The 71,801-nt window shown below is 45.7% G+C and overlaps 1 protein-coding gene across 4 annotated transcripts; it reads right to left on the bottom strand.

Annotated features, from left to right (window-relative positions):
• Positions 1-20,199: 20,199 nt before the first annotated feature.
• COPS8 (COP9 signalosome subunit 8) lies at positions 20,200-33,093 on the bottom strand. Of its 4 annotated transcripts, XM_075153776.1 has the most exons (8): positions 32,911-33,093; positions 29,612-29,682; positions 28,029-28,077; positions 25,786-25,918; positions 24,698-24,805; positions 24,162-24,224; positions 22,950-22,991; positions 20,200-21,658 (listed from the first exon to the last, which is right to left on the bottom strand). In XM_075153776.1, the coding sequence occupies exons 1-8, from the start codon at positions 32,986-32,988 to the stop codon at positions 21,579-21,581; spliced, it is 624 nt and encodes a 207-aa protein (XP_075009877.1). In that variant the 5' UTR covers positions 32,989-33,093; the 3' UTR covers positions 20,200-21,578. The 4 variants fall into 4 exon arrangements, with proteins under 4 accessions (XP_075009877.1, XP_075009879.1, XP_075009880.1 ...); XM_075153778.1 differs by lacking the exon at positions 24,162-24,224; XM_075153777.1 differs by lacking the exons at positions 20,200-21,658; positions 22,950-22,991 and adding an exon at positions 23,020-23,926.
• Positions 33,094-71,801: the final 38,708 nt, after the last annotated feature.

Raw genomic sequence — 71,801 nt, forward strand, 5'->3', positions numbered from 1 at the left:
ATTGGACTAAGCAAAACCAGCGTCCTCTGAAGCATGAAAGCCTTCTTTGCGAGTCTGCAGCCATGAAGTTATTCCTGAAATGAAACCTCTTGACAGACAGTAGCTGGACTTCAAGTATTCCAGCTAGTTAGCTACTGTATAACTAGGTCATGCTTCCACCTCATCAAAACGGCATCACTCAGGAGATCCTACTATTCAGTGTCCAAACAATCAAGTTACGTCTCAACAACTTACCTCCCCACCAGCAAAACCACAGTAGCTGAGCACCCGTGCCTAGACCACACAAAACACAAGTAACAGGTTTCAGCTAAGGCACAGGACCACTCACACAATTATCAACTGTTACAGCGTGCACGAGCAGCAGCAATTCCTCCAGCTGCATCCATGCCCTAACAAAGCAAAACATTCCTTATTTGTTCTTGTCAGATTGTCTGTTCACCTTTTAATCCTACTATGCTGCTTCTACCAAAGGCAGTTCGAGCTCTCTGTCACAATTTGAATTATACTGCATTTGTTCATATTTGAAGCAACGTAAAGAGGCATTTGCAAAAAACTCAGGTAGTTTGAGACCACGGCTTATCTATGGTCACAGTAATATAAACTGTAACTTAACTGTGTATCTCAGTTCATAATTGCAATAATTAGATTTTTTTTTTGCCTAAGCTTTACTTACTTATGAAGAACACTGCAGACATAAAACCACATCAAAATCACTTTGTAACCGCCCATGCAATAAAACCTGGTACTTAACTAGTGCACTTTATGCTAGTTAAAAAGCACTAACTAACAGAAAGTGAGAATACTCACATCCTCTCCTGAGCTTCCTTGCTTCTAATTATTTGATACTGCTTCTCCTGTTGATACATTACACTCTTGCTCTGCACCTGAAACAGGAATTGGAAGTGGGAACCATGGCTATTAGAAGTGCTTCCTTCTCTAGTTTCTACCAAGCATACCTTGGACAACTGATCAGCAATGCAACCAGCTGACAACACAACCAAACGGAGACAATGCCAAGCTCTTCTCAGCTGAATTAAAATAACAGCAAATAAGTAACATGGATTGCATTTAAAAAGTCACAAGACTAGTGCTTGGCCCTGACTGGGGGTGAGGGAGAAGGTCCATCTAAGGTGACGCCCAATTCTTTTCAGCTGAAATAAACTGACTTTCTACCAAGGGGAGCCAGGTTTCATAACGTATAATAGGGAAAGCGTTCACTGGACAGAGATTGTGAGAGTGCATAACAGAGGCTAGACTGGGGCCCGTTTTTTTCATCATGCAGAAATGTAACAGCTTTTTATTTCGTTTTATGACTCAGTGTTCCCAATGGAAAGAGCACACACATCATGGGTTTGGCACTGCACACCACTCAATTTCCTACCAGCCCCATCCTGCAGTGAATCCAATACAGCCATTTCTTTAACCTCTTCAGGGAGGGGTTTGTGCCAGTGGCAGTCTCCAGGAACAGGAGGGGTGCAAGGCAGAGATGTGTCAGAGGAAGACTGCTCTCTACTTGCAGTCCATGCAGCGTAAGCCACCACTGCAAGAAAAACAAATGAGCCCAAGAGACAGTCAGGGTAAACTAGAGAAAGGTCTCCTCCTGGCATGAGTCAACACAGCTCCAAAATAGTTGAAAGAGCTATTCTGTTTCGCATTGGGTAAAAATTGTCCACCATAACCTATTACAGCTCTTCTCCCCACTGATTCATTCCCCAACAAGGATGCCATAGGTAATCGAACAAACTCAGCATGCAGGCTACAGCCAGCCTTCTCTCTACTTGAACACAAGCAGAATCTAGAGTTTTAAACAGAAGGTTGCCTTTCACATTTCTTCGTGTGTTGCAAAAATGGCAAAGTATCCCTGAGCTGCTAAACTGCAAGGGTTTCTATTTGGTCCACAATGTGCACCTGGGAGGGCTGCAAAACTGCAAAGATCCTCATGACCTAGTTTAAAAAAAAAAATCAAAGGAACCAGCTTTAAACCAAATCTCAAACCTAATGCAAGCCTTTGCTGAGTTAATAATGTTGCCAAAACATTTCTGGGTCCATACTGTCTTACCTTCTTTCAAGTTCTGAGCTCCTTTCCCAGGATCCTTTGGCTAAATCCATCTCACCTATCATCTCAGGTGCATCCTTCCATAGGGTCCAGAGCAATTAGGCACACAAAAATGTGCCATATCACATTAAAAAAGCAGGGCGGGGGGATGTGGGGAAAGTGCTCCAAAATATGGTATTTCTTAACATCTCCCTTTCTGCCTCTTCTTTCCCCCAATCACATACTTCAGTTGTAAATATACTACTAAGTATCATAGCTCATCCTTAAAGTCCCTATCTCTTTGCCCTTGTCTGCAACTATTACATTTTATGAATTTTAGTTAATTGGGGCTACCTGGAAAAGTGATTTGCCAGGCCAAAATACTAAAACTATAATGCTTCAAATGTGATGAGGACTCTAATTTCCCCAGTTATTCCTCCTACTGACCGAGTTTGCTACTATAGATCTGACCACTCCAACACATGCATGACAACGCAAATGTTGCAGTGGCAAGGGCTGGTATCAGCTCCACCAACAAACACAGGAGAATACAAACAGCTAAAAAACCATCAGCTTTCAAACATGCATGTTGAAGGATCTCAGAGCAGCATGTCAAATTCTATTAAAAATGCTACAGGGACAAAAAGCTAAGAGTTGTTTAGGGTTTGCCAACTGTATCTGCGACATACAAGGAGAGTCTTCCAGTAACTCTGATAAGACAACTCTTCTTGGAGTCAAGAACTTTTTTTTTAAGTCACTCTTCTCACTGCATGACTACTGCCCAAGAAGGCTATTACTGGGAAAAACATTTGCCATTGTGTTGGATATGATACAACAGGGAAGAAAGTGATCTGGTGGTGTGCTGTTAAATTGATCAGACTATGGATACGCCATAGTATCTGGAGCTCAGCCTCCCCCATTTAATATTTTTGGTGCCTACATCTGGGAAATTTACTTGTTTAGTAGAATTTCGCATGAAATTCAGAGGCAAAGGGGAAAGCAGCACCACCTTCTCCCTCATATGAAAGATACTCCCTCATATGAAAAATAGAGAAATAAATTTGAATCAAAGATTAAACGTGTCCATATCCACTTTTCCTTCCCCCTTTCCCTCTGCTGTTTTCTACACTTTAGGCAATCTTGTTCTCAGTGGCTTCCAAGCAGAGCCTGCGAAGTTCCTTACCACAGTTCTCCTCTTGCCATCTGGCCAGATGTGTTCTCTAGATGTTGTGCTAGACTTGAGGTAGGATCCTTGTCCTCTCTGAAGTCAGTGGGAGATTTCCCATGGGCTTCAGCGGGAACAGGACTCCATTTTTTGTCTCACATGCTCTTGAAGATGTATTGTTCCTACGGTCTGGTTGGGTCTCAAAATATAAATGGTGCAGCCAACTCCCAATTCCTATGCTCTTCCCCAAAAGAGGGTCACAATAAAGCGCATCTATTACAAACATCATAGCATAAGTAAATACTGGATCATTTTTCTAAAGTGTTGATGCTGGGTATCCAAATATGTATTACTTAATTCCTGTCTAGGAAGAACAGGATTTGGTTTATATCCATGCATAAATCAGGACACTGTTCCTTACACTTACCTTGACTGTATTAATGCTTTTTTTTTTTTAAAAAAAAAAAGCTTTGAGCTAAGGTTTCTTGGGTTTTGTTTATAATAGCCTAGATCCCTGTAAAAGAGTCTGGAGAAGATTCATGTTTCTAGCGGGACACATCTTACAAAAGTCTGGGAACTCTTAACCACAGGAAAAGTGACAAGGCTTCAGAATGACTCATTGTCAATATTTGCAAAGATGTTGGAAGAAACTGGGTAACTAAGACTGATCACTCTAATGTACTTACCCCCTCTTTTGTAGAGTCCCATCTGCTCTGCCTTACTTTCTGAAGACCTCAGCATACACATAAGTGCGCTTCTCTCCTGGTGGACAGGCTGCATAGCTAGGACTCGTGCCACCGTCATTCCTTTTCTTTACCAGGGTGGTACTGTGAAATCAAAGCAGCCTTGGGTCACTTGGGCAGGTGGGGATGCCCACCCATCTGGTACAGGCATCGCAATCTCAGTGCCTTCCAGGACAGGCGCTAAGGCACACTTGGGGTCACAGCTTACAAGCAGGCCTTCCACTTTGAATTCTTTTAAACATAACCACTTGCTAGATGCAGGACAGTCCCACCATAATTGTGTCATTCTGGCCTCAGGACAGGCACAGCAACCTGTGGAGCAGCTGAAGAACAGGATATTGGAGCCAGATGCAGAAGCCAACTACCCGGAGCACATTGGCTTGAGATCTACGTATCCTCCAGCTACCCCGTAGTGAATCCACAGCCACCCTGCAATACAAGTGTCTGGCAGCTTCGCATACTTTACCACTTAGTGGCATACAAGTTAAAGCTTATAGGTGAATGCTGCAAAAGAGAAAGGACGTTTTTCCGTGCTGATGGGTACAAAGAAGCAGGGAGAAATGCAGATTCAGATACATACGTTATTAGCTGGTCTTAGAGACCCTCTCTGGGGATGCTGCTAACAGGGAAACACCTTGTCCTCAAAGTATTTCACCAGACATCCCACACTTCCCGAGGCCTTCCCACCTTCTTCAGACAGATCAGCTACTGCAGTGATCTTCCTACAGTCTGGTATTCTGAGTACTAACTACAGAAGGTGGATAAATTTAAAATAAACTGGAAATTCTTTCTAAGACGCTTTTTCTTGAGACTGTAAGAACATTTTTGCAAATGCTGCAGAGAGGCATGTTCTAGTGAAGAATCAGTTATGGCTTCATTAAAAGCTCTTCAGATACCAACAAACACCTGAAAATTGGATAAGTACAAGTTACAGTAAGAATTTTGTAAAAGGGAAAAAACTTCTCTCTCAGCTTGACCAAAGTCCCACATCCTTCCTAGCTTGTCAGGTCTGGAGCAGTGCCTCATAGTGGGATCATTCAACTCATCCTGAAATGATTTTTCCTAAAGAAAGTAAAGCAGTGAAATTGCTTATAAAAAAATAGAACTTTGTGGTAACAATTTACACACTTCCATGGAAAAAAAAACAGGGAGGTTATTAGTTTCCCAGTGGACTAAACCAAGTACTGAGAATGTGGTCATCTGTCACTTCTAATGACGATGAAATGCCAACAGTGAAACTTAAGGTTTCAGCATCAACACTACTGCTCCTGTTTGCAGCAGCTGGAAGAAAAAAATTCCATTTTACTTGCAGCAGCAAAGCCCACATGGCCCTCGTTTTGAAGTGTTAATTAGCCAGTTCTACTAAACTCCTCCACATTGTTAAAATCACATATCTTGATCCAACTCAACTTGCACTGAAGTCAGAAGACTTGTAACTGACTACAGTGGGAACTGGATGAAACTCTAAGAGATAAACTGAACGGGAAATGGTTTTTAAAGAGAGACCTCTTGCCCCCAAGGCGAGACAGTCCTAGGAAACTACAGAAACAGATTGTTCTTTTTCAGCCTTTTGCTGAGGCCAAAAGATTTAAAACAAACACGGATCTAAGACAGCAAAGGAAAAGACTTCCATTCCTCCCCCAGACATTAGCTCAGTTGAAGTATCTGACTGACTTTTTGCTATCACTGCAGAGTATTTCCAGTTTCAGCTAATAGTACAGAAGAAATGAAAACCTGTATTTTGCAGCATGTCTGGGAATGAAATCCCTAATGCTCTATATGAATCAGTTATTCACAAAAAGGGTTTCAAATCTCTCAAACATCCACTCTGCACTTGTGTTACATTGTGGGGAATTATCTTAACTTCAGAAAAACCGAAAGACTTCTAACATATAAGAACAAAAAAAAATGAAGGGCTTCCATCAACACAGTGACAACAAAATCTCCAAGTAAATATTAAGGAATCTCAAAATGGAAGTAAAAGCCAGGTGAGCAGGCAGATCTGAGAATACGAATCTTTCCCATTTCTCAAGAAAAACAAGTGTCCAACATACTGACTGAACAAGGCAAGCGGGTGAAGCTGCTCTCTAGAGAAGTCTGGAAAGATTGCCTATTAACTCTACTGATCTGAATCTCAAAGCACATAAATTCTTACAGGACCATGCCTTCCTATCTGTACAGGAACAGGGAGAATCTCAGCAACTGACATTTCCCTATGTTAACATAGGAGAAAAATCTCTATGTAGAACTAGGTTGCTTTGGGTGTAGCCAAGCTAGGTCTTGTTTCTATAGATGAACAGCATTCCCAGAACCACACTATAATCCACTGATTTGCTGTTCAGTCTTTTTCTACTCAACAACATGTTTTCACTTCTCATTTGAGGCCAGATCTCCCTCTGTTTCCTCAAGCTGGGCACGGTTTTCTTTTACATCAACATCTCTTCTTGTGGTGTGCATGCACAGGCTGCAGGATGGATGAGGACTCAAAGACCTGACTGCCCCTAAGATTTCTCACAGGGAAGAGTAAGTCAGGTCCTTGCGGTAAACTCTCCATCATCCAGCTGAGGGTTCAGAACTGACTTCTTGCCTAGATAAATATCTGGGTACCTGTTCTCCACTGAGCTGAACATAACTACTCCGAAAAGGGCTGCTTGAGGGAACAATCAGAATTTGGAACAAGACAATAGGTTAAGTTTACTCCCTCCCTGTCCATCAGTATACAGACTCTTGACATGTTTTTCCTTTCCAGGTTCACCAACTTTACCATGACTTTTCTCCTTCAGCAGCATCCAGATGGAAACAATGAACTCCCTACCACCATGAAATTTCTTCTTCTGATTCTAATCTTGCTATCTTGGCTCTTATACATTGCAGCTGCTCCAGAAAAAGTCTTGTCAGCTTGCAACTCCCACCCGTGCCTTTTCTGCACATCCTTTCCATCCATGTCTGCACATCCAGGAACTAACAAGATTAGAAAAGGGTCTGCTGTGGTGCTTATACTCTCATTGTGATCACCCAGCATGTTCTGTCAGGAAAGAGAGAATCCAAAAAGGGAGAACAATACTCCCCGACAGCTTGTCTTTACAGATATTTAGCAAGAGAGATTTTGGCTGCTGATAGCAATCCTCTTAGTCCACACAAAAATCACTGCTTGTGTGACAAAGAGCCACCACAGAACCTTCTCTTATGTCCCACTCATACATCAAGCAGGAATAAGCACTAGACTTGATGGCAAAAAACGGAGCCTTAACTATAAAACTACTGACTGCAACAATCAAAAAAAACCAACGTTGATCATTACCAGGAAGGGGAAAATGAGTAGTGAGTGTACATTCTCACTTCCACAAGCACATGGATAAACACCTGCTAAGATGACACTCAAACATCCAGTATGAGCCAGTACTTGAGGAAACCAGATTTAGAGCATGACCTTCCGAACAATAATTTTAGTGATGCAATAGTGTGATCACATTATCACCCAAAGATACTTTTCTTGATATTGGAGCAAACCCATTTAAAGAGGTGATACCATGGCCCTTGCCAGTCATCTGTGGTTTCTGGTTATGTGAGCACCTACTCAGATCTCAAAGGTAAAAAAAGAGTCATGCTATATCCTGAGGTGGTATAAACCGCTTGAGATCCAAAAATCACACAGCCAAGAGCCCATCTCTTCTTCTGGCATGAAGAATTTTCCACACCAAGTCCAGCAGCACTGCCTGTGCCACAGCACATCTACAGAACAACACGCAGTAACAGCTCTACCACTAAAATAAGCTCTAAATAGACTTCACTGCATAAGGGGAAACCCCGTAAACCCCATTTGATCTCTAGCCTGCTTCCAGTGATTAGATCTGGTTGTTCCCCTGGCTACTAGGCCAAGCCAAACATACATTCACTGATCTCATCTTCAGGTAAATATTCAAAACCCACAGCTTTGGTTTTTGCTTTGAAAGCCAACTTACTCATGAATCAACTAACACCACCAAACTTAGTGAGGTTGCAGATATCTCACATCTTCAGGTTACCAGATGCCCTCCAACAGAAACAGTGCTGTTGCCCAAGTTCCTCTTCCTTTATTCTGTCACCTTCCAGGAAGAATATACAGCAGCATCCCTGTAACGCTCAGGGGGGCAAGACCTTCTGTCCCATCATGAGCATCCACAGTTCATCAACTGCAGAGAACCTAAACTTCATTCCACCTCTCCTTTCCATACCCTTCAGCTCTTACTCCTTTGAAAAGGAAGCAGGTGGTAACAAATAAACTTTGCAAGCCATGGGTTGCATCACTCTGCCACATCATGCTGTGCGTGCCTTGCCTCATCATAGCTTAAAATAATCCATCCCCCACCCTGAGATGTCTGCATACGTACTCTGCAAATTCAAGTAAGTGCTGCTTAAAGGTGGTGTTGATTCAAGAGAAAGTCTGAAGTTCCCTTGAAAGAGCAGCAGACTAGCTGATGTTATTTATAGCACTTAGCTGGCACATGTCTGCAGCCTCCCACAAATCAAGGATGGGGAAACCCTCTGCGCAAGGGGTAGCATGCTACAGAAGGACATGGGAGAGCAGTTAAGGCACATACCTCAACGTCTATTTGCTTCATGCACATAGCCAGATTCTCCAAGGCCATCTGGGAGTGATCCATCAAGGCAGGTGGTTAACCACTCCACAGCTAGCCCTTCTGTGAGGAGGAAATAGCATGTTCTCACCATCTAACAAAAAACGTGCAAAGGTGAAGTCTCAAGAGGGCACTCAGAAAGCTGTTGGTAACACCACCTGTCACTTCTCTGGGGCCTGTGGATTTATTCGCAGACCGTACAGGCTCACAAGCTACTAGAAGAGTGCTAACCTTTTGCCTTTCACCAGGCTTTGCAGTCACAGGCACTGACCCTTCCACAGGGCAATCTGAAAGGATACCATTTAGTGCAACCCTACCAGGTTTACTTGTCAGCCAAGAAGAACTTGTGCTTTTTCAGACTTTTGCAACAAGCGCTGAACATCAGATTCACGAATTCAGACTGAAGTTTGCTGAATTTTGAAAGCCTTGGCTGAATTATGGTACTTGGGCAGGTCACGAAGGTAGGAAGAGCTATCTGTTTTGCATTATTTTAACCTCCAAATCAGGCAAAACTTGGCAGTGTTTGGTTTGCAAACTGTTTTCAATCACGAATTCTATTAAGGGAAAAAGCCCTCAAGAGATGAAAGTTCACTTAGTGTTACAAAAGCACCCCAAACTGAAATAAGTATATTGCAAAAACATTAATCCTCCCTCTGGTACCAAGATATCTGACTGGCCAATAAAGTACAGCTCTCTCCTCTTCTTCCCTGGCTGCGAATCAATACAGCTAACAGAAAAAGAAAAGTCATAGAAATTCCTTCTGCACTCCATAACCAAAGCTGTACAAAGCCACAGATGCTGGCTTCAACCAAATCAAATTTCAGCCTAGGCTCTCACCTTCGAGAGGTCGGTAAAGCACATCTCCCTCCCCGGTCAGAGACTTCCTACAAACTGCTCAAGTGCTCGTAGTAGCAAGTTATCTTTACTGTCATCCTCTTCTTCCCTGCTGGTTGGCTGATCTCAGTGTCTTTTAAACTCCAAGTTGGGGCCAAGGTATAGTTAGGAGATACTACAGTGACGATGCATGCGTCTTAAGGTAGACAAACATCACTGTGACTAAACTTTGGGGAAAATTAAACCATCCAGTAACCATGTAAGATGAATGCATCTCTCTTTCTCTCCAGGGAGCAAGGATGTATCTGAACTGAAAGACAAATCAAAAATACCTGCTAACAGGCTTATCCATGTTAATAACCCTCCAAGATTTATTCTCCAAATCAGAGTCCTAAAACTTTCCCTCACTTCTAGTACTGCTGGTGGTCTTAGCAGCTTTTCTGGCACATACCTAAACTAAAGGCAGCAAGACAAATCCCATTCTTAAAGGAGAAAGAAGTTTTCCCTCAAAGTTCTGAAAGAGCACAAAATTACCTCCCCACTTCATCCTACTTCAGGTAACCTCAGACAATCAACTAGCTGACAGTTTAGTTTCAAAATTATGTGTCACCTACCCAGCCCTCAGTCCATTCCTACTGCAATCTCCAAGCTAGCCTTTGTACATGAAACAAGTGAAACTTCTCTTTTCTGTTTCCCAAGGTGTGCTCACCTCCAGCATCCAAAGAAATCTCATCACAATCAAATAACAGCTCAGGTGTGCTCTGTTAAATCTTTAAAAGAGCTGAGACTTGGACAGGCAGCCAAAAAGCATGAAAGAAGGAGCCTAAATAACTGCCCCCCCCTCCAGATGATTAGCATTTAAGGCGCTGTCCCATGGAAATCAACTATTGCAAAATCAAGTAACAACTGGACATGCAACACGTGGTTTGGATGAGTCACTAAGCAGCAGGGGGAAAAAAAAAAAATCAAAATTTTTTGGCATACCAGACAATTCTTCCCACTCCCAATTCCACTCCCACGTGCTTCCTCACTTTTTATAAAATGTTAATTGGAACCTAAGCAGCCCAGGAGTCAACTACATTGTGCTAGACACTGTACATATTATAAGATGGCCCATTCCCAGGAGACATATGGTAAAAAAGAAGAGGAGTGGGGGAAAGTAAGAGAAAGGAGGAACGGTAAGCCCTCATGAACAGCCCCAAAACTTGTGTGTTAAAAGGTTAAATAATTTCCTGTGGTCACAGAAAGTTTTCCCCAATGCTAGGACTTAACAGAGACACTCCAAACCTTTGGATGGTATCCAAGCAATTCCCTTTGACCTAAATTTTCCTCACCAAGTAGCCAAAGGAGCATAGAAAAGGTTCTCACACTGAGTGTGCTTCAAGTTACACAAAGTAGTCTGCAGTAATGAGACTGGGCTGGAAATTTAAACCAAGACACGAGCTTCAGCATGGATCCAAATTGTTAATAGAAGTAGGATCTTCCCTCATAATTAGACATTTTTCTTGTAATCAAATCAGCTAGTATGTTAACATGAAAGCAGAATTTGCTCTTCAAGACCTCATGGGAGCATTTACTAATCCCGAGCTTTACTCACCAGATGTTAAAGGCCACGAACATGTGAGGGCCGTGGGAGGCGAACAAAATGCTGAGCTAACATGTGTCACGCAAAGCAGGCAGCATTCATGTCCTCTGAGTCTGAATGTTCTAAACTAAGCTTTTCATCCACTGACTGCTTGGACATATAGCAAGATGACACTTTTTGGCTAAAATTTAGAAAATAACCTCCATTCTGCTAGAAAACAAAGGAAGTTCTCAGATCTGACAGAATGTAAGTGCACACTTCATTATATACAATATCCCCGAGGACATTACAAATTCACAACTCCTATTTCAATACCAGTTCTTTCATAATTATACTGAAAAATTCACAGGCCCTTACCCATTTCATCCAAGTAAAATGTCAAACAACGCTGGGAGGACAGTAACAGATGAGAAAATGAGTGAGAAAGGGACTCAAAGTTCGGAACGTATGAAATACTACACTGGGTCAGAACAAAGGTCAGTGTAACCCAATAGCCTGCCTAGCATGGTGGCAACTGGAGATGCTGTTTAGGCCTGGCTCTTCTCAGTGATCTTTTCTTTCCTCAAGACTCCTCCAACATCCACTAGAACAAGGATGTTAGAAGGCACCATCTTCACCTCTTCTTTTTATTATCTATTTACGGACCTGTTATCCATGAATTTGTAATCCCTTTGAGAGTACACAGGTACGCTCTACCTCCTTCTGCAGTAGCAAGTTCCAGAAGCTCACTGCGCTGTATAGAAGTACGCTCCTTCGTCTGCTTTAAACCAATGTCTAAGTATGCCCTATCTCTAGAATTGTGGGATTTGCCAAATAAGCTTTGCATTCGGCTTATCCACTGCCTTCATGATATCCTAAGTCTCAGACATACCTCCTCTATACACTCTCTCTAAACTAGAGGATCCCAGTATTTTTATTCTCCACCTAGAAGTCAGCTGCTCTACCCCTTTCACCATTTTACAGGTACTTTTCTGCATCTTCTCTAACTCTATTCTCATTCTTGAGAGGTGGAAGTCAGAACTATAATACTCAAGTGAATTTTTGTACAAGTGCACCGAAGTTTCATGTAACAAGAAAATTACTCCCTCTTGTGCTCGTTACCCTCCTTGATGATGCTTAGCACTGTTGGCTTTTTTCACTCTCGCACATTGGTAATGATTTTGGACAGCTGTTGATAAAGACTCTCCAATCTCCTTCCAGAGCTGTAAGTGCCAGTTGCATCATGTAAACACACTTACAGATTATTTTTCCCCTAGATGCACTGTCTTACCTTTACCTACAGTACACTGAAACCCACCTGCTACCACTTTGTCCGCCCAGTTTTGGGAGATTCTTCCAATTTTCCTTGCCACCAGTGCTGCAATAACTACCTAAGAGCTTACTACCATCAACAAACTGGGACACTGTTGCACATGTCCTCCTCTGGGATATCAATAAAAATATTCAATGCATTGGTCCCAGCATTTGCTCCTGGGGCCCCAAAACTGATTCATCTTTACAGCAAGAGGGGCCAGTAAGCCCTACCCTTTGTTTTCTACCCTTTAACCAGCTTTCAGGCCTTAAAGGAGCTTTCCTGCGATCCTGCAGCAATATTATTTCCTCAGTGTTTGGTGTGGGACATCAGATCTACTACCTTGACTAATCCTCATGCCTGAAGACACACTGATCGTTCCAGCAGATGAGGCAATATTTTCTTTACAGAAGCCATAGTGGTTCCTCCCAGACTGTTCTATCTGTATGTTCAGTGATTCATCATCTATACCACTAATATTTATTCCTAGCAAGATGTCCAACAGTTTGTAGTTCCCAGGCTCTCCCTAGAGACATTTATGTGAAAAAGTTACACTGATAACCCACCAGGCCTCCAGCAGAATAACTGCAATAGAACATTAGACACCATTTGCCTGCAACTTTCCAGTTTAATATCAGAGTTCCTTCAGGACTCTGATAAATACTGTGGTCTTGGCAGCTTTCTGGTATCTTGTATATACAGTCTAATGTTTCCTGTATATTCACTGTAAATAGATACCCTGAGCCACCCACTGCAAAGAACATGTTGGAGAGGGAATATGCAGCAAAGACTGATGCAAAATCATTCAGCATCTGTCATTTTCCCCAGTGTCAAGGACAATTCCTACCAACTCCCTTGCTGACTTCCCACTTGCAATACATTTAAGTAACTACGACCCATCAGTTTGAGCACCCTTTGCAAAATACTGCTTGATTCTGGTTTTGCCCTTTTCGTTTCCTGTTTACATTTGATCTTCCATGTTTTACAGGCTTTTCTAGTCTCCTTGTTTGCACAAGCTTTCTGCTTTAAGTGCCAATCTTTTCTCCAAAACACCTCCTCAGCTCTTGTATGGAGCCACTGCAGCGGTGTTAGGCTTTTACTTGCAGTGAGGCATGTTTCACTGGGGCTTCTAAAACAGTAGGTTTAAGTCTCCAGGTTGTACATAGGCATTATAGGCATCTTGCTTTGATCGTTCCTTTTGCAGTTTTTTGTTTTTAGACCGCTTCATTTTTTGCGTGGATCCCTTTCCTAAAATAGAATTTCCATATAGAGAATTTATTTGGCCTGTTCTCTCCAACCGCACGTGAAACCTAATCATATTGTGACAGCCAGAGTAGTTCTCCAGCTAACATCTGTCCCAGGCAGCACTGAAAAAATCAACCAAGTTTTTTCTCGTCTACCACTAGTTGTTCTAGGCGGCAACTACCATTGCATTCAAGTTCTCTCTTCATCTCACCCCAGTCAAGCTTTGGGGTCTGTTTACATGAGGTAACTAAAAACTCCCACTATTACTACTGTTCCAATCTCATACCCTTCTGACCTTGAGAAAGATACTATTGTAATGTCCTAGTAATAAAAATGCAGTACAGGACTTCTAACTATGAAGATTTCACACACCCAGTATTTTTACAGTTATACTTTGTTATCCCACCTGCACATCCCACTTTATCCTGTAACGTTTGCAGCCAGGTAACACTACTGTAATTATTTTGGCATGTTGTGTCAGGGTCAGTGTCCAGCAGTTTAGCTACCCTGTCTTTCTCAGGTTTTCCACCTGGTGTAAAAGCACTTACAAGTTTTGTTCCTGCTCCATCACTCAATATTCATGTGCCAGTCAACTGATACTGCAGGTGGTCTGATTTGCCTTCTGTTTTCGTTGTAATAATGCTGTTTGCTTCAACCCTAGCATTTGCAGAGGTAGTGCAAATATTACCAGTGTCCTTCGTGTGGACTGTGTTAGTCACAAGCAGGCGCTCTTCCACACAACAGGAGAGAAGTCAATCTCCAGTTTTCCACACTCCTAAAGTTTAGCACATGCCAGCCCGGAAGACCGAATACATAAGAAGCTCCATAGGATTTAAGTCAGCTAAGTCCCAAGAGCCCAACTCCGAAAGATCAAGCACTGCTGATGCACCAGATCAAGGGTGAACCCATTTGCCACTGTCATTTGCTACAGAAACAGCGTTAAACGTTAAATACCTGGGAGCAGTTAGTATTTATGCAGCTAACCAATTTACAAAAATACAAATATCAAAGGTATCAGTTATTTCCAAATATTAGCTCTTTTAAGGGCAGGGTAAGCTGAACACTTCTATTTACCTTGTATCAGCTGCACTGTACTGACAGGCTGAAAATGCAACACGTGAGTTGGAACTACAGTAAAATGTTTGAACTAAACACAGTTCCCTTTGTTTTCAGTAGGATTAAGATATGCAGTGACACTTTCACTGTGTATGGTACTTAAGTCCCACATGTTTATTCATAAACTCAAAGTCTAAAACCAGATCCTATGAGCATAGGAAAGCACAGCGTGTCATCTTCCTATCCTGAGTTGTGATGCTCAGAAGGACTGCTGTAAGAGCTGGTATACTCCACCCCAGGCAGGCTCAAGTCCACATAAAAAGACAAAGCAATGAAACAGGCTTCATACCTCAAACATCTGTCAGATCTGAAATACCTACAAGAGAGTGCACCCTACCTTGTGAATCAGAGGCCAAGTCTTGTTCTCAGTGCAGTGATCTACAAGTCTGGTCACCTCAGATGGATTCTCATCACATACTTTTACACCAATCTCAGCTTTGATGGGCTGTTATAACACAAAGTAAGATGCTAGTCATGATTCAGCACTGTTTGTTCTATCACTTATCCTAGCATAACAGAAGGCTCGCATGGAAGAAACAAATTGGGTTCCTACTTCTAAAAATCTTCATTCCTTCCCAGTCTCATAATTTTATTCAGCCCAAGAACATGTTCAGAGATACCCACATTTATTGCAATGCTTCAGAATTGATTATAAGCATCCTGATTACTAACACTTAACATGTTCTCTGACTTTATTTACATTAAGTTGTGCCACACAGCCCTAGCATCCCACCTGGAGGTCTTTGCTGTGAAAGCACAGAAAAACCTAGCATTTAATAATTAACCCTAAAAACAGGAAACCAGCAATGCACATTACTTTCCATTGCTCAACACAAGTAGATTAACAAAGTAGCAAACTTCCCAGGCTAGTTGGCATGAACCAAGAATGTAAAATATTTGTAAGTTTGCTTCCCATCATGAACCAGCAACTTATTTGCCTTTCACTTGTCACGGTCCATTGGCAGTTGATTGCAAAACCGTCTTCTGACAGCTGTTCAACACTTGACAGAAGCAAGGGTTTTTTTTGTTTTGTTTTAAAGAAGTACCCACAGCTAACCACGTGAAACTACAAATCCTCAGTGCACTCGACTGACAAAGCAAGGTGGCTAACGATAACTTGCATCACTTCCCAGCGCACCAGCTCCAAAATACATACGGCCCATCAGCACTCAGTAGTATTGCTCAGATTTAAGATAGCTGGTGTCAAAAGTACAGTAGGCTATTACTTCAATATTTAGGTACTTCAAGGTATCTTGGTAGAATAACCATTTACTTTGTTTCCACTGCATCTAACAGACAGATATAACAAATTATAACAAATAAACCTAGGCTGTGATTTTAGCTTTCATAAATAATCTGCAGGAAGCTTGCCAATCATTTACTACATTACAAAAAAACTTCCAAGAGATTACATATTAGAAGATCAGCATTTAAGAAAGTAAGTGGGAACAGATTTGTGTCATCAACGGGACCTGAAGAAGAAAGCTTCACTGTGGACATGCACAATGCCTTACAAGCCCTAGTCTTTACAAAACTAAGCCTATTTAGAGTAAAATCTTGTGAGCCCTTTCTTTTTACTATTATTTTAGTCACTCTTGGACATTATCAAACACATACTAATAAATAGTTTCAGACACCTTATAAAGGCTTTGGGGCTGCTTCTCTCAACGCAGGAAGCCAGGCTCTGGGCATCAGATGCTTTGAATTGTTTGTGGTTCTGGAACTGGAAGGGCCAAGTCAGCCAGCCCAGATAGTCCTTCCTAGAAATAAGAAAACACTAACATGCTGTCTGGATGATGGCCCAGCCAGCTCCAGCAGGGTAGGACACAGGCAGAACAAAGACCCACCCAAGATCTTTTTCCAGATGTCCCCTACTGTCTTACACAGGGTTTTATTGCACGTACACCAGGTTGTTGGAATACAGACTTAACACCACCATTAGCTCTCTCCTTGCCTAGGCAGAACTCTCATGACTAACTTGAATAATCAATCTGCAGCATTCATTTTGGAAGCCCTGCAAGATATGTATGGTGAGAGGAAAGAAGCTAACAAGAGGAAAGAAGCTAACAAGATGTCCAAAGCACAGTGGTTTATACCTTATGCCTGCTACTACTGTAACCAGTCACCTGAATAAGCTCAGGCCACCCTTAAAAGGAGCTTCTCAAATGCTCAGAAACTAGATTGGCCAGTTTCTGCACACACTTTATAGATTAGCAATGCAGAAAAACCCCCATTGGGTTTGACAATTAATCCAGATTACTAAAACAAGGAAGAATATTATCTAAGCATGGCATCTGAAGCAGGATCAATCAAAATGCATTTCAGCAACATCAGTACCATTCTCCTGCAATGACCAGCAAGATGTTTTTCTACATGTGCATTCTGCTTTAATTTTCTTAACTGAGTTACTGACAGCTCCAATCAGATCCTGGAAAGTCTGCTAGGCTTTGTTGTTAAAGCCTATTGAAGGGTTCCATGAGGATCTTCAGCAGGGAGGCATGCTCTGTTGTACTGCCTCCGTACCCAGTTTCTCCTTTTTTAACCACCTTTGAGCTGAAACAGCTTTCTCTACAGAGACTGAAACTGCAGGTAAATGAGCATCGCTGACCTATATAGGAGAGGCTAATAAAATGCAAAGAAACAATCTTCAATTCCATGTGGGATGCAGATGAAAATGGAAAACACTAAACTGAAATGGAATTTTTTTTCAAATCCTTCAAGAATCTCCGCTCCCAGATGAATTCTTAATGGTTTCTTAACCCAAAGGTCCTCCCACTCCAGCACTGTTCCAGCACTGCAGACGGAAAAGCGTTTGGAAGAACTCCAAAACCCACACCAGTTGCTTCAATTAAAAAAGGAAATAGGACCACAAAAATCCTTCCTCTTTGTTGAGCTGAAAGCACAGGGTTAAAGCAGCCCAGGTAAGTACTCAAACGCTGAAAGATCTCACTTTAGGAAATAATTTACACAATCTGTTTACCAAGAAGCACAAAGCTATGCTAGGCTTGCCAGAGCACTGAAAGTGTAAACCGAAATCCTTTAACACAGATCATGTCTAACAAATGGGCTAACACTTCCGCTCAGCAGAATTTTTGTTATTGACCGCTTTGAGACTGCAATATTTTAGCACAAGATAGGCCCAAGCCAAAAGAGAAAAACTTCTCTACAAATATGTCTCATTTTGGCTTTTGTAATGCCATGTGTCACAAAGTTGTTTACAATTTTCCATAGTATCAAAGTACACTCAACTGAAGATCATAATATGAGTTAGAGCAAGCCTAAAAATAGTTACTGTACTGAGACTACTCACTGCCTTCAAGAGAACTAACTCTCCTACCTTTTCTATCAAGCTCATCTTATATCTTGGCTTCCTAGGTTAACCACAGCTCTAGGGACAGGTTTCTTGCCACATTTCAGAAACTGGTTAAGTCTTCTTCATCTAATTAGATAAACTATGCTATACAATAACATCTGCCTTTCTATCGAGTAACCCTCTGCTGATATGGAAAAGCTGCATTTGTCTTCAGCCGTTAAATCCAATTGTGAATTCCACTAGCGACCTGCTGTAATTCCAAACTTTCTGATCCAGTATTTTAAAACAGAAGCACACCAATTCATAGTACTTGGAGACGGCCCTCATTCCCATTTTGAGGACCCATGGCACAGTGCAGTTCAGGAAGCAAATCAATCATGACAACGTATCACACAATCCCCACAAAGAACTACAATAAACTTGCCACTGGATGTAAACTTCCTATTTATAAGTGCTGTGAACCAGCTCATAGCCTGCTGCAGGATAAAATCATTCACTAATTTTAAGAACATGTTGGAAAAGTAAAGATTTGACTTTATTAGCTCAATACATGCCAAACAAGTCCATTAAAGGTCTCATAACAGTTAACAACATCCCTCAGATTGTTAAATTAAAACCTATTCCAGTATTACTTCAAATTGACATCAAGAAAGCAACTTGTCCCAATTGCCTTCCCCAGACACGAAGCACAGCATTCCATTTGGCTGTAATACCCCTAGTTCTCCAACATTAATACTTCTAGCTCCTTTACCAAAACTTAAACTCAGCCTCGAGTTTAGACTCAGGCTAACCTCAAGGGGCTTAACCTCTAGCTCCTCACCTGCCCATTTAAAACCGGAAAAGCAAGATAAGTGTCTAGACAGGGGAATCAGGCAGCGTTTTCATTAGTAAAAAGGAGAAATACTAAAAATACATAGAAGAGTATTTCAGAAAGTGTGGTTGGGTTTTGCAGGCAGCTTCAAATCTACTAACTTTTTCTACAAAGAATCAACAAATGTGGATTAGGTGGTCTACTTCATATACAACAGATTTTTCCAAAACTACACAAACTAGTAGCCTAAAGGAGAAAGGACTGGCTAAGGGTAAGTAGCAGGTAGTCCGTTTTCGTAGTGGAGGAGGCTACCATCAATTACTGTAATACCTGTTATGTTCAACACTGATAAAGTTCTTTAGGTTAGCAAGGCACCAATGCCAAGATTATAAAGTTATTCAAGAAGCCAAAAGCAAGTCTGATTACGAATACCAGAAGTGTCTTACAATACTGAAATTTCATCTACTGTTTCACTGCCCCTTTGTTATCCGTGCATGCACTGCACTAACCAGAGGGGAAAACCCTGAATAAAGACATGCAATGATACACCAACCTAGTTACCACTGCTGATGAAAGATACCGAATTCATTCTCATTACTACACTGAGAACAAGGCAGTGCTCAAAAGATGTTAGAACAGAGCCAATCTTAGAAAGGAACAGGAAGAAATAGAAAATATTCTGCTGCTGTTACGAGCCATGCTGTGTCCACTACATGACTAGTAAGAGTGGCAACAAGCAGCCCATCTGAAAAAGGCTATTTGTGAACCAGAAACCACGATAAAGGCCAATGAGGATGAAAAAGATCTGAAATAGCTTGGATTCCAAAGTCGTACAAACAAAAAAGCGTGGCTGGGAGCACAGTACTCAAGGCAAGTTATGAGTTAATGCCATACCCAAAGCTAAAAGCCAGCTTAAATTTTACAGCAGACCAGATAATATCTCAAGATTATGAACTTGTTAGAACTGGACAGAGAAAAGTCAGACTTACTATATTTGAGAGATTGATATTGATATTAGGTTTGAGATACACGCAGATTACCAGTGTTCACATTGCTCTTCTCCCATTACCATTTATTAAGTGCAAGTGGTTAGTAATCCTTTAATCATGTCTAATCTTCATTGCTGCGAGCAGGGTTGCTCTTGTGTGCTACAAACAACTTCAGAGTTGCACAACATATACACAGAAGGGGAAATTTTCACTTAGCTCTTCAAGTACTTTACGCCTTGGAATATTTTAAAAGGCATCTGAAGGGTACCAGTATTTCTTTAATATAAACCCATTCAATTGCTGCACACAAAGCTGTTCAAAATACCTCTCTAGGCATAATGTATTGCACTAATCTTTAACTAGCTGTACCCAAATTAGACCAATAAGAGTTCATTAAAAACTAGCCAAACCAGAACAACCGTACTCTAAGGAAAATTAAAAATCAAGTACACAAGGTCAGTGTAAACATGTTCTTTAATATCACTGAAGATAAATTCAGAAATCCAAGTCTTAGATGGGTTTCAAATAAATAATCATTATGAGTAAGTGTTTACATATAAAGGGAGCTCTCAAAGCAGCAGTGCACAGTTTATAACTCCTCCCTGCTAACACACCCCCAACAAGAGAATGTACAGTAGGTAGTGCACACTGGAAAAAACAATCACAACATACGGCACACCTGCCATCTGCGATGAAACCACTGAATATGACTTTGAAAAGAGGGGAGACGCAAATGAAGGCATGCACTGCCCTTTAAAGCACCACTATTTTCCCATAGTCTTTTCACCAGCATTACACAAATAAGAAGCCTGGGAATACAAGTCATCTTTCTGCTTCTACAATTCACTCAACTCAAAGATTAACACAGCAGTGCTCTGATACAGAAAATGTATTCCTCAAACTGACATTGCAGCATAAAATATTGTCCCCATCCCAACTGGTTTCTACTCAGGGACACCTACTCTAATTTTTAAATTCCTTTCCAATAACTGCAGAGGTAATCCAGAAAGCTTAGACAGGTAAGAGTTGTTGTTTCTTGTAGATCCTGGCCCCCGTGTACTGAAAAGAACCAAGACATGACAGGTCTCAAGAAGGTGTATGGTTACCCAGCAAAGTGTCTGGTGTCCTACGTCACTCAAATAAAACCTTCCAAAAGTAAAAATTCTTCCTCAAAGTGAAGATTTGCCTTTCTTAAATGACTCCAATTATTATGCTGTAAAAATATGCCCGATGTGAAGTTCCTCACATCAAAACAAGAAGATTTAACAACCCAGAAAGACCAACAAGAAAAAAGATCAATTATAAATATGCCACAAATACGCTTGCAAAAAGAGTCCCTGCAAATTGTTTTCTTATTTAAGTTACTGTTTCACCAAAATATTTTCTCTGCAGATATGGGTAGAGCAGTCTTCCGCTCTTTGTACTTTAGTTCAACATGCAATTGATCTATGATAAGCACTGCAATACTCTGCATAGAAGCACATAACCTGCTAGCATAAACTCCTCAACACAGTTAACCTGCTTCATTACTCAATTTTTCTTCTCCATTTCTAGTATACCTGAAAAAAGTTCTGCCCCTCTCAGCTACAAGTCAATAAAAAACCTTACTATGTAATACTGCTGTGTACCTACTGAATAAATATTACAGGAGTTAAAGGATTGTTTCAATTGCTAGGTTGGCTTTGGCAAAACACGAATTGGAATAACATACACTTCACACATTTGAGTAGGGGACGCTGCAACATTTAACAGATACAAAATAAAATAAATCTTAGATTTCTAGAACTGTCAGTACACAGGATTCCCAAGTTGTTCTGAATACAGGAGCAGGGTAATCAATTTTCAAGGAAAGCCACATAGTCAGTCAATCTGGCCAACTGCTGTTCATTTGGAATTGGTGGAACCGGAGCAGGTTCTACAAAGATAAAACAGATGCATCATTAATGAAATTTAAGAAAGCAAGTCCATCCACAATACCATCCATCACAACAGTAAGGAAAAAATTAAATGCATCAGACTGTTAAACAGTCTTATGGGACATATCTTAACTGTATCTCCTACCTATGCAGCTTTAGCTGACATTATTTTTCTGCTATCTGCAACATTAACTAGTCCAAGAGTTACTAACAGCAAAGATAGCTGTAACAAGTTCCAGTCTCCAAAATTGTTTTTGCGTATGTTGGAGTCTGAATAATGAAGACTGACAGTACTTCCACTAGACAAAAAAGCTCCCGGAGCTCTTCGATTGCTCCCTTCCTTACAAGTTGCCATACTGAAGATACCAAATAAATCTACTGGGTTATCCGACTAACAAAACACAGCAAAGTACTGCATGGGTTGCAGGAGAATGCAGGGCACATGCAGATCCTTATTAAATGTCAGCTAACCTGAGAGTACAGTTTAAAAATAGGTTGAAGACAAGTGACTAAACGCAGGGAGATATTAGGAATTAAAAATCAAAAATATAAAATAGCAGGAACATTTGCATTTACTCTTCCTGAAGAGTTAGCAGACTAGCATACAGGATATAGTTAAAGTAGACATACTGCTAAGGGCTGCAAGTACGTGATAGAGGAGGCTGACAATCGAAAGAACGCTTTCAAAAAACAAGACCCCAGCTCTTGAAATTAGCTTGGAATTAAACTTGTAAATTTAAGACACTTTTGGCAGCTGTGTTAGACACAGCAAGCCACCAATTCAGAGCTGCTATCACTATCTTGCAAACAATAGACAAGAGTGCTTTGAGAATCAGCATGACTCAACATATTACACCTCAATCTATAGTTGAGCTCTGAGGAAAACCAGAAGATTGCTTTCTTCTACAGGGAAGACTTCAGAAGTCCCACATCACATAAAAGCAACAAAACCTACTCAGAGTTGCTTTGTGAAGAGACTGCCTGTAAGTCAGAAGTTTTCACCAAAATCCTTTGTTTTACGGGGGCTGTCTATCCCTTCTTTGGAATCTGCTCCCTACTTCAGCTATGGAAGTGGGAATCTCAGGCACTCCTTAAAATGCGAGGGAAAGAAGACAGAGGGAGAAATATGTTTACATAGCACCTGATGGGGTGGGTTTTTTTGAGGGGGGGAATGACAACATTCACTTCTCTAGGACCCAATTCCCATTTTGTGGTGCTGGTGAAATTGTGTTCATATTAATCACACAAGTTTAGATATATGCAAGTAGATTATATATAAACAGAAAGTACCTGATGAAGGAATAAATCTGTTAAAGGAAGCTTCCAGCACACCTGAAGAAAAACACAACAGAAATTAGCGCAGTGGACCAATTTTAAACAGTTCTGTACATCAAGCCAAAACTGGATAAAAAGGTAATTAAAATTAAGCCTGTTCATTTAGCTATGAAATAAAACATGGTAAAAAGAAGAATACCCGAGGCTCAGCTGGTTAGACACGCAGCTTCAAAATAGATTACAGCCTCCTGCCTCTTTCTTTCGCCTCAAAAATAGTTCTCGCCACTCACTTCACTTTTGGAAAAGAACCACATGTAACTAACTCTCAGTACTTGTAAGCACTGAATATTTTGCAACCAGTTCATGAAAAAAACGATCACATGCAAAAGCTCAGGACGCGGGTTGGTTATGTGCTGCGAGGGATAAATTCCAACACCTTGCCTGGCACATGTTTGTTATAATGTTCTGGGCTCTGAACACCTAAAAATTCTGCCCATACAAACAGTGTATTTTCTTAGCCTAATAGATGTTGCCCTTTTAGATACGCTGTAATTTGGCTCCTTCTTCCAGAGCTGCACTGTGCAGTTTAAGAGCAGTCATTTCATCTCTGCTTTCATAGCTTAACATTTATTTTTTGCCAGCCATAGACACTGCTTTAGCAAAAAAAAAACCAAGTATTTTTGCTGGCTGAGCTTTGCAGGAAGAGATATTCTGTTATCAACATCATGACAGTGAAGAAAAGATCCAGTAGAATACGTTTTAAAAAGCAAAGGGAATTATACCAACAACTTGAGCTCCTCAGAACACAAAGATCCACTAGATCCCTGCCCAAAGAAGTTCTACTTCTCCTGAAAAAAATCTCAGGTTCAAAATGGTATATTTTTACTCATCTTTATTAGATTAAGACATGTCATTCGAGGTCATCCAACTTATGTTCCACTGAGTCAGAGCAGCAGAGGAGGAGCAGGAGAAATCATAGCATATCCTGTCTGCTTTTGTTTAAAAAAGTTAATTTGAGGATGTAGTTTAATCCAAACTACTTGTAACCCCAAACCAAACCCACTACTTTGTACTTCCTACATTTTATAAACATTGCGTGTTTTACAGTGGCATAACCCCCCATACAAATATCTAAAAGAATATTGTGCCAAATTTTAATTAAAAATTAACACCTCATTACTAGAAAATGCTAAACTCAACACCTAATGAAATAACAGCTCCACCTACCTGGCTTTTTAGGCATTACCATACGAGTTGAAAAGTCTGCTTGCCAGCCCTGTTCTAATACACCTGAAAAGGCATTTTTACATTTGTAAGAACAAGTATCTCATATAATTGCTAGAAACGCAAAATAAAGATGCACATTAAGACCTGTAGAAAGGCATCTCAGTACACTGCCTATATTCCACAACTCTAAGACATATTTCTTGTAAGCATTTAGACATTTAGTTTGACAAATAAGCTCATGAAAGTAATGATAGCACACAAAACTAGGTTAACCCACTACCTTCAGTCTTCCCTCACTGCAGAACTGCTTTAACACTTCTACATATAGAAGGTGAGGATAACCAAGAGTAACTAGTGGCAATTAATAAAATCAAACACTTATCCAGAACCAAGACATTTATCTCTATTCACTGCCTCATCACTACTCTTTTATAATAGTCTCAGAATTTGTATACATGTACCTATTTACCATCACTTACAGCTCTCTGATCTCAACCACCTGTAGAAAAACTATTCAGTGAATAAATGCAAAGTACCTTTCACAGCTTCTTCTACAGGAAGCCCCACAAAGGCTGCAAAATCATCTGCAACTATTGAGGTATATGCCTGAGAAACCAGTCCAAAGGCTCGTCTCCTAGTTGCATCTAAGAAGAGATAAACACTGTAAGCAGACAGTAGACTAATCTCCGTAACTAGGAAATCTGAGAAAATTTTCCAATTCTAACACATTTGGAAGACCACTACCACCCTTAAAGCTAGCACTTTACAACTTCCCTCTCCCTTCCCACAACTCATTGAGGTACCACAGTCAGCAGTCGGAGACAACAGCTTGCTCTATACCAGGACAAAAGCCCTCAAGAGATCGCATTTAACTTCCAAATGCAGCATCTTGGGTACTACCACCAGTATGTAAACCAATTTAGGAAACTGCTTCCAATGGCATTCTCCATTTGCAAAAAGCTTGCATGCCAAATAGTTCAAAATCAGAAAAAAAATCATGAAAAAAGCAGCTAGTCAAACTATTCATGCCTTTTTAACCACATCTGCTTTGATACCAAGGCATCTGCAAATCAGCTGTTTCTAAAGCTACAGGGAATTTGTTATTGCAAAATACTTTGGAAGGCTTTTTAGCAGTCTGTGCTGCCCTCTAGTAGCAAGACTTTGCATGTTAGTGTTGCACAGACTCACTAAAACATTTGTCTAAAGCCACATTTAAAAGAAAACCCTTTTTGTAAGTGTCAAGGCTCTGAAATGCTAAGCCAAGTTCCCTAGATTACTGGTTAAAAGTCTGATAAAACTGGATAACTAATGGTCTATTTTGCTATTACAGAACAAAATATATAGTGTATGAAATTCCAATATGAAAGAATATACAATCACCCACACAATCCTAATAAAACCAATTTCGTTTGTTTCTACAAGTTTTTGTAATGAGCTTTTTATTTACACCTGATACCTAAAATCCTTTAAGTAAAACCTACAAAAACTTGGCAACGGTCTCCTGACCACTTCTGATTTTTCAGAATAATAAGTAGTCATTTGTCTACTTGTCTATTTGTTTGAGCACACAAATAATTTAACGTGACATATAGTTCCACACTACCTACAAGAGTTCAATTTGTACCTCTAAGTGCTTCCATGATTGGTTGAATAGTCTCAGACCACTGATGCGCACTGATTGTTGTATAGATTCCCGGGAAGTCTCTCTGCCAGATTCTTTGTCCTACCGACCAGACTGCACCAAGTTCAGCATTTGCCTGTTGTGACAAAAAAACCTAAATAGTTAATCCAGAATGGTGACCATTCTGTATAAACCCATTTCCACTCCCCTCCTTTTCCCGTTGCAAGAGTATGTCACGATCCCTGTAACGATGAACAGACAAGCACTGGGAAATCTTGTTCTAGCAGGTATCACTGCTGCAAGCTCCCTGATCCATCCTCTGCCAAAACTTTATCGCCCACATACACAAAGCCTGCTCACGTGTCAGTTATACCAATCCAGGCGGACACACCAGCTAAAACAATCCTGGAGGACAGTTTGCACTCAGGCTGCTGACCAGGGTTGCAAAAGGACAGGCACAGCTTATTTTCTGCTTAGAGAGATGCTTGCCTCTTCAGTAGAGGCTTTATACAGTGCAGCGGCTGTTTGCACGGTGAAGGCAATTTTCAAATGGAAAGTCTTGAAGTGTTGACAATAGGTCACAGTTAATATGGTGCCATACTCACTACAACTGCTCTCCCACTACTGGTTTTAAGGGTGTGCTGGTTTTGGCTGGGATAGAGTTAATTTTCCTTCACAGTAGCTAGTATGGGGCTATGTTTTGGATTTGTGATGAAACCAGTGTTGATAACACAGGGATGTGTTTGTTGTCGCTGAGCAGTGCTTACACAGAGTCAAGGCCTTTTCTGCTCCTCACCCCACCCCATCAGTGAACAGGCTGGGGGTGCACAAGAAGTTGGGAGACAGCTGACCCCAACTGACCAAAGGGCTATTCCATACCATACGACGTCACGCTCAGCATATAAAGCTGGGGGAAGAAGAAGGAACGGGGGGACGTTCGGAGTGATGGCGTTTGTCTTCCCAAGTCACCGTTAAGCGTGACGGAGCCCTGCTTTCCTGGGGATGGCTGAACCGCTGCCTGCCGATGGGAAGCAGGGAATGAATTCCTTGTTTGGCTTTGCTTGTGCGCACGGTCTTTGCTTTCCCTATTAAACTGTCTTTATCTCAACCCACGGGTTTTCTCACTTTTACTCTTCCAATTCTCTCCCCCATCCCGTCGAGGGGCAGTGAGCGAGAGGCTGTGTGGTGCCTAGTGGCCGGCTGGGGTTAAACCACAACAAAGGGTGACTTCTACTGTGTTACATTGTCATTTGGACAACTAGACTCCAGAACACCCTGTCAGAATTGCAACCAAACACCAAACTGGGTAATAAAGTAATATTTTCAACTGTAAGGTGAACCGATTTGTTTCTGAAGTTAAGACTCATACCAATCATTACTTGACACAATTAGCAGAAGATTCATCAACACATACACATAAGGAAATACTATGCTTTGAGGTGTAACCTTCCCAAAATAATTCATGCAATGAGTTTCCCCCACCAAGAATGATGCTTTGCATGAAATGCAAGTTCCACCAAAAAGGCCAGATTATTCACAGAATTTGCTGTGCAACAAATACAGCAGGTTTCAGAGAAAGGCCAAGTAAAATTTGGTCCAGATGGCTATTGACTCAACTGATGTAACTACTTTCTTGAAAGAGAAAGAAAATAATTTCAGAACCACCTGACAGGTCCCGTTTGACCACGAGGTTTCTTAATACAAGACTACAGAACACTTGTTTCCTTGTAAATATCACCTCAAACTAAAAACCTAACAACAGTAAAGTCTGGAAGCATTTCTGTTATTATATTTAGCTAAATCCTCAAAATGCATCTTTGATCCAAACGGAATGCAAAACAAGTGCCTTCAGAAAGTTAATCAATTTGAAGATGCAACTTATCTGAAGTCAATTTTCACTACACAAAGTATTCTGCACTCTCAAGTGGAATGCAGCCCCATCCCCAAGTCAGATCCATTGCCTTCCTCCAGCTGACTACCCTTTATCACAAGACTTTCTACTAAGAAGTCTACAGATTTACTGAATTCTATCGCACCAGATTACTTGGGAAGGAAAAGAGGTAACAGATGAGGAACAAGGAGGTCTTAAAGACCAACATGCCATCTGCTGGGCAAACAGTTCACAGCACAGAACTGAGCCCAAGGATACTCACCAAACTGAATCCTTGGGGAAAAAAAAGAGTCCTTATTTGCAAGAACTGTTTGAAACTGGTTTAGTATCAAACAGCATTTTATGAAGTACTTACAGATTTGATAGCAGGAGGGATTCTTTTCCAAAGATACCGCGCGTTATTCCTAAAAAAATTAATTAAAAATACTTCTCAGTAACCAAATGTTTGCTACAAAGAGACACCAAAAGTTTTGAGATGCTATAATTAACACAGTCTTAGCGCTTTAAAACATTCCTTCTATGTCCACTGAAGTAGAAAAACAAAGTTACTCTCAAGTAGACAACATGACTGCCATAATACAACAAATAGTTCATTAACTGCCTCATTTAACACCACTTTAGAAAAGGTTTTTCATTTATCTACCCCAGGCAGCATTTCACAGAAGTTAGTTTTGCATTTTTATTTTTGGAATAGCTGCATCTTTGACGAACACATGTACAAAGAGTAACTTTTTATAATGTCAGTAGTCGTTTAGACCAGTAGTCTCCAAACTTGGATCATGCACTTCTAATAGAAAAACATTTTTGAGCATCCACCCCCAGTATATGCATATGTATTTATAAGTTATATAATGTACTACTGTATTAATATATTATGTACATTATAAAGCATACAAATACAGAAGTTAAAAAGGATGAAATAAACACCATTTAAAGATATTTTTATGTTACTTCTTAATAGTACAAAAATACTTTCTTCATGTGCCCACAGCCCACTTTGCATACCAAAGATTTAGACTGGTTTGTGCATGTTCTTCCCAACCCAGCTTTGTCACATACATTCTGGAGATTTGGACATACTGAAATATTTAGTCATTGATCTTTAGAGCACAGAAGTCAAACTGAAATGGTTACAAATTCTCAGAAAGATTTAAAAATGCAAAATAGAGAAAAAGATTCACTGCTTTTTATTAAAGCACAATCCTAAAACTCCACAATGCTAAAACTTCAAATTAATTTGAACCAAGGTTATTTGCATTAAATCTAATACTCAGTATCAGCATTCAGGGAATTTGCCCTGAAAGAATATACATCTACAATGCAACAAAACACTCAAATCTTCGAATCCCCACACCAATGCTTACTTTGGCTTGATAATCAAACATGGCAGTGTCATTTATTCTGCCTGAATAAATAGTCAGCAATTTCTCAATAAAACCCCAAACATAGCGAATCAAGTTCACACAGGGACATGGTAATAATCCACCAGACCGAATTCAAAGGATTACTGCTTCATGCAGATTTAGCTCATTTAAGCCAACAGTATCCCTCATTTTTAACATGGACAGTTTAGAGTTATCTTGTAATTATACACAAGGAGGAGCATGCAATCTTACTCAAAAAACAAATGCAGCCTTGAAAAGCTACAAATCAAAACACCGAAGTGTTCAACACTTTCCAAAGGAGCCAATTTCACTATTTAAGGAACTTTCTTCCTAAAGCCAATCTGTTTCCCTGCAGTTCAAAAGGGTGGGCAGGAGCAAACAAAGGAGAATAATTTTCCCAACAGAGCAAGGGGTGAAAGAGACTTAATTCCATTAATTTTTTTTTTTAATTGTTGTTAGTCACACAACCAATTACTAATATTCTGGCAATTACAGCTCAAGCCAATAGTGACAAATTCATATCTGAAGTCAAAGATTAATACAAGCCACTTACATGTCATTATGCAACAGGTATAAAGCTAGAAGTTGGCCATAAACAAGGGGTGTTGCAATTCCTCCAGGGGCCTAAAAAACAAGTACAAATAATTTGGTTACATATCTTAAGAACGAGGTATCTTACAAAATACACCAGGTAGCCAAGTTTAATGAAATCTGAACATTCCAAGACAGCTAATGGTTTTTTACACCACATAATAGCTCTGGACAAACTCCCAGAGTTTACAGTTGTATCTCACAATGACGAGTTAATTTGCACATGCCAGAAGTTTTACTTTGAAAACTTTGTTTTGCTGCGTGAATAAAGTAAGGTTACATCTTTCTAATGTTCTAGCTTATGGTCATGAAAGTGGTAACCATCTCGCTTTACAGTTCCACACAAACAGCTGTTTTTAGGCGCTCACGATTTCGTCTATCTTGAGCTGAACTTCAGTTCAATTCAGGACGCTCCACCAGAGTAGTTTCTTTGCTCACTGGAACTGCCCTTCTTAAAAATCCGAACTATGCTTTGACACTTGCCACACTTCAGCAGACCTCACAAATCAGACAAGTAGAAAACAATGAATTATAATAAGGTTATAAGATTTTGAAAGTCTATAATAATTTAAAAGCCAAAAAAGATTTCCAATAAGGTTTCAGCAATTTATCAAAGGGTAGTGCAGCAAGCACTCACAGGAAGCCAATTATGCAGCTATGTGATTTAATTACATGTGTGATTTATAGGATCATCTAAGCCAAAAGCAGGTGATTAGCTGTGTCGTGGAGCAGATATCATCGCCCCCAGCCATTCTTACACTGTTCCCAGGGCTCATCACCTACGTACAAATACAACAGTTTCTGCAACTGTTCCTTGGATCATGGCCAGTAAAACAAAGCCAGGTCAATTAATACCACCTGTTTGAAGTGTCTAAGTTCATCTTTGGCATTTCTCTGGACTAAAAAGAAAATGCATTAGTTTCTCTGCCAGGAGACTAGTGGAACAGAAGGCAAAGCTAACTACCACCGAAACAACTAGATTCACAATCTACAGTCTTACTGAAGGAAGCTCTGTGGCTGCATCTAGCCCACAAAAAAAATCAGCCTGCATATCAACTCATGATCTGAAACACGCAGGTTGTCAGCAGATATTAGTGTGCCCACAAGAATCTTGATGCAGATGCAGGCACGCACAGCAAATAACTTACCAGCTTTGTCAAAGCATTTGGGAACAGTTTGCCAGGGGTGCCTCTGTTGCCATTTAGTCCAAGAGACTGCTGACAGACACAGCAGAAAGCTTGAGCAGAGCGCAGTTTAAGTTCAGTGGCTTTGTAACAGCTCCCAGGGACCCACCGAGGTCCAACACCACCCGCCCTGCAGCAGGGAAGTGAGGAGGGTGCGTTGAACTTCCTCAGACGGCTGCAGAAGCAAATCCCAAAGCCTGCGGGGCTCCATCCCTGTCACTCAGAACTCAGCCTGACACAACTCTCTCACCACTCCGCAGAGGCCAAAAAGGCAGCCAAAGCCATTGCAAATCAGGTTCAAACAGATTGCCCAAACCAAGCATCAACCGCTGTTTTGAAGCTTGTTAATCTGAATGGGAATAAAAAGCTAACTCCACTTACAGAAAGCCATTCCCTAACGGGAAGCCATTCAGGGACTGTTAACACACGCTGTGGTCTCATAACCCTGACTATATCCCTCTACCCACACCTCCCTACCACACACCTTAGCAGTAAGTGCTGTACAGGTGTGCTCCTCTAAAGGATGGGAACACACCTTCAAAGCAAGTGCTAAGCAGCTCCCAGCGGGAAGGGCTGACCACACTCAGCTCTCCCACATGGTACTAGGGCACTCTTCTGCTTCTCTATGCTCACATGCCCATCACCTGAGGCAGCGGGTAGCTCATATTTTCAGCACAACCACCTCCCTCCAGCTCCGTAACACTCTTCCACAGAAGGGCATACGAAGAAGCTGCAGCACCATGCTGAGAACATGAGAGGCACCTGGGCTCAGCACAGAAATACTGCACAGAAACATCAACTGAAGCTTGACGGTGCACACCCATAAACAGGGACCCCTTCCATTTCAGGATTTTAGCCTGGAGAAGAGGAGGCTGAGGGGAGACCTCATCGCGCTCTACAACTACCTGAAAGGAGGTTGTAGCGAGGTGGGTGTAGGTCTCTTCTCCCAAGTAACAAGCGATAGGACGAGAGGAAATGGCCTCAAATTGTGCCAGGAGAGGTTTAGATTGGTCATTAGGAAAAATTTCTTTACTGAACGACTGGTCAGGCCTTGGAACAGGCTGCCCAGGGAAGTGGTGGAGTCACCATCCCTGGAAGTATTTAAAAGACGTGTAGATGAAGCGCTTAAGGACATGGTGTAGTGGGCATGGTGTGTTGGGTTGACGGTTGGACACAATGATCTTGGAGGTCTTTTGAACCTTAATGATTCTATGATTCTATTTTCTACTGCAAAGCTGTGTGCTTCGTCAACACTAAAGTTCTGCTGTGGCAAGTGATCACACACTGGAAGAGCTCTCTCCCTTCAATCGCTAGGGTAGCAAGATCTAAAAATCAGAATCACTGAAGAGTGCACAACAAAATTTTCCCTTATTTCAAGTTGCTACAATGGGATGCGTGAGCTTCACATTTAGAAAAGCACTGGAAAGTCCGCAAGACAAGAAAGGGTCTATGGATATCACCTGGGAAGAGCTATTAGCATTAACATGGTGCCACTTGGATTTACGACAGGCTGGAGTCTGGCACACTAACAGTGCACACAGCCAGACTTGAAAACTCATCAAACGATAGAATTTTAAACAGCACAGAGGAAGCTTAAATCACAAAGGATTTAAGAGTAATTCAGTGCTCCGCTCTCCTTTCTAATACCTCCTTTTTCTCAACCATGTGACACAGGAAGACATATGAATTTCTCTCTCACACCCCCCCCTCCAAAAAGACCCTAACATTTATACTGAAGTACGCTATTTGCCTGCAGCTTCACAAGTTTCTGAAAAGCTTTTTGGCGGGCCTTTGCACAAGCGGCAAGTTTAAACACCGAACCCTCACCGACCTCACAAACACACACAGAGCCACGAATACCCTTCCCTGTAGGGCCAGATTAGACTCCCAAAACAGCACTTTCAGGCAACAGTCTCTGACCCGCACCGCGCCCCGCAGCGGCTGGAAACCCTTGTGCCCAAGCCCACCCGCGCTGCGGAGCGGCCCCGAGCCCCGAAGCCCGGCCGGAGCACACGGGGCCTCAGCCAGGCCCCCGGCACCCCCGGGCCCAGTAGCGCGGTCCCCCGCCCCGCCGTACCTCAAGCTCCTGGGTCTCGCACTGCTCCAGGAGCTTCTTGAAGCTGAAGGAGTTCTCTGCCATCACCGCCACGGGCATCTTCCCCTCACGGCGACCCGCCGCCGCCAGCCAGAACCGCCTCCCCTCAGGAGGCGGCCGCGCCTGGACGCCACTTCCGTCCCGAGCAGCACGCACTTCCGCCCGCGGCCTGAGGCGCGCAAGCCGCTCTCGCCCCGCTTTTTTTATGCTCTGGAGGACTGAGGGGCGGGGAGCCAGGGCGGGAGGGGCGTGGCCAAGATGTGGGGGCGTGGCCAAGGCGGGCCGGGGGCGGGGTCACGAGCGCGGCGGGGGGGGGGGGTCTGGGCAGCACGTGTGTGTCGGACCCGCATCGTTTAAGGAACAGGGCGATTATACCTTCCCCCCCCCCCCCTTATTTGTGTGTGTTTGTGTGTAATAAACAGATTTATGTTTAGTTTTTAATTCGTGTATCCGGCACGTCATGTGATGTTTCAGATACACACGCTACATCCTTTATCACACATTACATACGGGATATAATATAGCATCTACAGGTGTACATATATCCTATAAAATAGTATATACGCCGAAATAGCGCACAATAAGCTAAAATGGCATAGAACAGCCTATTTGCTATTTTATAGGCAGGACCACCCCTCCGCCGTGGCCTTTCCCTGGCTCCGGTGCCCACCCTCAGCCGGGTCCCATCTGCAGGGGCAGCACCGGGACCTCCCCAGAACCGGGCTCAGGAGCCGTAGTTATGACTTCACTTTTTTTTTTTTTTTTTTTTAAACTTATTAATGCCTGAAGGATGGGGTTGGAAGACGCAGCCTCGCTTTGAGGCACACTTGTGCATGAATTGGTGGAAAATGGCAGAATTGTCACCAGATCTTTGCAATTACTGGGGCCACAGGTGGAAACTCTTATTTTTTAGGGTAAAATTAACCCAGGCGCCTCATTTTCTGCAAACCTTTGCTTTCTGAGACAACGAATTTGCTTTTCCCCATCATCCGCAGCCCCCGTATCCCTTGAACAAAGCCCGACCCCAGCGCTCCCCTGCCACCTTCCATCCCCAGCACTGCCCCAAACACCACCCCCAAAACCATTTATTCTTCATATTCAGCCAGGGGCCCCTCCAGTTTCCCCCAGCTGTGCTCCAGAGCTGCACCACCTCGGTGCAAAATTAGGGTGCAAGCCTGACCCAGCTGCGGCAGGGTGGTCCACGCTGGCGTTGCTGCTGCCGGTGCCGACGTGAAGGCTGTCCGGCGGCGTTCCTCGTGCTTTTGGGTTGAAAAAAGGAAAGGATAGGGATGCTGAGCCTCTTGATGTTTTGGCATAAGGGAAGCCTGGTGTAAAGCCTGGCCCCTTTGCCAGGGAGTCTCCGTGCTCCGGGAAAGGTCTCGGCTATAAAAATAAAAATAACGTGTGTTTGTGTTCGCTTTGGGATTTGCCCGGAGGAGAGCATCTTGGCGGAGGGCTCCAGGCGATGGCACTGCTGCTCCGCCGGCTCAGGCATCGCTTTTCCCAGCCACCGACCTCGCATCCTGCTTCCATCCCTGCCGGCCGCATCGATCCCGCCGGCTCTTTGTTGCCCCTAGCTCCGTACCGGCATCGCTTCGACATTCGGACATCTGAGAGGAACGTTGTCCCCACCTTTTGCTCCCATTCCCAATTATCCCGTGCTTTTCGGGAAGCAAAGCGGGCGACAGCTTGTGATGAGACCTTCCCTTAGCACCGGCGGGGTTGGGGTCAGACCATCCTGGATTGCCACCATGGAGCACGTTGGCTTCATCTCATGGTGGGGCATCATGGGGTTGCAATCCTCCCATCCCGATGGGATCCTCCTTCCCGGTGCCGGGTGGGAAGGCACGGAGCTGGTCCCAGCACTGCTGCTCATACTGGGCTTGAGCAGAACCGCAGCCTGTGTGCGCGCTCCTTCTCTCTGCGGGGCAATCATCTCATTTTGGGGAAAAAATCAGTAAAAAGAGAGCAGATGAGAGGTTTCCGCGAGAGGGCACTAGCTGCAAGAGAAACCGCCTAAAAAGTCCAAGGAAACCGGAGCGGGGGCCGCGGCTGCTGCCAAACATCCCGCTGTCCATTTCATAGGAGAAACTTTCCATTTTGGGGCAGTTAGGCTTTTTTAATTTTTTTTTTTTTTTTTCTTTCAGGATTTCCTTAAGCTTTTGGGACAACAAAGGAAGTGTTGCTTTCCAGCTTGGTTAGCTGAGCCTCCCAAAGCCACCAGAACCTCTCTGGAAGCAACACCTCGGCGTGGGGGCAGCCGGAAAAGCCGTTTCCTCTCTTTTCTTTTTCTTTTTTTTTCTTTTTTTTTTTTTTTCCTTTTTTCTCCATCCCTCTCCACTCCCCTTTCTTTAACACCCCTGGGGACGTCTCCCTGCGAGCCCCGGGTGCCGTGCTCACTGTGCTCCGTGCACGCTCCGGCTCGGCCAGCGCGCCGCACCAAGCCGAGCCGCACGTTTCAGCCACCGAGGGGGAAAAGCCTCTCCATGGGGTCTCCTGCCAAGCCGAAAAATCCCGCTACTTGATGGAAACTCGCCCTGTGCCACCAACTTCAGGGCTTACCACGGTATTTTATTTCTTCCATGTGCGTGAGCTGCAAACCCCGGGGTTGCGAGAGCTGGGGATGTTGCCAGAGCAGCTCGGTGGGGGCTTCTATAAGTGGAGAGGAAGCCAAGCGTCATGGCTGGGACGTCAACCCTTCGAGCGAGATGCTCTAACGGCCCCTCTTGCCTTCCTGTCTTGAGCAAGAGTGATTTCCACACCCTTAGCAACATAGTGGGCAGAAGCTGGTTGCAGAGGGCTTTCGGTGTCTCGGCGGTGGGCCAGGAGATGCCATCTGCCGGGGATGTCCAAAGAGCCCAAATATTTGCTTGGGGAGGGGCTGGGGCTGGTTAATAGGGGAGTACGGCCCTGGGTCCCCAGCCGGCGCGAGGTGAGGTGGCAGAGCCGTACCTGGAGGGGTTTTGGCGTTAGGAGCTAAATTCGTTACAAAAATTAGACCATGGAGGTTTGCGTTTTAGTCGTGGGCCGAGAAGTCTGAGTGTATTTTGATTCTGACAAATAAAAAGAGTAAAGAGTCAACTTACAACAAAACCAGCCCTTGCAAACAGGGAAACTCCTGGGTACCTGGGCAAACCGTGGCTGCTTGCTCCCACAGAAACCGGCTCCCCATCCCAAAGACGGCACGGAGCTGCTCCGTCCATCCCACCTGCAGACCCCTTTGCGTGGATTTGCAGAGCGCGGCAGGTTCAGGACCAGAAAGCGTACGTAAAAACATTACATCAGCACCCCGACGTCGTTGCATCACCCCCTGCTGAGTAATTTCCCTTCGCAAGCAGAAACCATCAAGCCGCGTGGCTGGAGAACGGCTTCCGTCGAAGTGAAAAGTTTCATGAAAAATGATAAATTCAGCCCAAACCTGCCCTTTTGCACGCATGTGCCGCATCCTCCCTCTCTCTTCTTCCCCCTTTTCCAAAGCTGTTTAAGGCTGTGATGACATTTTCAGGGAGGGGATGTGCTAGAAGGGAATACGCTTTTTTTTTTTTGCATCTTTTAGGCTTTTTGCCTCACCAAAATAAAACACAGCAGATCTGTCCTATTTCCAGGATTATTATAAATCTGGGAGGTTTGGACGCTGTTCCTGGCGTTGTCGGGAACTGGTGCGGGATGAGCTTGGCCCCTCTATGGTGGCATCATCCAGCACCTCTGGCCAGTGACCGCCTGGCCGAGTTAGCGTCCCGGGAAATCATGGGGTCATTTATATTATTCAGGAGCTTGCCTTCAATTCAGGCACCACAAGAAGAGGCCAGACTCAGAAAACAGCTGAGCATGTTGGAAAATCTACCCCGCTGGCAAAGCCATCCAGGTTAAATTAATGGGAAAACTCCTTGACTTGAAAGGATCCTGTTTTATCTTTGGCCCACGGGATTGAAAAGCACTTTAAGACGTGGCCGCCAGCCGTTGCAGGAGTGTAAAGTAAATTTAATGGGATTTTTATTCAGTTTCCTTGTGAATGGCATGAAAATCTCAGCAATTTGTTTGTGCCTTGTATGAATTTTAATGCGGCGATGGAAACGGAGGCCGGTTCTGCCTTCCCGGACAGTCCCAACGAGCCACCGGGTTGTTTTCAAAGCGATACCAAGGCGTTTCCAAGAAAGATTAGCAGAAATGTTGTGACAAGGCTTTATCTTCCCAGTCGTTTCCATGTGATGTGGAGGTACCCTCTGGAAAAATGATTACAAGAGGTTTCCCTTTCTCATCTGCTTCAAAAGCTTTGCAGGGGAACAAAAGGATCATGGTGGGGAACGTAAGATGTCACGCGATGATATGGAACAATAGGAAAGTTAATTTAATGTGAAAGTTAAAGAAAATGGTGGTAAAGGGTCAAGTTGAACCTCTCCACACCCTTCCCCATCCCCTCAGTACCCTGATTTATATGAGCTCTGCCTGGTCTGAGCAAAGGCTGTATCTAAATACGTTATTTCCTTCCATGACATCAAAGCTCATTTTACACCAGCCGCCAAAGGGGACTAACGCCTCGTTTTTAGGAGCTGCGCCCAGCAGAAAGGAAACGGCGAGCAGCCGATGGGAAATTATCATTTCTTTTTCCCAAACAATTTTCTTTTTATCATTTCATTTTGACAGGGGCGTTGGTTTCGACTCCAATAAACAAAAAAGGGAATTTTTTTTTTTTTTTTTTGCCTCCCTCCTCATTTTCTCAACTCCAACCTGAGGTCTCGGTTATCTGGGTATTTACTACAGCACGATGGTATAATTAAAGGAAAAACCCTAAATGAAGGAGGCTGGGGAGCTGGGAGGATGCGTAGGAGACCACAGAGACCGTAGCAAAGTGACCGGTGTGGTACGTTGTGTTGAGGGTTGTCCACCCAGCTGTCCTTGCCTACCTGGCCGTGTGTCCTTCTGCTGCCGCTCCGGAGTGAATCTCCCCCCTCCCCGAGCTGAGGTCTGGGGGTCGGCTGAGCCCCTTTCTGCCCACCCTGAACACCTCCAGCCACCTCCTCTTCTTTTTCCTGGGAATAAGCGAGAGCCATGGCTTCTGCCAGCAGCTCTGGAGGCAAAGATTGCCCTTTCTTAACCTGCCAAGGGGAAAAGACACCCTGTGTGTATTTAACCCAAACTTTGTTTTTTTGACTTTCTAGGCATGTCTATGCATTTTCCTGTTTTTGCTTTGTTCTGTGGGTTTCTCAGCCAAGTTTCTGTCCCCTCCCTGGCTCCTGGGCCAGCAGTTCTTGTTCTCTGCATATTTTAATCCTCTACGGTGAAGACCTTCTCTATCTTTGAACAACATAACAGCTCTTATCCTCACTGCATCTCCCACCACGCTGCTCCTCGCTTGGAAATCCCTGAAATCCCCCAAATTTGGGGGGAGCGGAGGGGAGGGGGATCCCCCGTCCAGTGGAGGGTGTTTGGGGGGGGATCAAGCATCTAGCATGGGACATTTAGGGGGATGGAGTGGGAGGATCCCAGGTCAAGGATGGGGTGTTTGGGGGATGGAATGGAGGGTCCCTGGTCTAATATAGGGCATTTGGGGGATGCAGCAGGGGGGTCCCTGGTCCAACATGGGGTGTTGGAGGGTATAAATTGGGGGGTGTGGGGGGTCCCTGGTGCAGTAGGGAGCATTCAGGGGATGGAGGGGAGGTCCCTGGTCCAGCTGGGGCGTTTGAGGGATGGAGCATCCCTGCGCAGGAGCCCCTCGGCAGGCTGCAGCCGCTCTCCAGCTGATGCCCTTATCAGCAGGATGGGACGCACGAGGCATATCAGGGGTCCTGCTCGCACTGTGAGCTCGGGGGCTTCCTCGGGGGCCCCGCGGCTTCTTTTGGCCTCCCAGCTTGTGCTGGGGCTGGCCGGGGGCACACCTCTGCCCCAAGCTGCCCCCCGGCATCAGCCGCCTGCGAGGTGGGATGAGCCTCCAGTGCCAGGGAGGGAGATGCTCCTGCAAAAACCTCCCTGCCCGGCTCAGCATCCCCCGTGTTAACAGGAGCATGATGCATTGCCGTGTCTCCCGGGGCACGCTTTTAAATCTCTTAATCTCCTGTAATCGCACGCGTGTTAAAAAACACCTGTTCCTCCCGCAAAGCCACCGGGATACCGGGCGAGTGTTTGGGTGAGTGTAATAAAAGACGCAATTAGAAAGGCAGGCTTTGATCTCCAGGAGGTAAGGAGTTCAGGCAGCTGTGCCGAAACCTCTCCCGCAGTCACTCTTCTACTTTGGTAACATCCTAACAAAGAAGATCTTGTGTCCGTGATGCCTCGTTATGGTCCTTCTTCCCAGCCCGCGGACACCTGTCCTTCCCCGCCGCCCAAGCGCGCCGCCTTCGGGGTCCCTTCCCCATCGCTGCTAGCGGAGGGGCACGAATCGGATTTCACGGCCCCGAGGCTTGCTGAGAGCTGCTGGGCTTTGCTCTCGATTACTCAAAGTCCACCCTGCAATGGCCTCTTTGTTCCCGCAGCCCTGGCCGCCAACAGCTGGGTTCTCCATCCAGCTGTGCCGGGATGCAGGCGAGGGAGCGGAGAGGCAGCCGGGATGCGGGTTGCCGCACGGGACCCCCTGTGCGCATCCCTGGGGACCCCGAGGGAAGGATGCTTCCCATTTTGCGCGGGGAGAAGAGCCCCCGCTCCATCCCATCTGCAGCCCGCGCAAGGATGCTGTCGGCTAAAGGGCTGGCCCAGAAGAGATCGAGGATTAAAGCTTCTTCTGATGTGATGCTTTTGTGAGACTGGAAGAGGAAGTGTGTTGCTTGTTTGCTCTTTGATTTCCAAGGATCAGCTCAAATCTGCGTCCTACGAGCAGGATCAAAAAGCCAGAAAATGGTACCATGACTTCCAGGGGCTGTAGAAATCGTTAGATCAGACCCTGGGTGTCTCTGGGTATGGAAGGAGCAAGAGTGAGGTGCTGACACCTTGCTGCGCCCAACAGTTTGCTGTCCATTTTCCATGTTAGCTTTTCCTGCCAAGCCTTTCCAAGGTTATATAGTTATATCGCAGCCCCCTGGGCTCTTAGCCCCCCCAAACACCCCAGGCTGTCATCACAGGGTCCTGAGGCAAACCCTGCCTTGCAGCTGGGCCACCATGGGGACCATGCATCACGCCAAAGATTATTCCCCTATTAACCGTACCAGCTCCGCATGTCCTGTCCTGCAGTTGCTCAAAGAGCAGAAATTAAAGTCGTATTTACTGTGGTTAGCAGCAGAGTTGGGGCGCTGGTGGCCCAACTTCTGTTCTGCAAGCTGAGAGCTGGAGAGGGACACGGCGGGACAAGATATGTGATTTTTCATCCAAAGAGACTTTCTCTGGCTTTACATCAGCATCAGTAAAGCAGAATTTAGCTTCAGGGGAAGGTTGTGACTTCCATGGTGGCTTTCAGCCTGAGCCAACCCCTTTGGTGGCCGCTGTGTTCCCCGAGGAACCAGGGAACGACAGCCCAAAGCTAAGCCCAGGCCACCAGACTGCCTTTAGGGCAGGAGAAGACACGCTTGTCTCTCCCCGTGCCTGTCCTGGAAAGCTTTGGCTTTCGTCTCTGCATCAGCAATACACCTGGCTCCGTTATACCTCAAATAACCAAAGCGCTAGAGATTGCATTGCTCCGGAAAGTCTCGCCTTGGCAGGAGCACAAAACCCAACCTCGCAGGTCCTTTCCATCCCTAATTTCCACGGGTCTTTTGTCGTCAGGACGGCGAGGGGAAGTACTTCTTAAAACAAGGACGGGGGGAAAAAAAACCCTTCTGGTCTTTTGCCACGTATTTCTCATAGATACTGGAGTAAGGCGGGTCTGAAAAGGAAGAGAGGTGGATATAAAACAAGAGGGGGGAAAAAAAACTTGGAAAAGAAATCAAGCATGCCACACGGAATAAATATTTCACGGTGAAGGCAGGCGCGCCCCAGGCTTTCGGTCCGAGCCCCTGCGACGGAGAGGTCGCTTCCCATCGCTCGGTGGCTTCCTGGGCTGGGAGGAGAGGATGTCCCCAGCGCTCCCCTCCCATCTCCGAAGGCGAGGTCTTGAAGAGCCCACACGCCTCAAAGACCATAATTTTGCACCATCTTTGCTTTGAGCTTTGCATGGTGGGAGGCCCTCCTGTTCCCCAGCACCTGCGCTGGTCTGGAGAGGGTCCTGCCCCGTTTCCTTGCTAGTGGGGGTCTGTCACCTCCATGGGGATGTGGGGATGGGAATCAGACCTACCGTGCTGCACATCTCCAAAGGGACAAGTGGCAGGGGAAGGGTTGTGGCCACCAGACCCTCGCAGCTCCCCACCACCCTCTCGCATGGCTCGTGGTTTGCTCAGATTGTCCCTAAAGCTTGCTTCAGGCAGCATTCCCCAGGTAAAAAACGAAACCCCATTCTCTTTTTTTCCCCTTTTATTTTCATGGAAAAAGCCAGAGGAAAGGGAATTCAAGAAAGAAAGTCAAAGACACCTTCCACTCATGGGAAAAAAAACATGTTTCTTACCATGATCCAACATGATTTTCACTGGGCGCCTGGTGCAGAAGAAGGGTGGGATCTCCTCCCCACACGTCCCAGCCGCCCACCCTTACCCGGGGTGATGCTCCTCGCCGGCTGCGGGAGGAGAGCAAAAGTTTTTCATTAGAGAAGTTTGGGATTTATAACAAACTTCATACATTTTTATAAATATTTTGTATCTCAAGGAGGGCGAACACGCTCCGGGAGAGGTTTTGTTTAGCTGAAAAGCAAGTCTTCCATCAACCGCGGGGGATCTTTGCCCATTACAAGGGATGAGGGTGCGAGCCGAAAATCTCCCTGAGCCGCCCCGCTCTTTGGGGCCGTGTTTTGTGTGCTGAGCTGGGAATTTTTCCTTGCTCTCTGCAACATCTTCTGCAATATCTCAGGCAAGTGCAAATCTCCCCCTCGAAGTTGGAAAGGCTGTGGGTTTCTGCGGACGTGCCTTTATCTGCAGCACAATCGGCTTTTATTCTTTATTAATTACTCCTGGGAAGGACAGGCTAACCAGTTGGTCCGGGGTGAGATCACGATTGTGTGTAAAATGACATTTTCTTGGGGAAAAAAAAAGACGAAGGAGAGTGAAAGGAAAAGATGCAGACACAGAGACCCCGAGCTGGGCAGACCCTGTACCAGGGGACGTGCACCAGGACCAAAGCCACCTCGGCAGGGCTGGAGATGCTGCTCTACAAGTCGCTGCCGATGCCGCAGGAGCATCCCTTGGTGCGGGAGCATCCCTGATGCCGGCGATCCAGGACCATCCCTCCACCTCCTCTTGACGTTTTCTCAGGATCTTAGGTTTTTGCAGGATTTTCGTTGTGGCATTGGATGTGCCAAAGAAAAAAATAATCAGGGGTACCCTGACCAAACTGGGCATCGCCAGAGCCCACACATTCTACCCTGCTATACCAGTGAGCGCTGGTCTCTGAGCGAATTACCCATGTTCCAGAATAATAGTGTCACTGCCAAGGTGGCCAACGCAGAGGACCCGTCCCGGGTGCGGTGGGATGCGGGAGGGATGGCCGGTGGGGCAGAGCATCGTGCCCGCAGCCTGTGCCGGTGGGAAAGCAACTGCTACCGCTTGCTGCGGCTGCTCCCCACCTCTGGCCGTTGCGGCACAGGGCTCTGAAGCAGGCAAAACCCATCTCTAAAACAAGTCACTTGAGGAACGTAAAACCTGAGCCTTAAAGAGGAGGTTGAGCCAGAATAAGTGCAATTCATACGTGGACTAAGCATCATCAGCTGCATCCATGGACTAAGCATCGTTAGATGTGGATGAGGAGCAAAGGGAGTAAAAAGGAGTTAAATATAGGTCTTTAAGGGTGGGTTTCCCGTCACTAGACAGAGGTGAGCCCGCCAGTGCTGCGGGACACCCCGCAGGAGCCGTTTACAGAGAGCGCTGGCAAGGGGGACAGTGATTCCCTTTGTAAATCTGCCTGAGTGTCGGAAAGGATAAGGCTAGACATAGCCAGCTGGAAAAAAATCCCTGGAGCGTTGAGTAAAAGCTTGTCAGGCAATTAGCATCGCTCGTACAAGGCATCTGCACTGACACAGTCTGGTCCAGATGCACGGCATTGCCTCGGGGCAAAAGAGGCTCTTGCCATCACTGCCCTTCGATGGAGGGGAAACTGAGGCACGGCTGCTGGCTCAGCTTGGTCCGAAGTTGGGACTTTGCTTTTCTTAATAATTTCCTAATTGGCCTGATGGGAGGATGTGTGTACAGGATTTTGGGAATACCGACCCTGGTCCTGCTCTGCTTCTTGCTGGAAACAGCCCCTTTTGCAGAAGTAACGTGACAGCAGTGTAGGGAGATGGGCTTTTAGCACAGGCTGGGCCATCAAATTTAAAAGGAATATAATAACCAGTGAAGGAAAGCTGGTTATTTAAAAGACTGAAGCAATATCAGTCAGCATTGAAATAATTTTCTAAAAAAAGAGACATGCATACTCCATAAATGAGGAACTGGAAGAGTTTATGACAATAACAGCATCAAGAATATAATTGTTTGATAGATTTTCCTCGAATGGTTTCCAGACTAATGACTGGAGCAGGAGACCAATAAACAAGATCCCTAAATTCAGCTTTCGTTTCTGCCTCTGAACCGGCACATAACATCACACGAGCCCTGCGGAAAGGCCTAACCTCCAGAAAATCTCAATGCAAAAGTCCATCTGCCCTTGGAAAAACCAGCTAACTCCATCCGAGCCTCCGCTTTGTCCCAGGAGATGTCTCCCAGTCGTCAGCAGGGACAGCTGAGAAATGAAATCCTTTCTTCACCTGCCAAACGTTGCAAGCAGAATTACCTTTCGATGCAAGCATTTCTGCTGATGCTTTGGGGTTTTTATTTGGCTTGTAAGAGCTTCCAGAGAGCAATGCCAGCGGAAAAATAGCCACTCAAAATGAAACAGAAAGCTCTTCTGTTTCCCCTCCTTTGTATAAGCTTAGCAAATGATTCCTAACTCCCCACATCCCCGGCTTCTGTGAATGTCACTGTTGCTGGGAAAGGCTTTCCTTGTTAGCCTGTGTTTTGCCACTCCGATGTGGTTTAGCCTAGCAATGTCGTACCCGTTATATCTTAATTCCGACGAAGCCTGTTTGGGGATGGCAATGAACCCGCCACCATTAAAGATGTGAGCCCTCCCCAATGGGGGTTGCTTTCTGCACCTCCCATCCCGCTCTCCTCCCTCTTCACCCCCTTCCCTTCACAGTTACTGGCACTTAAAAGCTCTGAACGGGGAATTTCTTCATCAAAAAAGTGTCCAAAACTAAGCTGAAATTGCTCTATGAGCACACCCATCCTTTCCAGAGGGCTGGGGGGGAGGGACACAGCAGGGAAGACCAGCCCCACCACTGCTCCGGATGGGACCCTCCGGGACCTTTTCTCATGGGGGATATTTTGAGGTGCACCCAGCATCTCCATATTTCACTTAACTATTTAATTTAAGCCATGAAGCTATTTGTTCTGTAAGAACACTACGCTTTTATTAGCCATTTATTTACAGTACGTGGCATTCCCCACGCGCATGACCTGCTGGCGAGCAGAGGAGGAGGCTATTTATTTTGGACCCTTGTCCGATTTACACTAACCACGGAGCAGGGACCCATAAAAAGGCTGGCGAGCGGAGCAGACCCAGCCCATGGGCTCTGACAGCATGGCCATTATAAGGTCCTATGCATCCCTCCCCCATAAACGCGTGCTCCGGATAGCCCAGACGGACGTGGTCTGGGTGCAAATCTGATTTAGGCGGGTCTTTTTTTAATGTACGTCCCACGGGTGGGAGCTACCTGGGAGGCATAGAGCCGGTGACCCCGCACCACCGGTCCCCGTCGCATCCCTTCCCACAGGCTGTGCAAAGCTGGGGGAGAAGAGGTGCAGACACATCTCCGTGGTGGACGTCCCCCGGGAGGGACCAGGCCGTGGAAAGCACTGGCTTGGGGATGGCTTGCTGTTTCATCCCATTCGCAAATACTCATCGTTTTGCTTTATGAGGACAAAACTTAAGATTTAGGAATTGTTTTACGGGATGCGTTTCCCTCTGTGGCACCCCAAAGTGCTCTTAGGGAACCCTGAAACACCAAACATCTAGGCACAGCCACAAATAATAAGAAACGACATTGTTTAGCAGCTTTTTATAATCCATCCAATGACTTTTAAATAAACTGGATGGAAAATAATGGAAATTTCAGGCCCTGGAACCCATTATTCCTGCATGCCAAGCCCGATGCCTCTAAGTGCAACAAGGACCCTGAAGTTAATGAAATTCCTGCCTGAACAAACTTTTATCATGCTGTTTAGTAAAATGACTTGTGCATCATAAAAGCAACATCACTCAAGCACTTAAAATGTCTTCTGCGGAAAGGAAGGCAAAGGAGCAGGAGGAATAGATTTGTTAAATTACATGTAACCAGTAATATATATTTAAAATATATCTTTATTAGGTTACTTGAGGTTGTTGAGTTTAAAGCACGAGGGTGAACTGATCAACTGCTGTGCCAGCAATTGAAGTCTCCTGTTTGAATGGGAGGCTGAAAAATTTTAACTGATTTTCATACAAAACATCCATCCGTCACCCCACCACGCCTGGAAAGGTTCCATTTCCAGAGCAGTTTTCTGTAAAAAAAAGTTTAATTGACAGTGGAATGAATAAATAACCGAATCATTTCAAAGCCCCCAAAGGAGCATTTTTTTTTTAAGAATGCATTTTAGATGTCAGCATCCTCCCTGTTCCTAAAATTCCTAATAATCTTCCCATTCTGACCAAAGATCTGTTTTGCACGAGAGGAGCTTTGCAGAGAAAAAAACCCTCCCAGCCGGCCCTAATTAAGTTCTGCTTTGTCCTGATGAAGCACATTTCTAGAGCTGGATTTTCAAAGCCCTTGTATCTGCTCCAGTTTCCCTCCAAATGGCTGGAAAAGACCCTCTGCGGGCTGGTGAGCCCTGATTGCTTTTTGGAAGCCCTCGCAGGGGATATATATTGATTATTGACATCGCACCCTGCTCTTTCCCAGGGGACACGTGGGACCAATTTATCCTTTTTCTGCTGGAGTTGGAAAGTCTGGGAGTGTTAATTTTAAGATCAGTTTATTCCACCTCTCCAACCCCCCCCCTCCTTAAAGTTTTTTAAAGAATTTAGCTGGAATTTATTTTCAAGGTCATTTATGCACAGTCCCTGTGAGTAATCTACCCTGGCCGGCTGGATAACTTTGGGTGTCATTTATTATTTTCCCCTCTTTTTTTATTTATAGAGCTGATTACGGAAGTGCATCCAGAGCCAAGGGCTCCCTTGAAGTCAATGAGGCTGTGCCAGCTTACAGAAGAGGCGAGGGAGATGACATAACCCCAAGACGTTTCCAGAAGCACTCGTTGACGCAAGGAGCCGCCTTCTGCAGGGAAAGAGCACGGCAAGAGGTGGACAACATCCAACATCACCTGGCTTTAAGCACCTGCCTAAGCCTTAATGAAATGCAGGGATTTAGACCCATGCCCGTGTGCTTTCTGAATACAGGCGTGCCCGTGAAAGCCCGGATCCAGGCTCAGCGGAGACGTAAAGGCACTTGCTTGCATGGGTAAGGTTGAGGTGAGGGTGCCCAGGAGCCCAGGGATGGTGCAAGAAACTGTCATCTCCCTGACATCATTTTTATCAGGGTCCTGGCAAGCTTGAGGGCACCCGGAATAAGCGATGTATTTTGTGTGGGATGAGGTAAAGAGATTTCTAGATTTCAGGCTGGGAGAGAGACCCCCGTCCCTTAGCAAACGCCCCCAAAACCTGGCTGTCGCCCGCGTCTCTCCCTTCCCTGTGAAACAGCTGCGTTTCTTGGGAAAAAAAAAAAACATTTCCCCTGGAAAATGCTGGTCTGCTGTTGAGCAACAAGGACACAGAAAGTATTTTGGACTGGAGGTTTAAGGGAGGTTTCTTGGAAGAAATCACTTTTTCTCCTGTTGCTCTGCTGACATAAGCCTGGAGGGCTCGCTGCATTTTTTTTCCCCCACTTAACATCAGTGGACTTGTCACTTCCAAGCCCGAGCCTTGGAAGATCCCAGAACTGTGCAGTCCCAGACCCACCTCCGTCCCACCTGCGGGTTATTCGGGTCTCCAGGTGCCCCAATAATGTCCCGTTACTCTTCGCACCCGTCCTACGGCTCGAAAAATATGAGCTGTTGAACGCAGGCAGATGGAAAAACACCAGCAGGAGGGTGGTCAGTTGATGTCTTTAACACCTGCAGAGGCTTCAGCCAGGAGGACGGGTGGAGGGATGAACACCTTGTGCCATTCCCGGGCGGAGGGGAGGATGGAGCATGCCTGAGATCACGGCACGGCCGTCTCCCAACAAGTCCCGCTCCCCGCGCAGGTGTCTCTCCAACACATCATAATTTTTGCCACGGGCTTAAGCCAACGGCAGGTCTTTTTACAGTCTTCTCCATCACCTCTGAAACTACCTGAGGCTGACATTGAGCAGTCCTCTTTAGAGAATAATCTTAAAAGGCAGAGGAAGATGATCTCCCATCATCTGAGAGACCATCTCCCAGATAATGTCTGTCCAACAAAAAGAAGAAAAAAAACCTGGGCAGATGCCTCCTCCAGTACTTCTGGAAAAGACAGCTCTCGTGGGTGGTGGCAATCATGGGAGCCCAGGGGCTGCTCCAACAGGACCAGCGACAGCCCTGATGCAAATCTGAAGGGTAGTTCACCCAGCCCACGTTCCCCACACACCAAAACCTCGTTTGCCTCAAACAAGCCCACCAAGGTGCTTGTTTTTGCAAGGAACCAACGGTGCCTCAGTTGACTCCTCCATGGGGTTGGCATGGTTGCCCGTTCCTCTACGTTTACCAGCAAAGTTAAGGGTTTATTAAGTCCTTGGGAGCTCAGCCTGCAGATGAGTGCTGGGTTAGGCTTAGTCCAAGCCTGAGGCTGATTTAACACGGGTCAGAAATCCCCCGGAGGGAAGGCGAGAAGATGGGTATGTGTTTACGTATCAATGAAAAAGTGTTGTTGATGCTGCCTCTCCCCGTTGCCGTGAGTCCCAGTCCCATCTGGCCCCCAGCATCGCAGCAATGCCTCGGCTTGCACCGACCGCAAGATGTTTCAACCCTGATGTCAGTCCCCGGTGTAAAGGCAGAGCATGGCCAGGGGGGCTGAGCTCGCTTGCGTCCCGTCAACCGAAGGCGAGGCGGCCAAGTGAAGGAAATAACTGCCTTGTTTTCCAGCTCTGCAGGCGAGGGGACTGCGTGCAAAGGAGAACTGTAAGGGCTGACACCGATGCCTCTGACCAGCTGCCCCCAGGAAAGCTGCCAAGAGCTCGGCTGAAGAAAATATGTGTTCCAGTTTGAGAAAAAAAAAACGGATTTAGACGCTGTGTTCAACAGGAGCGAGGACCTCTCACCTCAGACTTAAATTCAGCCCCTTCTTCATCAGGAAAGAGTTAGAAAATGTACTGAGTCCTCAACAGGGCTGACACACCAGCTCCTTTTGGGGATGGATGGACAGACCCTAATCACCTGCTGTGCGTCCTCCTCCAGTCTTGGCTCTCCGTGCAAATGTGGGCACCTCTGGGTCTACCCATGTAGGTCTTGAGTCCGGGTGAGACATGTCCTTTGGGATGCAATGTCCCGGGCATCCCCTCTTTGCACCGGACAGGGGTCCTGCTACCCCAAGACCTGTCCTGCTGCTTACTGGCACCAAAGGACAACGTTTCCCCTCCTCTAGCTTGTTGGTACCACCTGAATCCACCTTAAACACTAACCACACGTAGGTATAAAACCTTATAAAGCAGACGGCTGAGCACAAAACTGGAAATACAGTTGCAAAAAAACCTCCACCACCAAAAAAAAAAGAAAAAAAAAAAAAAATTCAATATATACCTGAAATCTCTGTCCATGCCCAGGTGTCTCCTGAGGTTTCTCCGAGTCGCATCTACCTGTCCCTGAGCGCTGCCTACCTGAACCGACCCCCTCCCTGGGTTTCTGTCCCCTGCTTCTCCTTGGCACTTATTGAACATAAATAAAGCCTGGAGCCCCCTCCTGCCGTTTCCCTTCTCCTCTGGGTCTGTGCCCGTCCTGCAGCGCTGGGAAGCTGCAGACGGAGCCCCTTTCTGTGTGCCTGGCTCTCCTCGGCTGTGCAGAGCTGACTTTCAGCCATCCGACACGCTGCGGCGAAGGAGCTGACTCCATAGGACTTTGCAAGCCGTTATCTCACCAGGGTTTGTTTTGCTTTGTTCCCTTTTAAGAAAAGAGAGCACACGTGGCATTTAACAAAACAGATGGCTGGCTCAGCTCTTGGACCATTCCGTCCTGCCCGGCACGTGGGCTTGCGGCAGTGTTGGGGGTTCACGACCTCGCAGATGGTCTGGGTAAACACGGTCCGGGGAAGCAGGAGGGATGGATGGATGGATGGATGGATGGATGGATGGATGGGGTAATCTCTCCAGGTCCTCCCTGCCTCGCATGTGGTGGCCAAGCATTCGGTACTCCATGAAACTGGGGGGAAAAGAGGGCTTCACCTTGCAAGGACTTATAGGTGAAGCAACCAGCCACGACACTGCAGCTTTATTTTACCTGAAGGCAAGAGTTTCTCACACTTGCACTGCAAGTCATCAGTGTCCAGACACTGAAGAGACTCCAGCAAGGGCAGAGGAGGAGGTGAAGGTACTTATGGTGGTCCTGGAGAGCATCAGGTTCACGGATGGGAGCCTCCTTTGGTTTTCTCCTCCCCTCTCCTGTTGCTGTTGAGCTTGTGCTCCCCTACCAAGCACGTCCGACTGCAGCCAGGCAAAGATCCATCCTCAGGCCAGATCTCCAGGGTTTCCCAGCCTGACCCTTGGCTGTGCCGAGCAGCCCTCCGTGCTGGCTCCAGGGCAGGTGGAGCTAAGACAAAACCACTCGCCCTGCACTCTCCCCGCGGTCCCTCCAGGCAGGAGCCGGTGTTCCCCGGACAGCATGTTCCCTGGGTCAGGGTCATCCCTGGTTTGTCCCAATCTGGCCCAGATTCGCGAGGCGGGTCCAGAAAGAGGGGCCAGCACAGGAAGCAGCTGAGCGGGCTTGTTTCCAGACCGGTGCAGCTGGGGAAAGTTTATTTTGCTAAGCTGCTACTGTCCCAAGGTTATTAAAGGCACGCTTGGTGCATTAGCCCTTATTTAAGCCATGCTGGTGAAACACAGGGTGGGCCAACCACCACGGCGAAGCCAGGAGGAAATGCTTCCCCCACTAAGTGAGCCTCAAAAAGATGCGCTGCCCCATTGCCCCAAGGGCTGCTGCATCTTAGACTCATCACCCACATCTTTGCCGCTGGCACCGATCCCAGCACCCCGAGCAGCTGATTGCAGGGGCTGTGTCCCGTTGCACGGATGGCTTGGCCCCATGTCCCCGGGAAGGGGCAGCCACACATGTGCTGCCCTGGGAAATTTATGGCAGCAGCCTCCCTGGGGTGGGATTTCAGCCCCTGGCACCAGCCAGCATGCACCGGCCCACGGATTAAAATCATGCACCAGGCTTTAATTAATGTAACTTGATCCCAGCAGGCTCCGGCGCATCGGGAAAGAGCATCCCCTCCCTTCCCGCTGAGTGATTTACAGTGGGGCTGAGCAAAACATGCTCCACCCTGGGAAACCCCTTTACCGGTTGCAGCATCCCTCGGGGCTCGCAGCTGACCCCGGGGGCAGCTGAGACCTTGCAGAAGCGTTGCACTCATGACACTGCCAAGGAAATGAATTTGTTCGCTTGTGGCTTCCTTATCTGCCACAGGCAGCAGGAAGCTCCCGGTGCCGGGGCTGCCGCAGTGCATGGTCTTGTGGCTGCCGTCATGAGGTCATTTTTTTAACGTGTTTTTAATGGCTGTGTTGGGATGTGGTGGACTGGCTCCCCCTTAGCCCAACCTTTTGCAAAATATACCTTTTTGAATCAAGATTTTAGCGGTGGCGTATATTTATAAAACCTATCTATAGGGCTTCGTCCAGAGGAAGCCTCGGTCCTCTCCTCAAGTGTGCCTGTACCAAACCCTTGGGTACCTTATTAACTGCGCAAAAGATTAATAACAAAGAGCAGGTATCAGCCCAAAAGGCCATCCAGATGACTTCTCTGATAACCCCTGTATTATTTGTGTTTTAATCTGCCTATTTATCAAGTCAAGCACCTCCTACAGCATACCCCAGCGTAACACCAGGAGTACAACCCCTTCTCTCCATGTAGCACATGCTTTTAATCCTTATTTCTCACGTATATTCAAGTGCACGTGTTCTCCTGCCCTCCGCAGTCCCGTAGCTTTTGTATTAGCTAAGGGCTGGACAAAGCGCATCCAAGCAGGTTTAAAACACCACGGCTCGGATCCAGAAGCAAACAGCCTACAAGGCCAGAGCAGATCTGCAGATGACAGATACCTTTGAACCAGGATGGTGACGCAGGCAGAGAAGCAGATAGATAATAATATTTATGGAGCCACAAGCTTTTGAGAGGAAGAAAATGAATGCTGGGCACCATAATACATCTTAGGCTGCCCGCATCATGCAAGGAGCGCCAATCCCACCACAAAAAAAAAGCAGCTGTAACCATGAGACAGCAGCCATTCACTCCTCATTCCAAAGGCTGAGCCTAAGAAAAGCCCTTCAGGTAAATATATCCACTGCCAGAAATGGATACGTGTAAATACATGTAGGGATTAAAGGTAAGTCTCTCCGTCTATATATAATAGTTTCATAAATCACTTTTTGTTTTCTTGTTCTTGCTGCCCTCCACGGTTCATTCATTGCCTTGTTTTCCTCTCACTTTCTGCTGCAGTGCCCAGCGCAATGGGGCTCCGTCACTGCCCTTACCAACACAATCATTAGGAAGTCTTTTCTTTGGTAACGATTTAGAAATATTAAGTATTTTACCATTGTTGTTTCAGTACATAATATTCCCTTTTTGACTACATAAAGTCAAAACCAAGCACTGCGGGTGGGTGGGAGACAGCACCTGTCCCCAGCCTTCGATCCAGCAGTGGCGGCTGGTGTAACATCCTGGTCCTGCCCTCGCCGCGGGGAAAAAGGGATTGCAGGAGCTGGCCGCGGCCCAGCTCCAAATGTTACTTGGAAACAACTTGAGAAACTCCTGTAAATGAAATTCAGGGAAGAGGGCTGCGTCTGAGTCAGTCCTGGCAGAGAGGAATCTACCTCCGAATGGGGCTTTTCCCTTGTGTTTTCCTTCTGGCATCCTTCTAATATGACAGCAATTAAAAGCCCTGAAAAATGGATGGAAACAATTTGGAAGAGGTCTCTATTAGATTTGCTCTCATTAGCACCGCAGGCTATTTTTTCAGCTGCTAATTGACAGCTGCCTTCCATACGCCCCGAGGCATTATACCAGGGTAATTTTAACTGGGGCTGTCTCGTCGGGCATGCGAAGGAGCACAAGAAGGGAGAAAAAAAATCACACAAGCCCACCATGGCCAAGCTGATGTCAAGCAGCTCCAATTTTGGTGATGCTGTGCCCTGGCAAAGCAGTGAAGGTGTGCACGGGGACTCGGGACATGCCAGGTCCTCCCACCTCCCATGAGACCACACATGGGGGCATCATGTGTGTCCACAGCAAAGAAGGGATGCCCTCAGCACCCAGAGGGTTTTGGAGCCCGAATATTCAACAGCTGCCATCAGAGCACCAAGCATGGCTCCAGGCATTTGCCTCGCTGCCCTGGGGCTGTCGGGGCAAGTTTTATGGTGGTGACAAGGGCTATGACCACTCTCTGGACTTGGTCTGCCTTGGGAAAGCCGTGGGAGCCCTCCAAAGCCGAAGGTTTCCACCTACAAAGCAGCCCCAGGAGCCATTTCTGCATCCAGACAAGTCCTTTGGCCTCCTCTGACCTTGAAGTGGTGGTGGTGTCCCACCTGTCCCCACCACCTCGTGGCCATGAAACCTCCCCCTGCTCTGCAGCAAGAGCACAGTGCTTTGCCAAAAGACTGCCCACCCAGCAGCACCGCACGGTAAGGTAGATAGCACCGCTGAAGCAGACACAGCTTTTTTTGGTCACCTGGAAAAAGCAGCGAAATTCTTGTGCCGAAAGCCAACAGAGGAAGCCAGAAACATAGTTTTAGCAAGAGAGGTGAAAGGAAGCCCAGGTTACTAAGCACTGCCACCATTTCTCAATGAGATGAACGAGGAGAGAAAAGGGACCAGCCCTTTCTGGCATGCCTTTTGCCTGCTGGTGTGCTGTCTGTGGGTGTCGTGGATGCTCTTTGCTGTTCCGAGAAAAACGTAGGACCATGCTGAACATAGCCAAGAGATGAATTGCCATACATTTTTGTGAAGGATGCTTACTTTTCACTGAAAATCCATATAGATGGGTTAGCTGGCCGAGCTGAACCTGAAAGGGAGATGGAGGCGCCTGGATGGATGTCCAGACTCCCCGACGCCACGCAGTGAGCAAGTGGGTGGTAATGCGAGATGTTTGCTCAGTGGATTTACACAGCAACAGCCTTGGAAATGACTGGAAAGCCAGGAAATGGAAAAAAAGACTGTATGCCAAGGTGGGCATTTCACTTAATTGTTGTTTAAACCGATCATTCATGAACTGTTGGTTTTGCTTTAGCAAACGCTTCCCTGGCACCCAACCCAGACTTACGGCTTACTGAGAGCATTGATTGCAAAAGATTTTTACAGAAAGGGCTGAAGATGTTCCCAAATTTCAGCGTGGGAGCTCACACTGACTGTCTCTTGGACATAAGAGGCTCCTGGACAGCTGAACTTGGACTTGCTTCCTTGGGGCAAGGGTAGCCCAACCATTGGACATTCCCCACCAGGATGCCTCTGCATCTGGCTGACATCCCCTCAGCTGGAAATGTTGCTTTGGTTTTTCTTCTAACTGAACTGCAAAGGTCAGTGGTAGGACCAGGGAGGGGAAAGCCATCAGCTGGGGACAGTGTTAATCCAGCCCAGCTCTGGTGATGCCCTAGGAGATATGTCAGGTCAGTCTGTCTTTTCTTCAGAAAGAAATGAGATTGGTATGGGAAATGCGCATTGAAACACTCTGGTTCGGCGTTAAATAGCCGCTTTCAACTGCGCCTTTGATCTTCGGGAAATTACAGGTCTGACTGTAGCTGCTGGCTCCATTAAGCAAATGCCAGCATCACAACGTGTCTCCTATTTCCCCTTTGAGCTTTCTAGGTCACCTCCAAAAGGAGAGGGCTCTGTCCCCAGGCTATGGGATGACCCCCAGTGTCCAAGCCACAGCACCATCACTTGTCCTGGTCCTCTCCAGATGAGGGATGACTAAAGGCAGATGAGCACCTGGAGGTGCAGAGGGACAGGGACGGTGCACCAAAGACCACAAAGCACCTAAGTCATTGCTCCATCCCCAGCCAACATATCTCGGGCAAATTCCCTCCCGGATAAGTGATGTTTTCAGCTGCTAGTAGAAGATTATGGGTTTTTTTCACCAGAAACTACAGTGCCACTAACACAGAACAAGTTGCTCAACACCTGGGCATCTACAAACAGGCACTTTTTCATCCACTTGGAGTGATGTAGGTTAGTTTTCAGGCGCTGAGCACTCACTCCTTTTGGCCCATCAGCACCAATAACCACAGTCTTTGCCGGTGGGTGGGAAGAGCCCGTCAGCCTGGTGCACAGAGCTGGCTGTGATTTACGGACAGCCCGCCGAGTGTAGATCTCACGTCATTTCAAGTAGGGATATTTTTTTTACTGTTGCTCCACATACTGTAAATTTGTCTTCGCATGACATAATTAACAGCATCGCCTCACACGGGCAAGGTGATTTACAGGCGTGGAAATAGCTGCAGTAAGGTCATCGCTGGGGAATTCGAGGAGAAGCGGCGCAGGGGCAGGAGAGCAGCCTGGACCGCGTGGGTGGGTGGCTGCCCACGTGCTCCCCCGTGCTGCGCCCAAGCAGCCACAATTTGGGGACACGTCCTACAGCATAGCGAGGAGAGGGCTCGTAAGACATGGATACAGCCTCTGCCACCTCAACATATTATTTTACAGTAGTTATCAGATGGAGAGACTATTGCATTAAAGAAATCATTCCTCTGGCATAAGGGAACAAGGAAGGTTTCCCCAAACCAAGGGCAGGGAGTTATCTGAAACATAAATAACCACCAAGTCTGTCAATGGGTCTGTTTCTATTAAAGAGAAATATGCAAGAGATCAAATTCTGCAGCTAACTTAGCTGGTTGTTGGCCGCATCGCTGACATCTCTACATAGGCTCGCCCCTAAATAACTGAGCTTCAGAGCTGGCTGGGAGTTCTCCACTGAAATAGCTCTTTTGGGTAGGCAAATGCAGTTTCTGCAAACTTTGAATTTTCTGCAGGAAACCATTTTGGAGAATCCATTTTCCCTTGGGAGCAAACAACAAAAAACCCCGCAAGCCAAGCAATATTTCATTTCAGTTCAGTTTCTTTGGGATGAAAGCCCAGCGGTTTGTGAAGCTGAACTGAGATGCTAAGTTTCTTCCGTTCAGCATTAACCAGAATCTGCAAAAATTTGCTGTGGTGCCATTCACGAGCTGCTATTCAGGCTGGGTTCATTTCCCATAATAATTTCCATAGCCCTGTTTACCTGGGATCCTCGCGAATTAGGAAAAGCATAGTATATCCCAGGAATCTGAGGTATAGGGGATGTTTAGTCAGGTTTGCAAGCCCTTGTCTGCTACAGCCTGGGGACACAAAGGAGCCCATTAAACCTGAAGCTCCCGATTTCCTAATTGCTAAATGATATAGAATGACAAGACATGATGCAAAGAGCCACACACCATGGGACTGCTAGGACAGAGACTATTTTATTGTACTTAACTAGTCCCACAGCCTTGAGAAGACTATCTAGATGAGTTGATGGCAACACTGTAGGAATCATACACTGGTCCAACAGGGCCACAGGCTGCCAAGTAGGAAATTGCTGTTATTTAAAAAGATATAAGCAACCAGTAACAAGAAGAGGAGCCAGAAGACACTGTTTTTCAAACACAGATAGCCTCATTCAATCTTATTCAATGTACAAGAGAGTGCATGGGATGTCATCTCCGTGTACTTGTCTATATGTATTAGCTCAACAGATCTAGGACGTGAGTTCTTGGTCATCTGGATGTTCTGGTGTAACTTCCCACATGGACACTTTTATCCTGGTATACAAATACCTATTTTTATGCGGATGATCTCAGTTTGGAGGAGTTAAAAATAAATCTCTATTCCTATCCTGGAATGAGCATTCCCCTGCGGGACTCCACTCATACGGTCAGTCTGGGTTAGCTACCAGCATAACAGAGAAAAGAGGTCTACTTTGGGTGAGGAAAATATACTACACTGATTCATAGCCCAGGGAGCATCCCTGGGTGCCCAGCACCGATATAAGGTAACATGCCTATTTTAATTGCCACTTGTTTCCCTACCATCCTCTGCAAAACCAAGCTCAGATCAGCACCTGACCTATCAGTCATTCAGGTTTAACTCTCTAAAACACAGAAGAAGTGCTCTCCCTTCTAATCTATACCCCTACTGCAAGAGCCAGAAGTCCTCCATGCTCTCTGGAAAAGACTGCTCCATTAACAGCCTTTGCTGAAGAAGTGATCAGAGAGCAGTTTGCATCGAAAGCAGCTTTTTCCATCCATGCCAAAAGAAACCTCACTAACTACTAACCCACAGCACAGGCTGCCTGCTCAGTACTACCTAGCAGTAAGCAATCTATACGTTAAATAACCACCAGCCACCCCCAGGAGTCCCATCACCCTAAGCACGTGTTGTTAGGTCCCTAAAAGCATTTTTTTGGTAAAGCAAACGGGAGAAAACCCAGTAGAAAATAACTGCTCCGAGCTCACTCTACCCACCTACTTACATCTGTCTGTCCGTCCATCCATCCTTGCTTCCTTCCCTCCTTGCTCATCCAAGCAGGCAGCTGCCTGCCCAGCCAGGCTTTCACAGGCAGCTGCAGCTGCCTAATTGTCTCTGCCCAGCCCTGCCTTCACGCAGAGCACCTGGGTGAGGTGCAGCCACCTCTTCTCTTGCTGCTGTAACAGGGTTTGCGCACTCACAGCTGTCTTTTGGGTGCTTTTTGACACTGCGTTCTGCTCCATGAAACAAAGTCTTTCCATGGTCACCGGGAGACTGGTCAGCTGGAGAGATGAAGCAAAGATGTCCCTGTTCGTGGTGTCCCTTCACGCTCAGAGGCCACGGTCACACCAGTGTCGCTGACCCACTAGATTTGTTGCATCTACTGTCACTGGGAAATTGCACACATTGGAAGAATGATATTTCTTCCTTTAATAAATAATAATTCAACAGCCATGAGGCTGTCCTGGTGCTCTGAAAAGCTGGACTTCCCCTTTGGGTCTCTATCCAGCTTCCACCTTTTCCCTCAACGCCCGTCCTCCCATAAAGGCTCTCTTGATCCATGGTCTTTGCATTGGCCACGCTCCGTTCTGCAGAGGCCGTGAGCTGGTACCACCCGCACGTTGGGTTGGTGTGATCAAACACGCAGCCACAACGGGGCTTGATCAGTAACAGGCTGGTCCTGTTTGCCACCCCAGCTGCTCATTCCAAGACAGTACACCCCAAGCAGCTGCTCAAAAAGCAATAACAGAAAACCTCCAGAGTCATCTCCCTCCCATCTTCCCTATGAGTCAAGCAGCGCTCACCACCACATTGCAAACTTGCATCTTCCAACAGCCAGCAGAGAGAAATCAGACCTGAATCTCCTGATGGTGATAGATCAGAAAGGGGTTTGGAGCTCTTTGTTTCTCAAGCATGATGATGATGTTTTCTTCGTTATCCCTCTGAGACTTTGGGGACTGGGTCTGTGAAGGCTAATGCACCAGACTTCTCAGGCAGGGGAGTTTGAGAGGATGACTTCATTGGGCTTTTTGTAATTCTCAAGCCACGAAGCTTTGCAAGACATGCCATGACATTTGCAACAACACATGATAACTGGGTGTAGCCTGAAGATTTTACTAGCGCTCCCTTGGCACAGCTAGCATGAGACAGTGCTGCCAGCGTGCAAATAAGTCTTGTAGCCTTGGCTCATATTTTTGCAGAAACCGTCTATTATCGAATCGCTGCAGCTGCATAATTAGCTCTGCTTGTACAGATTTCCTCTTAAACTGGGAAATGTGGGGGAGGAGGAGAACTGGAAGGTACCCCCCACTTCCCTGCCTTTTCAAACTTCCTTACAGAAAAAGCAGAATTTCCCAAGACAGAGATTTCTGACCAGGAAAGTGAGGGTTTCCCATGGAAATCTCCCTGAGAAAATCCCAAGTTTTCTGGTGTGCGTTAATGGAAAAGCTGTTGTGTAAGAGGATGATGCATTTTCTCTGGTTCAAGTAGGTCAATGGGCAGCGGGAGAAGGACCGGGCTCTGGCTGCGATTCCACTGTTGGGTGACCTTGGAGAATCACTACCACGCCGCGTTCCCATCTGCGAGATGGGGATAAGAAAGTGTTATACAAAAGCTTGCCGGGTTATTAATAGAGGCCTCTGGCTGGGATTTCGAAACAGCCCAAGGGGTTGAGAAGCCCATTTATTCTTTACAATTCAAAGCAGGCAGATGACTCAGATTTCCTTGACGCTTTTAAGCATTAAAGTTAGGAAAAAGTGCTCTCAAAAGCATTTGTCTTGAGGGAAGCAAGCGTACGGATATGTGACTTTCTTTTTTCCAAATACAAATGAGAGCAAATTACCAATGAAGCTGAAATGTTTGGTTTGGTTTGACTTTTACACTAAAAACCGTCAGATAGAAATCTGAGCATCAACTGCTCTGCCTGTTATAGGCGTGGTAGAAAAACAGCCAATGCAGTGGTCAAAAGGAAACATTTTGACTATATGGGATGGAAATGTTTCCATAATTTCCTGTTGAAACTGTAGGTGAAATTGATACATTCTCCCAAAATGTTTGGATTTCATTAAATTGCCATTCTTGGCCAGATCCAATAGTAGCAGCAGTGTGGGTTTGGTTTGAACATCTAATAGATATAAAGGAGTCTCTCCAGCGTTGCTATGAATTACTTCCTAGGTTGGCTGGTAAAACCCTGGTTAGAAAGGGGGTGACAAAGATGCCATGGGAAGGTCGTGGCAGGATCTTGTGTGGGATCAGGACCGGAGCAAGGCAGAAGCCTGGGACAAGGACCAGGGGAAAACCACCGGATAGCACCTCGTGCCCGGGGCTGTGCCCCGGGATGGGATACTCTAATGCAGATTTATAATTGTGCATTTCTAATTCAGGTCAGCTAAAGTCCAGAGGGAGCTGAGGGCATGTAACGCGCAAGTAGCAAAGCGATGTGAAAAGGGAGATTGCAGTTTGGGGGAGCAGATGAAAGCAAAGCAAAAGGAACATCAACATTTCTTGGTGTTTTATCCACATCCTGAAAATATTCAGTCCCATGTAGGGGCAGGGGAATGGCTGTATAATCTTCCTTTCCAGCTCTGTTTTTAATGGCGAAATGGATACAGCTTGTTTTCATTCTGACTTTTATAAAATCTGATATGGCTCTGCAACTTCATTAAAAAGACATTTGGAAACAAACAAACGAAAGACTCGACCAAAATCTTTGTAAGCTGATTTTTCTCCTGGAAAGTTTTCATTTTGACAAAGGGGAGCTTACCACAGGGAAAGAAAAAAAATCATTCCGTTGGAAAGCGTTCAACCACTTCTTGTTTTCCTCGGCTCTGTGTTTACTGCAATCTCAGACGCAGCAGCAACGTAGTGCTGAGATGCCAGGATTATACTTTCAAGTCCCTGCTGTGTCGACATCTTACCTCACCCGTAGACCCGCGTCTCAGCTGCCCTAGCTGTGAAGATGGTCTTTAGCCTAGGCTGGGTGCAATAACGCTTCACCCACGTTTTCATGCGTGTGTTCAGCAGATGTGGTGCTGCTTCCTAATCGAAACCCCACGACTAAGTGGAATTCAAGGTAAACATTTCTTTCCAGCCAGAACGGGCAGCGGTGATAATTGGTTCTCGCCTGAGATCATTTTTCTTCTGCAGGCCATTGGGCTGATGTATTGGAAACCCTAAAAAAAGACGAGAGAGAAGAGGAGACCAAGAGCTCCATTTGCTAGCGTTAGAGAAGCCAAACTGGGATGGATTACTTTCGCTTGGATGCAACATAATTAAAAGGAATTTGTGAGAGAGAGACACACGGGGAAATTCCTAACAACATAAAAGGGAGGAAGGGATGGCTCATAAAAGAGTGATTCCCTCTGTTTTTTTTGGCAGCCCAGCCAAGCTCCCTAAACGCAAGGTTGTAAAAGGACTCCACGCTGAGCAGAAGACAATAACAAGCAGGTGTTATGGAAAATGACCCTTCCCTGAGCAAAAAGATTTGATATTCCTGCCATCTCGCTGCATCCTTCGTCTGCTTCTTAAATCTGTTTTCAATGAGCAGATGAGCCTTAACCTCGAGTCCGACAAACGCCACGCTCAGCTGCTGTGTTTTTGCAGCGGAGCTTGCGTCGGTGCCTGCACCGCGCCGCCGGGCACCACACCATGGACCTCTACCCACCGTGGCTTGGCCAAGGTGCCCACCGCCTGGGACATCCATCCAGCAGTCCACGCTGCAGGCAAGGGAAGCTTCGCATCCGAGTCTGTACCGAAATCAGTAACTTATATCTGAAAAAAAGATGGGTCGAGCATGAACTCCCCGGCTCTCATAAACACCTCAAAGCTTACGAGGATTGCCATTATTATATTTAATAGGGGCTGTATCAGCACCAAAAAATCAGAAAAAATATTTTCCTGCCCTATGTCAATGTAAGGTGCGTTTAAAAATGCTGGGGTTTCTCCTATGAGGTTTCTCCTACCTCGACCTCAGGTAGAGGTTCGTCTGGGACACGCAAAACGTGAAACTAGTCTTAGGCTTAATTTGACTAAACTCAGATTTTGAGGTGCTCAATACTCAGGTTTGATTTTTATCCTTCAATCCAGTATCACTATGAAACGTAATTCAGTATCAGAAAAAAAGCAAGGAGGAGGGGGGATATCCCGTCCTTGCAGAGCTATGCAAAACTCAGTTATGTTCAGTCATAGTAGTGAATGGAAATCTTCATAATCTAATTAATTTTTTTCTTATTCCTCCATTTCCGTGTTTTTAAGCAAAAATACCAAAAATGTGACTGCAACTGAAATCCAGAAAAAGGAAGACCAGCCAAAATTAGCAAGTTTGGCTTGGATTCACGCTGCTACTCTCTTTTCCAACAGTTTCTCCTGAAAACCACAAATTAGCTCGGCGCGACTCGAAAACACGCTCCGCAGAGGAGATCCCGGTGGTAGCGATGTTCGTGCAGCCCGGGGGTGAGCTTTGCAGCAGAAGCTGGAGCGGAGCAGCCCAGCGGACTGATTTCCAGTGTCTCCAGTCCCAGAGGTCGGGGAGTTTTGCTTCCAGCTTTTCTCCTCCCCTCTGCCTGCCCTGCTCAGGGCAATAACCTAAACCAGAGGGAGGAATCTTCTCCCCCTTCCTTCGCTTGCTCCGGCGCTGCGTCTTGTTCCACTGCTGCATAGACAAGTCTTGATTTTATTTTTACTATTTTTCTTGCATCTGAGGACTTTGAAAAGACCTTCATCCTGAGCCTTTGGGATGTTCTTGTATGCCACTGAGCTCCTGGGAACAGAGGACAAAACCTCTGTTTGGATGGGAAGTCCTTGATTATTTAAAATGGGAGTTATGTGACATACGGGTGGAATTTGCCTGGAAACAAATGGTGTTTAATGGAAAAAAAATGTGGCAGGGGAAAAAGGGCTTGAATAAGCCCTGCATTGCCCTAGGACTGGGTTTCTCAGAAGCTCCCAGGACTGGCCCAAGCCTGCTGCAATGGGTGACAGCCCAGCTATCGGCATCACTGGGCGCAGAGTCAAGCCAAGGCTGAATGCTTCACTTCTCATTTTTCTGGGTTGGGTTTCCATCCACTTCCTACTCAGTCTGGGCTGCTTATTGTTTTCCGGCGGTCCATGGAGGATTTCTCGTCCATGTGCAACATCCCTCATTCTACAGCTGAGCAGTGGAAATAATAATTAAAAAAAACCCCAACCACTAAACTCAACAGCGAAGCACTTCTTGGGGAAATTTGCTGATCTGCGGAAATCAAAGCACTCCCCCAAGGTGGGATGATGAAACTTTGACAGAGCCCAGGCAGGTTCCTGCCCAAATAGCCTGGTGGCGCCTGCCCAGCAGCCCAGAAGGGGAGATGCCAGCTCCCCTCCTGGGGACCCCGCATGTCGCGAGCTCTGCGGTTCCCCATCCCAGGAGATCGGGGGACTGCACCAGGTCCGGGCACTGCGAAGCAATTTAAACCTTTAACTACTGCGCTTCAGAGGTTGGTTCTGGTTTGGGTTCAGCTGCGAACTGGGTTGTTTGGCTGTGATCCTCTTTGAGTTCCGTTTCCGTTTACGGGGGAAAAACCCAGTGGTTCAGTCTGCATTTGCTTTGACTCGTTGCACCGATTTTAGTTTCTGCGTAGGCAGGAAATCACGGCGAAGCAGAGCTGAACGCGGACGCTTGGGTATTCCCCACCGTGACTGCACCGGCTCCTGCCCCCACCGGTGCTCATAACCCCTCCTGCCCCAGGCGATTTTGCAGGAAACAGCCCTAATCCTGCCTGCATTTATTTGACACAGGGGCTTCGATGGCACCGATGGTTTAAGCGTGTGCTTAAGTGTACTTGAGTCAAAACAACAACAACAAAAGATATTGTGCAAGGACAACGCACTTCAGGTCCTGTCATTCCTGGAAGTTTATGTGCTGACAAAGGTTAAATAGATGGAAAATAAACCATCGGGCCATTGAATCTAGAACAAAACAATGAAAGCTTACAAATTAGAGCAGGAAAGAATTTGGACAGAAACAGCAATGTTAATTGCTGTCAGCTTGGCTAAAACACCTAGATGCAATGAATTTTTTTTTTTACTTGTAAAAAAGCAACTGATGTTCTGAATTTGCTTTTACCTGAAATAGGTAAGAATCGTGTACGGGTTTGAAGCAATGCGATGGTTTCACTATGACTAATCTTGAAAAAAAACATTGGAAAATATTGTTCAAATAAACTAAAAGGCTATAGCGAACCTTCAGACAAAGTTGAAATGAATCTGTCAGAAGTGTTCTCTTTGGCTCCAAGAACTCACGGAAATGAGGAAATTTGGAGTTTGGAAGAAAAGTTGAATTATTAGCCCAAGGTAAGTGGTTAATGAGTGCTAAATATACGTGTCAGTGAAAGATATACAAACTGAAAGTGGCACTTCTCAGAGATTATGTAGGGCAGGAATAGCCATAAATGAAATCTATCAAGATGCCCTTTGGGATAGATTAGCGACATAAAACCCAGCAAAGTGGAGTCGTGGTCTCATCGCTTTTCCTATTCCTGCCTCCCCTCCATCCCCCTGCACCCACAGCCATCAGGCGAGCCCTGCCCTACACCCACCCCCGGCTGAGACCCACTTCTGATGGCTTCTCCGCTCCCCTTCCGTGTTTTAAGAGGGCTGAGGGATGGGTTGGAAACACACGCCCTCTTCTAGTCGAATATCCCAGCTGCCGCGACGCCAGCTCCTTTGAACTGTGATTTATTTGCGGAGGAGGATGGGGGACGCCTCCGTCGCGGTGTTTAAACCAGAGCTGCCAACCAGCCTTTCGTTTCGGCTCGCTTTGCCCATTAGACTAAACAGGTTAGGGCTCGGCTGAAAGACATTGCCCCTGCCAGGTGATTTATCACCGTCTATGGAGCCCGGGGAGCGCAGGTCTCCCCGGCACAAGCACAGCTCCCATTCGAAGCCCCGTGCAGGGTAAGGGGTAGAAGAACCTCAGGCGTTGTTTATTTTGGATGTCATGTAATAGTAATAAATAAGGCCAAGAAGCAGCACGTGTTCGCACTGAGTCAGCTTTGGAGGCCGGCAAAACAGATGATCTCAGAGCTGGAGGGGACCTGACGGGGGTGGCTCTGCTGGTTTCTCCAGGGTGGGATGTCACGGCAGCCTCCCGGGACCCTGCCCACCAAAGCCGTGGCCACAACCTCCAGGGACATAAAACCCACAGTTACAAGAGCCTCGCAGGTAACGGGATCAAACACGGATCGGAGGGTGCTGGATTTTGGGATACTAATTTCTACCTGTTGCTGTCTTACATCTTTTCTGCGTTTGATTTTCAATGTCGTCTGATGGACATGGTGAAAATCGCTTTGCCTATGAGCAATTCCCAAGCTAGACAGGATGCCCTCACAGTTCAGGGAAGGGCTTTTCCCTTTGCTTTCCGGCCCTTGAGATGTTCAGTTTGAGGATGAGAGACTCTTTGTACTTTTAAACAGAAAGGGGTATGGGACCTAAAAAGGGAAAAACATTTACAGGCAGAAAATTATGATAGTGAAAATTTTCCAGCAGCAATCATTTTGGTGGGAAGTGCCTGGCTGCTCCCATCTCCAGTTCAGACTCACGCTGAAACGTGGTATCTCAACTTGCCTGAGATTTGAAGATGGTCAGGGCCAGCAGAGTGCGGATTATTAACTGTAGCGAGCAAGCTGGGAAACAGATCTCCCCAAAAGGGGGTTTTCCAGCTCAGTTTTGAAACTGACTTTCAAGCTCTTTCAAAACTTGTGCAAACTTTTGAATAGAAGAATTGCAAACCAGAATATTTTTAATTAAAAAAATTACATCAAGCCATCAAATGAGAGGGGCTGGGAGCGGGTCCCACCGAGCATCGCTCACCCACCTGCACGAGTGCGCAGCGTGTCCAGCTTTGCCAGCTCATCACGGAAACATTATCTCGCTGGAAGGGAAAGTCGCCAAAGAAATGCTTCCTCCCCAAAGCACAAAGCTGTCACTATTGCGAAACGGTATGGAAAAGCCTCCCCTATGCATTAGAGGTTTAGGAAAGAGAGGGTGCAACCAAGGATGCTTTATCAACCGGATTGGGAGAGACCTTTGGCCCTAAAAGTCCCAGCTCCGGTAGCGTGGATGTAAATAGGAGCCAGGAGTCAAAGCACAGCGGTTTGACTTGCTCCTGCTTTGTTTAAAGGGCAGGCATGTCTAGGAGCAGCCTAGGAAGGTTTCTTTTCTTTTTTTTTCTTGGAAAGATGTGGGTGAGGACTAGTATTACTCACCCTGCGTAACTTAACACGGAAGGAACACCCCAGAAAGAGAAGAACAGCGCATCTGGCTGGGGGAACAGCAAAACACCCACCCCTCCACCCTGGCTGCCTTTACTGCATGGGAAACCTCCCTCTCTTTTTCAGAAAACCCTATTTACAAACCTGGTGTGGGATGTCACACGTAATTTATGATGTTTACGCAAAGGAAGGGGAGCAGAAAGGGACCTGCCAGCACATTGTCGTCGCGCTGGGTATGGATCCCTCACCCTCTACGCTACGACACGTCGTCTTGCCCATGACCACGGGGCTGGGATGCCCCAGGCTGTGCACCTTGTGCGTGGGACAGAGCTGGGGGTACGCGGAGCCCGGGCGGTGACGGGGGATCCCTCAGCAGCGACGGGGAGCCCGGCGATGTTGTCTTCCCACAGCATGGTTCGACATCAGGCGGTGCCAGGTACGGGGCAAGAAATACGATCAAAACCCACCTCACGCTCTCACCACGTGTTCTCTTTTTTTCCCTATTAAATAGGATTTTGACATTATTATAGTTCTCCTACTGGAGCGAGCGCCTTTAGCAGAGAAGCCAGATGTGCTTAGAGTTTAAAAACATGAGCTGAGAGCCTGAACTTTTAATTTATGGAAGGGTTTTTACCGATTAAATTAGTCTGTATTTTCCTGCTCTCCCCTCCAGGCTGAGGACCCCCGGTGTCAGGCTCTGCGTAGACCGCGGCTGTGAACTTGGCGAAGGGGGGCAGGCAGCCGCCCTAATAGCGAAGGGAAGTAAAGGGTGAGAGAAGGGAAATGTTATCCCGGCTTGGAGCTGGGGGGGATTAGCAGCTGGGTAGGATTCAAGAAGGAGCTTCGGTATGCGAGTAGCTACCTGCCTCTCCTGTAAGCGCCTGGGGTGCCTGCGGTCCCACGTCCTCCCCATGGATAATGCTTGGGTGCTTTTCAAAGGTTGCAGGGTAGGGAGACGGGTAATTCAGGTAACACACAGGGCCATTGACTCGAGCTGATACGGGGCTACGCAGGCTCCAAGTGCTCGAGGAGCGTGTCTTAAGCTGGCTGTTGAGAAACAGCATCCCTGCCTGCTTCTCTCCCTCTTCCCCAGAGCTTAAGCTGCTTGGGCACTGGCCTGAAGGGACCACCGCAGCAGAGAGGGGCAGAGAGGCAGGGGATGCACCTACCCGCCCGGCCAGCACAAGTGACTATAACATGGTCGTGTGCTGACCCTGGCTTATGCTTGCTAGCAGAGGGAACAAGTGTTTGCAACACGTACATCACAGGCTTTTTGGTCACTAAAGTAGGAGTTCCCCGTGTCGGCTGAATTAAGGCATCGTGGCTGTGCTGCTATCACTTTGCCACGTTGAATAAGGCTCAAGGTCTGCAAAGATGCCTGGGCTGCAATGGTGATCTAAGCCCAGCTCTCCTGAGGTCCACTGTGGTGGCCCCAATTTATCTTCTCATTCTCTGTCCCCTCTGCCCCGTGCCACCCCACCTGGGAAACCACTCCTTGGAGCAGCCCTGCGGTCACCAGCACCGCCGACCAGCTTCCGAGCATCCCTCTGGGCTCACGTCTCGCTCAGCCTTGTCACACCCCACGTGGGGTCCTCTCCTTGAGAGCACTCACCCAAGTACGCACCCAGCCTGCGTGTCCACTAAAGGACATTTTGTCATCAGTAATAAACAGCTCAGCACCGAACCACTGATGGTGACCAGCCCTGGGAACCTCTCCTTGCCTTGGAGACGATGTGGCCGCAGCAAGCAGAGCGAGGCATGCATGGGAACCGGCGGAGGCAAGGGAAGAAAGCATGCAGACCTTTCATCTTTGGAGAGGCTGAATTTCCTCCTTAGCCTTAACTTGGCCCCTGAGCCATTTTGGTGGAGACTGCCATCACAAACAATGGGCTCTGTTTTCCTGACCAGGATCCCAGTGAGAGTCTAAATCCCCTTTCGTTTTAGCAGGCTGGGTTTTCTCCTCCTGTGTTCAGGAAAGAAAAAAGAAAAGGAGCCCAAGGGCAGACCACGACAAACTGAGTCTCCTCCATCTCTCTTCCAAATCCTCCAGAGATATTATTTCATCCTCATCATGATATAGAAATAATATTTATCTCAGCTGCAGCCAATATACAGCATCTGTGGCGTGGTGCGTGTACGTGTCTGTCACACATCTGGATGCCTGGGATGACGGGGATGAGTTCAAACACGGCCCTGTAACATAAGTCTAGCAAGAACTGCTGGCCATCACCCAAGGTAAATGGCCAGGACTGTCCATACGCGGAGCGAAAGCAGTGGTCAACCACTCATCTAACGAGCTCACGCCACGCTTGCCAAAGCAAACGGGCTGCTTTGACCCCGACTGAGATTCCCAGCACAACCCTCTTCAAGCAAGCCACGGGCGAATTTTGAATTATCCCAAAATACAAATAAAGTCCGTGAGATGGAAAAGCCCCAAGAAAGCATGCTCCATGCTGAACATTGGACAGTTGTAGCCCGGTTTGTACCCCCTCCTTTCTGAAGATACTCATATTTTCTGTAGCAAGATTTGAAAAGAACAAAATCCTTAAGATGAGAAACACTACCCAACTCTGCAAACGTGTTTTTTTTCCAGGAAATGAGAGGTACTCATTAGGTTGGGGGAAGAAATTACATATCATAGGCTGTCGCTAGTCAATACTGTTCTCATCAGAAAGTTTTCTACTGGGAAATGATGTTGTGTGGAGCTACCTTGCTTTTTGAGAGCGTTGTGTCAGTACTGCTCGATTTCACCAGAGTTTACGGGCTTGATTTTATCTGAGTATTTTTGGCTTTTTCATTTAAGTTTTGCATAAGCTTAGATAATTCAAATTAACATTAAAAATGTAATTCAGACAATTTTTATCAGTGAATGATTTTTTCTCATTGAAAAAAAAAGCACTGTGTGGGCAAAATTGATAGTCCATTTTGACATGGAAGGGAAACAAATTTTCCTTCAAATTCCTTTTCAAATTATGAAAATTTTCATAGAAGACAACATCTGGTTCCCACATGTATCTGATTTTTACCACGATGAAGCCTTGAGTATAGTGTCTCTTCACATCACACAAGATTAATTCAAATTGGCTTAGATGGGAACGGTCTGTGAAGGCTAAGAGCTAGATGGGAGAAAAAGCAAAAAGGCAACCAACAGAGTATACTGTTGGCAGAGCTGGTGGATTCCATTGGGAGGTCAGTGTTAGGTCTGATTTTTTTTTTACATCTTTATTAATGACATGAAAATGGAACACGATATGCCAGTAAAACAAGGAAAAAAGAGGGGGAAAAAAAAAAAGGCTAGTGAATACGATAGCAAAAAAAATAGTATTTCCATGAGGTTGCTGGTTAGATGACACCTGAAATAGCATGGTCCTTTCTGGGCACCCAACACTATAATTTGGAGGGACTTCACAGAAGAACAACAGAGATGGTGGAGACGGAGATGTTGAACTTGGCTCAAGGAAAGGTTGGGCAGAGTAACAGGCTATGAGCACTTAAAGAAAGTAAACACCCAGGGAGAAATCCTGACCTTCTTGAAGCTGAGGTCAAGACTTTCATTGACTTCAGTGGAGCCAGGATTTCACACCGTGGAGGAAGAGGAATTATTTAGCGGTGGAGAAGGCTACATGCAGGAACCATGGGATGAAAATAGAGGGGGAAGACTGCAAGTTCAATATCAAGGGAAAACAAGGCAAGAGATTTCAGTTTTGTTTAAAGGCAGCAAAATCCAGAGTGCCAGCTAACTGATGCAGAAAGAGCCAACTGCAGTTTTGTAACCCTCTAATTAAAACAAGGTTAAATAATACTAGTGTTACATATTCAGCTCTGACGAGAGAGGAAAATTGGATGCTAACAAAAGCGATGCTACACCCCCTGCAGCCAAACTCCCAACTGTAGCAAGAGACAGCATCTCCCCAGTTCAAGCACAGATGCGTTTATATGGGAAATGTAAATAAGACGTTACCATCTGGTTAATAAAACGCGCATCTGAGCTACATTTGACTACATGTCCCCAGATGTAAACATTTTTAAAAAAAAATTTAATGCATTTTTTAAGGTTTTCATCCAAAATGCCCTTGGAGGAAAAATTCCCATTGACATCAAAAGTGTTGAACAGAACCACAAAATGTTGTATCTGTCTGTCCTATAAATTATGAATTTTTATTAAATATCACTGCTATCTGTGCAGAAATATAACCAGGCTCTACTGCCAGAATGTATAGTACACTGCTCAATATCTGATGAAATCTAGAGGCCATTGGAGAAGCTGGCTTCTGAAATGTATAGCATATGTAAAAAATAAGCATAAGGCAAGCTTTTTTCAGAAAATGGTAACTTTGCTGGAAAAGTCTGCTTTGGAGATGGAATCTATTTATGCATTTGAGTTGAAATTGCCAACCAGTTGTTTGTTATAAAGGGAAACACATTCTTGGGGAAGTGAAAACACTGTTGGTTATTTTTTTCAAAAGTCTTTTTTCTTGCCAAACTGACATACTATTAAAATAAAACTCAAAAGGATTAACTAACCCGGACATCAAAGGAAAATTGTTTACTCCAGGTTGCACAGAAAGCTTTGAGTGACTTACTTGAAGGAAAGGGTTTTGTTTTTCTCCTTTTCTTGCAAAGAAACCAAGGAATTTCCAGTTTGGCTTGGCCACCTACCCAGGTGGTCCACTACATCCATCTCTCCAGTGAATGCTAACTTCAGCTCTGCCAACACCTCCTACAGTTCTCCCCATCAAGAGGGGGTTTTACTCATGATTAACATTAATGACTGAGATGAATGATAGGAAACCATTTAGATCAAGGAAAATGGGCATAACCCAACACCCTCTCAAGTCAGAGGAGAGAGTCCAAGCGATTGCAGGGGGTTAGACTAAGTCTGAGGCAACCAAACAGAAGTGACAAACGCAGCCCCGAACCCCCACTCTTACCACACCAACATACGAGCTGTTGAGTCTGCTGCCAATTTTTATCTTTATAAAGGGGCTGAGGTAGCAGGAGGACTGCCAGAACGCAAAAGAAGGTAAGATAGCATCGCTGAAAGTCTCCGTGTGCATGCAAAGAGGAAACACTTCAGCAAGAATATTAAGAACCTGCCAATTGTACATGAGAGAAATAAGCAGAGTTACCCTCCTGTATGTATGTTTTGGAAGAAGCTTTAGCACTCAGCGTTGTCTGTTATAAAACTCTTCCCATCTTACTCCAGGTTTGTATGACTGGGGTTTTTTAATCGCCTTTCCAATCACCACGAGTGGCAAAGCTGTGGAACAGCTCGTCTCCTCCGTGTGTCTTATTGACCCTCACTGAAAATAAAGCAACAATAATTTGGCTGTCCAGATGGAGAAAGCAAGAGGAAGGTAAGAGATTTCTCTTGAGGACCACACAGGAGGTTTTTAGCAGAGTGTGATTTGAATCCAGACCTTCTGATCCACCATCAAGGTCACCGTGATCTCCTTGTCTCCCTGGAGGTGTAAGGTTTATCACTGTGAGACTATGATATCAGGATAGGACAAAAATCAGATGCTTCCGAAGACTCTAGCAGAAAGGCACAAGGAATCAACGCTGCATATTTATCCTATTTGTAAAAATATCCTCCAGTTTTATTTCCTTTTTAAATAAACAATTTTAAAGCTAAGAATAGCACACTGGCATCATTCTACTGCTTTAACTATAAGCTCTTCATATGTTCGAGAGGCACCAGTGAGGGTCTCAGGCCTCATGATCAAGTCGTGGTTGGACTAGATGACTTTAAAGGTCCCTTCCAACCCAAACTTTTCTATGATTCTATGATTCTAATTCCCCTCATTAGAACGGGCCGATTTCTTTGTATTATTTGGGAAAGGGCAGCCTAAATGGGTACCCACTCCAGCCATGGTTCCTGTGAGGCTGAGTTACTAAAAAGAAATGTCTTTCTTTTGGAGAAGGCTAGAGAAGCTCCCGTGTGTGCGTCCTTGGCTGTGACCAAGGCAGGAAGACTGCTCTGCGGTAATGCCAGTCCCTTGGCCCCAGTCCTTCCCCTCCACGCTCATAGTTTTGAGGACTTAAATAAAATGCCATATCCATCTTGCTACGTAATGCAAACATTACACCATCCCAGGCAGCTGATAAGAAATCGCCTCTTACTTCTAATGAGGAAACTTGACATAACCTTAAAGAGTGTGCAGGAAAGAGGAAAACATTTCAAAGAGTGCCTGCAATGGAACGTTTCTGGTACTTGAAAAGGCACGAAGCATTTATGGTTCATGTCAGTAAACATTTTCAGCTTCCTTTAAAAAAAAAAAAAAGTGTAACAACTGTAAAAATTAAAGCAAAAGATAAAAACTTCCTGTAAAAGTACAACGACTCAAAGAGCAGTTTGGTCTTGAAAAAAGTTTTCAAGGTGGTCAAAGGTTGGACCCGGTCTCTCCAGGTAGACTTTGGAGAGTTCCTGTGAAACCCTCATAGTCTGGTGCCGGAGCTGGCATTTTAGTTCTCTCCTTGCAATAAAAATCTCCATTTAGACATCAGAACGTCAACAGGAGATCTCTAAATAATCCAACAATGCTGTCGTCCCAGCAGGGTGCACAGTTTGTTGAGAAAAGTGGGAAAGAATCCAAAAATATCCGTGGGCAGGGACATCTTCAACCAGATCAGGTTGCTCAGAGCCCCGTCCAACCTGACCTTGAATGTTTCCAGGGATGGGGCATCTACCACCTCTCTGGGCAACCTGTGCCAGGGTTTCACTACCCTCACTGTAAAAAATTTCTTCCTTATACCTAGTCTAGATCTCCCCTCTTTTAGTTTAAAACCACTCCCCCTTGTCCCGTCGCAACAGGCCCTGCTAAAAAGTTTGTCACATCTTTCTTACAAGCCC

The sequence above is a fragment of the Calonectris borealis genome, chromosome 6, assembly GCF_964195595.1.
Source record: "Calonectris borealis chromosome 6, bCalBor7.hap1.2, whole genome shotgun sequence".
NCBI classification, from domain to species: Eukaryota; Metazoa; Chordata; class Aves; order Procellariiformes; family Procellariidae; genus Calonectris; species Calonectris borealis.

Excerpts from the sequence above, each read along its gene's own strand:
- COPS8 (XM_075153776.1), bottom strand. The coding sequence starts at position 32,988 with ATGCCCGTGGCGGTGATGGCAGAGAACTCCTTCAGCTTCAAGAAGCTC. Across the intron at positions 22,992-24,161 it reads GGTAATGCCTAAAAAGCCAG|GTGTGCTGGAAGCTTCCTTT; the intron begins GTAGGTGGAGCT and ends GTTTTTCTTCAG. Across the intron at positions 21,659-22,949 it reads CAGATTTATTCCTTCATCAG|AACCTGCTCCGGTTCCACCA; the intron begins GTACTTTCTGTT and ends TTATCTTTGTAG.